Source organism: Puma concolor, chromosome F2 (assembly GCF_028749965.1).
Source record: "Puma concolor isolate L17-30 chromosome F2, mPumCon1.1.hap2, whole genome shotgun sequence".
NCBI lineage: Eukaryota > Metazoa > Chordata > Mammalia > Carnivora > Felidae > Puma > Puma concolor.
The window spans coordinates 1,688,293-1,754,250 of record NC_141684.1 but is presented as its reverse complement, the minus strand read 5'-3'; the positions used below and the strand labels follow the sequence as shown (position 1 = coordinate 1,754,250).

Here is a 65,958-nt window from a genome sequence, read left to right as displayed (position 1 = left end):
AGGAGGCTGAACCGGGGTCTTCAAGCATGTTGGCCAAGTTTTTTCCTTCTCACCTGCCCCCTGCTCCCCTCCGTGTGAGGGGGCGTTCAGCCAAGCCCTGGGCAGAACAAATTTGACCATGTGCCCAGCTGTGAGTTGTCCCCCAACAGCACTTCAAAGGCAAGGCCCTCCCATCATCCATGGGCTTGGACTCCAAGGGCTAGCCTCTTGCAATGGCTGAGGGTGGCCATGACCCCCAGTCAGCTCCCTAGAAGCAAGGCCTAGCGTGAAGACGTCCGCTCCAGTGGTTCGCTGAGGGGGGCTCTCAGGAGAGGCAGGACGGGGGGCAGCGCTGAGGAAGGGCTGTACTCAGCTGAAGACCAGCTCCGGCGACCCCACTGGCTCTCCAGAGGCTGAGCCTGGCTCTCTGGGGCCCTGGGGCTCCCTGGGGCCAGCCGCCCCCCTGTCATCCTATGCCAGTCGGTGACCTCCATCTGCCCAGCGGCGGTCCCTCACTGACAAGGGCTGTTCTCCAGAGGAAGGAGCCCTGCGAATTGTTCCCGGCCAGTGTTCACAGCAGCCAGGGGTGCCACCCGAGCGAAGGGGTCCGGGGGTGCCCACGGGACGGGGCGTGTTAGGGATGCTTGCTATCCATGAGCTGCCCGGAGCAATCACCGTATCCTCGTCGAAGGAGCAGGAACTTGGAGGCCCTGGGCTCCCTCGGGGCTCTGCTCGGGGGCCCCCCCGGAAGCTGGCTACCTGCGTCATTTGAGGGAGGGACCCAGGACACATCTGGCCCTCAGTTGCCATGTGGCTGCTGGCAGGGGGCCTCAGCTCCTCACTGGTTGTCAGTCAGGCTGCAGGCACGCCGCCCGTGGGGGTGGGGGCAGGGGCAGGGGAGGGAGGAGAAGAGAGCACTTCAGAAGGGATCTGGGCCTCCTCCTCCGTGCGGGCTCCACCCCGTCCTATCTGATGGCCCCACGCCCTCCTGGACACTGGCTCTTTGCCCTCATAGGGCCTTTTTGCCTTCCGAGAGTCCCCTCTGGGAAGCTTTCTCGGGCTCTTTCGCAGCCCCGCAGCCCCGGGGCTCAGCCCGCGTCTATCTACAGGCCCCTCCAGGTGGGAGCTGTGTCCAGACGAGCCCAGGGCCCGGCAAGATGCTGCTGAGACAGGAGAGTTCCCCGGCCCCTCGGGAGGCCCCCGGCTGGCTCTCTAGCCTCACTCCCACCCCGGGACCTACAGCCTTCTGACTTCTGCTGCCACAGGCCAGCTGGTGCCCGGACAGGTGGCCCCTGGACCCTAAAGACTCGTGGCCATTGGGGGTGGAGTCTGGCACAGAGGGGTCTCAGCTCCGGTCCCTGCGGGCCCCTGCTCACCGTGCAACCTGGACCTGATCCATTGTGCAGGGAAGCACAGCCCTGGCCACTCCCCCAGGAGCCAACGGGAGCGGCTGGGGTGTGGACTCGTGGGGAGCCCGAGCCCCCTGTCACCCAGAGGGCCTGGAACCACACTCCAGGCTGGAGCCGTGACAGGGGCAGTGCTCTGGCAGGGGACAGCACTGAGTCCACACCGGGGAGGACGCAGGAGGCCAGCACGGGCTCGTGGCTTCTCTAGGCGAAGAGTGAAACACACACAGGGCTCCAGGCTCCCGGATCTTGTCTTTCTCAAGAGCTGAGAGAGTACAGAGGCCAAGGGAAGGCTCAGGGTGTCACCAGGGTCAGGGTTGTGCCTGGGTTTGGAGCCTAGTCAGGAGTGCGGGCTGGATGTGACCCTGCTGTCCTTGCTGTCAGGAGGAAGTCTCATCGGGCACCCGTGCTCCCCGTGGGTCTTGATTGGTCCATACCTGTCCATATTCTGCGGGACCTCAGGTGTGCCTTCCTCCTCTGCAGTTGTGACTTCCGTTTATTTCTTCCGACATTTTTGGAGCACATGGCTGCCCTGTGGTGGGCACAGAGTTGCCCAGCGGGATCGGCCTGCCGAAGTCCTGAGGAGCTGTGGGACCACATGGGGGTCCGTGCTTGGGCGCTGGGGTCTCCCTGGGGTGGGGAGGTGGCCGGGGGGGGGGGTATTGGAGGGCGCAGTGTTGTGGGCAGTGACAGGGACCCGGCTGACCGTGGGCGGTGGACAGTGGAGGCAGAAGAGGAGAGGAGGCCACCAAAGGGATGGGAGGAGAGGAGGGTATTGGCCCAGAAAACGAGGGGCCCCTTGGAGGCCGGGCGGGAGGCCTGGCCTTCACCCCATCCCTCGGCCACCCAGACAGACACGCGCCCACCCAGGCCGGGCTCAGCAGACGCCCGACTGCGGGCTGACTGGCACCCTCGCACTGCTGCGGCCCAGGTTGTGGGTTGGAGTCGCCCGCACTCCCTCCTGCGTCCAGCAGAGGGCGCTGCGCAGACCAGGAGAAAGAACAAAGAAAGCCCCTGGTCTGCGAGGGCCCTGTGGGGGTGCCCCCCGCTCACACGTCCCCTGGGCCCGGGGTTGGGGAATTTTCCTGGGGCTGGAGAGGGTGTGACAGAGGGGCGACAGTCACGCCTTACAGCCTAGTCTCAGCCTGGGGGCCGTGGGAGGAGCCCAAGAATCGCACAGAAGCCCCACCTGCCCACCCACCCTGCTGTGCCTCCGGCTAGGCCCCGTCCCACTGAAGCCGGCCACGGCCAGAAGGTGGGGCTCGGTCCCGGAGCCCAGTTCCAGGACGGCTGGCTGACGCAGAGGGCTATGGCCAAGTCCCCACGGGTCAGGGTCGCCAGCCTGTCCTCTGGGACAATGCCTTCCCGCCCACGGCCCAGAGAGGCGGGCACACTGGCTGGCTGGGCAGCGCAAGGGGGGAGGTCAGTGGCCCCGGGGCGCCTGGGGAACCTCCGTGAAACCGGGCAGTTGTGGGGACAACCCACACATGCAGCCCCCTGGACTGGCCTTCTCCACCTCCAAAGGCCCATGTGCCCGGAAGGTCTGGTTGGGACCAGAGAGGTGGCAGGGAGCGGTCACTGCTCAGGGGGCACCGAAGCCCAGAGCCATGAACTCCCTCCGGACCAGGCCTTGGTCTCCGCACACGCGCCGGGGGTGGGCAGAGCAGGACTTCCCGAGCTCCCCCGTGTCGCAGGGAGTCTGGAGATGTCTGGCTTCCTCCCGCGCTGAGAGGGCTGCTGACCCGGAGTCCTTGGGCCAGTCCAGCGGGGCGAGCCTCTGCCCCCCCCCCCCGTTCCCGAAGGGCTTGGGGGGAAGCCGCTGCCACGGAGGGGGTGTGAGGCTGTGTCCGTGCGCCGGAGGGACGTGGTGGCACGAAGCTGGGGAAGAAGGGGCAAAGGCGGGTGGCGAGGCCGCAGGACAGGGCGTCACACAGCGCGGCATCCCACCCAGAGCCGAGCCTCCAGCGTGGGGGCCACGCCCTCTGCACGGCCCCACCTCCCTCCTCATCGCCCCCCACCCCCCACCCCGCCCCTCCTTCCCCCTCCATCCCTGTGCTGGTCCCATGCGGTCCAGAGGGACAGAAAAGGCCCACCAGCAGTCACTCACCACCGGCAGTGGCTGGCTCCCCACCCCCGCCACCGGGCACCTCCTGGGGCCTCCTCCTCAGGGGAGGCCTCTGTGGGTCTGAGGGACGCGCGCGTGGAGCAGCCACACTGTGGAGCCCCGGCGGCAGTGGGCGCAGGGGAAGAGCCCCTGGGCCTGGGCCTGGGGAGCCCCGCTGAGCGAGGTGGCAGGTGTGGTCCAGCCTGGAGGCTCTGGGCGGTGGTGCCTTCGGGAAGGCGCTTCCCTGAGCGAACGCAGCGCACACAGGTAGGGAAGGTGGGATCGGGGCCCTGCACCCCTCCTCCCCTGCCCCATCTCCTGGTTCTCCCCTTTGTCCTGGAGCATCTCAGAGCCCACCCCAGACCCCGCGCACCACAGCCTTTTAGCTGCAAATCCTTCGTTATGCATCAGTGAAACAAAGCCTTTTGGAAGTATAAACAAACATTACTTGTTACTCCAAAAAATTTGCTCAGCAGCGCCTGGGTGGCTCAGTCGTGAGCGTCGGACTCTTGATTTGGCTCAGGTCATGATCCCTGGACCGTGGGGCTCCGCGCTAACAGCACAGAGCCTGCTTGGGATTCTCCCTGTCCCCCTCTCTCTCCGTCCCTCCCCCGCTTGCTCTCTCTCTCAGAAGAAATAACCGTTTTAAAAAATGTGCACAGTCCCTGCTCGGGTCCAAGGCCTGACCATGTTCGCTTTTTCCCAGGTGACTAGAGGATACTTTTTTTTACAGTTGGTTTTTCCAACCAAGAGGGAACAAGGTCTGTATTGCATGGGTTGATTCCTGGTGGGCCACCCTTGTTCTGGGGCCCTTGAGGGTCAGCCAGGAGAGGAGCCCCTCTGTGCCGGCCTGGTGAGACAGACGCCTACACCAGGAAACCGGTCCCCAGCAGGTGCACCATAGTGGGTGAGGCCTCCGAGGAGGGACCTTAATGGACTCAGAGGGAGCTTTCCAGGTTGAGGGGAAAGCATGTGCAAAGGCCCTGAGGCAGGGACAAGCTTGCCATTTTTGAGAAGCAGAAGGAAGGAGCCCTGGGAGGAGGGGAGGCATTGAGTATCCTGAAAAGAAGTGGAGGTACAGCCGCAAGGTCCAGCCGTGAAGGGCCTGTGGCCTGGGGGCCGTGGGGACTTATTCCAGGTCAGATGAGGATGTGCTCTAGCCTCTGTGGGAGAAGGGTGGGGGGGCCGGGGCTGGGGAGGGTTGCAGGGCTGTGGTCCAGGTTGACTGCCCCCTTCTTGTCTCTATGGGTTAGAGGTCCTAGAGGGGGAGGACAGCCCCTGTCCCCCAGGCTGCCTGTCACCTGAGGCTGATCGTCCCTGCGGCTTGGAAAACAGTTCAGAAAGACCACGCGGCTGGTCAGAGCAGGAGCACAGCTCTGGTGGCCGCCACACCCCCTCCCGGCCACGCCCACACCCTCGCCCTGCCCCCCTGGTAGACCTTCAGGGATGAGGCCAGCTGCCTCTGGTCTGGAGGGACCACCAGGCCAGGCCAGGTCGCTGAGGCACTGCCGAACCTTAGCCTCCTTGGGGCCTCCTTGGGGCCAGCATGACCTCACGAGCTCCTGCCTGTGATCCTGCCCGTGACCCTTGCTGGGTCCCCATGTCCACTTTCGGGTCACTGAGAAGAGGCAAGGAAGGAGGCGCACCCCTGAGCCCCTGTGTCCCCCGCCCCCGCGGCCTGCACCAGGCTGGCACCGTCTGGCCCTCTTGGCTGCCCCCACTGGGGGTGGTCCTGGGGGGCAGGGCCTAGCAGGAGGGGCGGGGCTGGGCAGAGGGGCGGGGAGCACGAAGGCACCGGGCATTGGGCGGCAAGTGCCGTTGGTGGCAGAGCAGGGGCCACGGGAGGTGACAACCAGGGAGGGGTGGGACTGGAATTTGCAGTCCCAAGTCACCCTGGCTGAGGGCTCCCCCCCCCCCCCAGTGACAGCATTCACCGGTACGCTGCCCCTGTGGGTGCCCGCTGTCCCCTCTAAGGGGTCCAGGTATGTCTGCGGTTGGGCGCCAGACCCATCCCCCCTGCCTGCCACGTGAGTGCCGTGTGATGGCGCCTGAACTGCAGGACCTCACAGCTGGACGCAGGCGGGACCCAGGGAGCCCATCCTCTGTGGCCACAACCAGTGGCCAGGCGGGTGGCTGAGGGCAGGGCAGACAACGAGCGGGCGCGGGCGGCCGCGGGGAGGCGGGAGTCCCCTGAGCACCTTCTGTGCACCGGGCACTGTTTCAAGCCCCGAAGCACACACGACGGTAAAATCCCACCTCTGTGCATTTTCTGCCGGGTTTCCGCCTACTCCTGGGCTCCTCCCTGGGGTGTGCTCCCCGGGCCCAGCCCCTCCTCCTCCTCTCTGTGTGGGCTGCTCTGGGTGGGGGGGGGGCACTGAGGTGGGGGCGGGCACTGGGCCAGGCTATAAGGAGGAGCAGAGAGACACCAGCAGTCTACAAGGTCCCTTGGGCCCAGGAGTCCTGTTTGCTCACTGTCTTGGCCTTGAGGTCCCCACCACTAAGTGGCGTGGGCCTCAAATAAGGCAAAGAAGATTGTGACCGGTGACCACACGGCCTGGCTGCATAGCCCAGCAGCTTGTGCTGAAGAGTTCACACCGGGGCAGAGGGCAGGCAGGGCAGGGTCCTGCTCGGTCCCTCACCCTGAGAGCACAATTTGGCTGGTAGACTCAGGGTGGGCAGAGACCAACCCCTCACTCCTGAAACATGCACTGTCCCCGGCAGTGGGGAGGTCCCCGAGAGTGGGCGTGGTCCCCAGGAGAAGGCAGGTCCCCAGGAGTGGGCGTGGTCCTGTCCCCGGGAGTGGGTGAGGTACCCTAGAGTGGGTGAGGTCCCCAGGAGTGGGCGTGGTCCCCGGGAGTGGGTGAGGTCCCCCAGAATGGGCGTGGTCCTCTGAGTGGGCGTGGCCTCCCGGAGTGGGCGTGGTCCCCAGGAGAGGGCCTGTCCCCAGGAGTGGGCCGGGCCGGGGTGTCCCCGGGCCGGGGGCAGGCCAGGGTGTCTGTGGGGGTGAAGAAAGAGACAGGAAGCTGCCTCGGAGCACCAATGGCCCCAGTGTCAGGAGTCCAACAGCCTAGGACACGGGGCATGAGAGTGTGCTTCTGGAAGCTGCTGCCAAGCATGGATAAGGAGGTGGTGTCTCCCTGCTTGAGTCCCTCCACAGATGTTCCCCTTGTCCTCTATTGTCTGGCCTGGGAGAGCCCCCTGCCTCTGCCCATGCTGCACCCCCACCTAGACTGCCCATCCCTCCTTGCCGCTGGCTCGTGGCCCCTTCCAGAGAGCCCTCAATGATGCCGCCCCTGCACATCACACGTGCCAGGTCCTAAGGCTCTTGAATGTTCTGGAATTGGCTGGTGACATATTTGTCACCCCCTTCAGATCATGGCCCCTCAAGTGCCCCGGTGCCCAGGAATGGCACAAGGCGGACACAAATCCCCCGAGGAGGATGGGATGAACCGGCACGGGGCTGAGGGGACCAGAGAACCAGGTCAAGGGGGCAGCAGACACCCCAAGAGAGGCCCCATGCTGACTGCCCCCAGTTTCATGGGGTGACTCTGGATGGTAGAGTGAGGGCACCTCCCAGGGTGGCATCGTGAGCCCCCACCCACCAGCACTTCTGCACCAGGAAGTCTCAGTGCCCATCGGACGAGGCTGGAGCATAGGCCTGGCACCTCTGTTTGGAATGGGGCACACTCGACCTGCCCACTCTGGTCCCACCACGTCCCCTCTGCCCACATTGCCGTGGTCACCTGGACGCCGTGGCTGCTGATGGATGCTTCCATTTACCGTCTGGGCCTGGGGACCAAGGGCAGCTGATTCAGGGAGTGGGGCCAGGTCAAGTCCCTCATTGTGGCTTGGCATGCAAATGCCAGAAATTTCTGGGCTGTCTGAGGAGGTGAACAGCTCTATGGGAAGAAGTGGGGTGATGACTGGCTGTGTGGATTTGCTACTAAAAGACCCGCACCCACCACCCCAAGGCTCCAGAGCCTTTTCTCCATCTCTCAGATTTTCTGGGCCATGATCTCTTGGTGGCCCAGGAGACTTTCAAGGGCAGTGGGCCAGCCATGGACATGACTTAGGATTTTGAAGGGCTGCCCCTGCTCCCAGTGGGTGCCCAGATGAGAGGACACAGGGCACCCGGCTCCTCTGGGCCTTAGGCCCCCCACCTGTAAAGGGGTGAGAATACTTTCATTCACTGGATGCAGCAAGATAGGGTGTGCCAGGGCCCAGCACATCCTGGTCCCCACAGGGAGCAGAGGAGAAGTCTAAGTGGAGGACATTCAAGAAGGTTCTGCACAGTCTGAGAAGAAGCCCAGCATCTCAGCTGGGCTGATCTGTAGCCTGACAGCAATTTGCCCTTTCTCTCTGGGCCTCTGCTCCCATCTCTGAGGTAGGAACACCTACGAGGGGATTGTGAATGCAGGAGGTGATCGACAGGGAACACACTGTGGACTCTTGTTCTAAGTATGGGAAAGGCATGGGCCCAGTTGTTCCCAAGAGTAAAGGAGACCTAATGCAGTTAAGCTCTAGGAGTGAACAAAATCACAGCAGGCTGCTCAGTGAAGGAGGGACTGACAGATGGAGGGATGGATGGACGGATGGGTAGGTGGGTGGGTAGGTGGGTGAGTGAATGAGTTAATGCATAGGTGGTTGGCTGGGTAAGAGGCTAGATAAGTGAATAGAAGGGTGAGTAGATGATTAGGTGGATGGATGGGGGGTTCATGGATGAGTGAATGAACGACTGGAGTGAATGAATGAGAGAATGATTGTTTGCTGAGCCCAGGTGAGTGCCAGCTCTGTGGTGGACATGCTCCCACATGTTATTTCACTTGGCCTCCCAGCTGTCCTGGAGGAAGACAGGTCTCAGGTCCGGGGTCACATATGTGGCAGGGGTAAGACTGAGACCCAGGTCTCTTGGCCGCACAAAGAGATTTATCAGGTCAAGGCCTCAAAACACCCAGGCACAAACCCGAGAAAGCAGGGCAAGACCGAGGTCCTGTCTGTGGGCGCCATGTCGCTGGACAGCCTGGTCCTCACTCCTGGCTGACACCTCTTCCAGAAGGCTGCCTCTGACCCTCTTAGGCCCATGGCAAACGCGGTGAGAGCCACGGCCTCCCTCCTTGACTGTCTCCCCCTGGCCGGGAGCCCTGTGCCACAGGGGCCTGCCGGCACGCACAGCAGAGTCCCCAGGCTCTGTGCTCCCCGGGCTCCGAACATGTGAGGAAAGGGACAGAGGAGGGATGTGGGGGTGGGCGGAGGCAGGCAGGCCCGGGCGGCTTCCCAGAGTAGGGACAGAAAACGTGAATACTAATGAGAGAGAAGCCCGTAACAATTTATTACCTGGCAGACGGCAGGCTGGACAAGACAATTTGATGGTCTTTGATGGAGGGCAAGAAACAGGAAGGCTGTTTTATTAACTTAATTGTTTCAGTGGCAGTAACACGGGCGCCCGCGCGTGAATCTCCCGTCCTCCCGGAGGTGGCGGGTGGGGGGCCGGCAGCCCTCTTTGCAGGCCAGCATCCTCCACGCAGTCAAAAGCCTGTGGGCGGGCCAGGGCGGAGGGTCCTGCACAGGGCACGGCTGGCCCAGCCCGGGAGGCCACAGGGTCGGCACCTCCGAGGGCGCAGGGCGGGTGGGGTGGGGGAACGAACCGAACCCCCAGCACGTTCCCCGCAGCCCCGGGCTCCTCCCTCTGATACCTCCCCTCACCTGGAGCCCTGGCCCCACTCTGTTGTCTTAATATCTGTTTAATTAAATAATGAGGTACAGTGAGAGCCCACGACCTCATTTTTGGAGCCACAAATGAGAGATTTATGGGTGCCCTCGTTAGAGCTGCTGGCAACAGGCATCTTCCTGAGCTAAGAGGAAGCCTCACACTCTGGGCTCACAGAAAAAAAGCCGTTTATTAAAATTATTGCCCCATAGAAGGGGCAGAATGGCGTATTCGAGTGGGAAGCAGGAGCGTGCTGTGGTGGGCTTGCCGGAGGAGTGGGAGGCGGCCCCAGGGACCCACCAGCCCCCCCCCCACCGGCCTCGGCCGCCACGGCCCCTCAACCAGCCTCCTGCCGGGGAGACCAGAGCTCCCCCAAAGACTGCGTGTCTTGCCATGTTTGTCACCCCCCTCCCCGTGTCCGGCCAGGACCCCCACCCTTGCCCCCTGCAGCAGCGGGGCCCAAAGCAGAAAGCGGGACAGGGATGTGGCTGGCAGGGAAGGGGGAGGGGGAAGGGAAAGTGCCAGCCCACAGCGACCAGGTGAGGGGGGCACTGACCCGGGGCGACCAGTGGGCCGCCCCCACACGCTCGTCTCCAGACTGGACTCCCCTCCTCCCGGCGGCCGAGTCCCTGCTGTGCAGATCAGGTCCCTCGAAATAGGTCTCGAAGCGCATCCGCCTCCCTCCCCGGCCACCTCAGTGTCACCACACACAGCACCTCCTCCACTGGCTTGGGGGCCACAGGGGCCCCCCTCACTGGTGGGGGCTCACACTGACTTTGGGGGTCACGTGCTCAAAAGTCCCCTGCAGCCTCCCCGACGGGGTCTATGAGCCACTGTACCCTTCCGGACCAGCGGCAAACAGTGCTGGCCTCGGGCCCCCAGAGCAGCTGATGCGCCCACGGCAACACCGCGCACCGGGCCCGCCCAGCCCAGCGAGCCCACGGTTCACGTTTCAAAGTGGACCTCGTGACAATGGTTCTCAACACACGGGCCAGGCCGAGGCTTGCCTCCGTAGCGTGAGATGGCCTGTGTGCTTGACCGGGGGTGGGGGCATCACGTGAAGAGAGGGCCTCCGCGGGGTGTCCCCAGGAAACGTACTGTCCAAACTCAGACCCTGGAGAGTGAAGGGGTGTTACTGACGATTATACCCAGACAACAGGTGCCTACCAGCTCCACCCCTGGCAAACCAGGACATGGGGTCCCCTAAGGGCCCAGAAGCCTCTGAGGTGGAGGAGAGAGCCCCTCGCTGCCCGGGGCCGGCCGGAGAGGTGCTAACCCAGGAAAGCAGCAGGCGGGCTGTAGCCAGACAGGGCCACGGCCTGGCCCACCTGGTAGCTGTCCAGACGAGGGGACTGGCCCCAGCTGGGTAACCTCCTGACAAATGACAACAGCACAGTCCACCCTCTTTACTTCTCCCCTTAGCCCCCAGCCCATCACCTGTCTGCACTGGAGGGGGAGGGGGTCTGGCAGGCCCCAGACCTCTTCTCATTTCCAACAGAACCTAAGGACCAGAGAAGGCCATGTCCGTCTTGGGTGGCCGAGCCCAGACCACTGGCCCTACTGTGGGGCTTCTCCCGAGCAGGCAGCCTGGTGACCTCCGTGCTCTGATGTCCAGTTCTGGGGGGGGGGGGGGGGGGCCACGTCCACACAGGGGCCCTACATCAGTAGGTGGTCCCACAGTCACATTCCCGAGGGCCTTGCCTTCCTGCCCAGGCTCCCTCTTGTCCATCCGAGGGTCCCTCAGTCAACTCAACTCAGGTCCCTAGGGTATCCAAAGTCTCCCCCGAGATTCTGCCTCTCCCAGAGATCCTGCTGCGGATCCGAGGTTCTCAGTCATCAGGAGTCACGGCCTGAAACAGTGAAGGGGTGTCACCTGCCCCTGGACAAGGAGAGCTGCAGCACCGGGGGACGGGGGACAGGGGCTCCCTGGCCGGCTGCCCTGAGGGGGAGGGGCGAGGAAGGAGCCCAGACAGATGCCAGAGCGGTACTGGGAAGGGCAGGGTGGGAGGCAGCCCATGACCCCACCCGCTGGGCCCCAAGGGTCCTGTCCTGCCGGGTGGCCACCCCGCCTGGGGGCCACTCCTGCCCTGCCACTTCACCCCACAGGGCACCGCTCCCAACTTCAGCGGGAGAACTCCACACCCTCCCGGGCCCCAGTTCTACGCCTGCCACTTCCACGAAGCCCTCTCTGTTCTCCAGGCTGCTTTCCCACAGGCCTCTCCTGCACCCCAATCCCCGCTCCGAGACTGAGCACCACCCCCTGCCTCGGGCGACACCGCGAGCTCTCTGAGCCCTCATCCCGATCACCTCTGTCCCAGCGGCCAGGCAGCCCCCAGGACCCGAAGAGCCTCGATAAAGACCTGAGAAATGAGTACGTGACCCACATCCTCAGCTACAGGCGCTGGGAGAGCCACCGTTGCTCACTTTGGGCACGTGACACTGTCCTAGGCCCCGCTGGCTCCCAAGTCCATATTGGCTCTGTGATGCTGCCCGTCTTCTCTGCCGGGCGGTTAGCTGGGTCCCTAAACCGGGTCTGGCTCTTAGCTGTGCCCACTCGGCGTCTGCTCCTCGGAGCCGGCTCCCTCTCCCTCCTGCCACCCCGTGGGTCTCTGGGACTGGAGGGTGGGGTGCACGCACAGCCTTGGGGACTGGGTGGCCAGAGCCACACCTCCTGTCCTGTGGCTCCTAGCCAAGAACTTTCTTGGTTAGGAGAACTGCTGCCACCCCCCCCCCCACCCCACCCCTTGCCTCCCTGAATATTCCTGTGCCAGGCCCACATGGCGTCCAGTAAGGAGAAGCTTGTCCCGGCCTCCCGGAAGTCCCCGGTCCAGATGGATAGGCACAGGTGTAGATATCCAGGACCCCAGTCCTCGAGCAGGGAGCACACCCAGCGTCAGGCTGGAGAGCAGGGACTGGCCGGGGGAGGAGGCAATCGGCCCCTCCGGGGTCCTGCAGCACCGCGGGGAGCCACCCCACCCCGCGCCCCCTGCCCTGAAGCGCCCTTCCCCGCGCTCCGTGGGAGACCGCGCATCGTGCTCCGCGTGCCTGACCCCCTGGAAACTGCTGGGGTGGGACAGAGGGGCACAGGTGGTGGGGGGCGCTGTCTGCGGAGGTGAGGACTTGGGCCCCCGCTGGGACAGGTGGCGGTAAGCGCACGCTGCCCCGTGTGGGTGCGTGCAGAACAGCAGCCTGTCTCACTCCATCACGAGACGCGCTTGGTCGCCAAAACGTAGAGCACATTCTCTAAGGCAAGTTTACTGACAAAGGTCAATTTTAAATAAATCAGCGTGCCTGGAGGCTCCGTGCGGCCTGAAATGGCAGTGGCGGCACGGCGTCCTTCCTGGCTCCCAGAGGGACAAGCGGCCAGGAGCACAGCAGCGCTGGCCCTTGAGGCCACAAGCACGGCCGCGGCTGGCGCACTCCGGGGCCCCCCTCTGCGGGATGATGGGTTCCAGGGGCCGCAGCAAGACCTCTGCCGTGGCGCGGACCAGCTCAGGGCCTCGACCCCTGCTCTGCACAACGGGGACCACGCTGTCACCTCAGCCAGGGCCAGGGAGGCTGGAAGGTCCCGCTGCTGAGGGTCCCGGGCCTTCCGGTCCCTCCAGCCCTCATCTGCTGCTTTTATGTTTTCTTCTAACGTAGCACTTTAATTCCTGTGATGCATCTGTCACTACTTTTGAGTTACCTCCTGGGCAGCCGCTCTCAGGCCGGCCAGAACGGACTTCGGATGTGCCCTCGCTCACTTCCTGCTGGAGACGGCAGCCCCACACCCCTTCCCGGTGTGACCATGAGACACAGCACACTGTAAACGCGATGAACTCAACGACACGGGGCCAAGACGCCCACCTTGTGCGATGGCATGCCTTTTAGAGAAGCTGCCAGAGGAAAGGGTAGCGGGGGGGGGGGGCGCCCCAACCGCAGAGATGCCCGAGGGTCAACTGGACACAGTCTCCTAGGTCTCCCATCAGGACAGAACTGTCTTCCCCAAGCTTCTTTTTGTTCTGAGTGGATTTGAACTACTGTCGGGGTCACTTGCTTTGAGCCTGAGGAACTTCAGTGTTTCTCGGAAGGTGGGTCCACTGGTACCAAACCCTCTCGGGTTTTGTGTATCCGCAAACGTCGTTCTCTCTCTTTATTCGGAAAGACAGTTTTGGTGGACGCAGGAGTCTTGGCTGTTGGGTTCTCTTCGAGCACTCGGATGATGCCGTCCCTGCGCCTGGGGTCAGCTGCCAGCCTCGTGGGGCGCTCTCGTGGCCAGGGAGGGCTTTCCCGGACTCTGGATCATAGCATTGGTCCCACTGGAGCTCACCGAGCCGGCTGGACTTGTCGGTGGACGTTTCCTGATAAATCTGGGGATTTTCAGCCACTGTTTCTTTGCGTATTCTTTCCCTTCTGTCTCCTGCCCTCCCCGTCCTGTGGCTCCGACGGTGCACACGGGTGTCCCTGTTTCTCCGAGACTGCTTGCTCCTTTCCCGTCACTGTCTTTGCGTTGTGTGATCTGTGGGTCTCTAGGTCAAGATCATGGATCTTCTGCCAGCTCATGGCTACCGTTGAGCCCCTCTAGTGAACCTTCCATCGTGGTTGCTGTATTTTATAACTCGAGAATTCCCACTTGGTTCTTTTACTTTTTAGTTAATTCTGATCTTTTCATTGGTTCCGTTAGTTGCGTCGCTGTGATGGCACCTTCCTTCACTACTTTCCCTTCCCTGTTTGAAGCTGGTTTTCTTTCCTCTGACTGTATCTACGGCGGCCACTTTCAAGTCTCCTCTGCTCAATCTAACTCACACACTGCCAGTTCTGTGGCCTTTGTTTCCTGGGGTCTGTGCCACATGCGCTGTTTCCTTGCACGTCCAGGTAGGAGACTAGTCGTTTTAGGTAATGTGCTGTAGCAGTTCCGGGCACGGGCCACCCAGGCCGGATCGTGTTACCAGTCCCATCTCGGGGGCGGTGGGGCGGCCTCCCCCAACAGCTTCCGCTCCAGCCTCCCACTGCTGGCCAGGGGCGCAGCCCTGGGCTCGCCCACAGTCACCCTGGGAGGACAGAGGCTCTGGCTGTCTTCCCTGCCCCTGAACTCCTCTCCCTGCCGGCCGAGTGCTCTGCTGTCTTCATTACTGACGCCCTGGGCGTAAACGGCTTCCCTGACTAATCCAACCAAATTTGGCTCCTTTGAAAGAACAGCTCCTGAGATCGGTGTCTGAGATTCTCCCTGACCAGCCTACAGTTCAGCCTGTGTCCCCAGTCGATCCACCGCTCCTCCCACGTGCTGTTCTCTGCGAGCTCCACTTTCCACAAGCACCCTTGAACCTCACCCTCTGTGCAAACGCAGTCAGTCCTTTTGTGGAAGGCCTGGGCCCCGGGGGTGGGTGGGTGGGGACAGCAATTCCAGTCCTCTGGGCCCGCTGCAGTGCGGGGTCCCCGCCCCACGAGTGGAGGCCCACACACTGCCCGCCCCCTTCCTCCACACCCCGGGCCCTCCTGACACACGGGCCCTCCATGGCCTTGGGGAGCAGGGCCGAGGCCCAGAGTGGGTGGTGGGGGTGGGGGTGAGGAGACCTGGCCCCGGCTTTCCCGGGCTGCTCCCCAGCGTGGGCCCTCGCGTCCTCCACAACTGCAGGCCCAGATGTCCCTGGGACCCGGCCCAAGGGACGGGAGCAGAAGGGATGTGTGCCAGCTGAGGGAATTCTTGGAGGAGGTGCTACGCTTCCTGCTCCCGGTGGCTGGAAGAAGACACCAGGATGGGGACTGGAAGGCCAGTCTTGACGTGAAGCGGGAGCCACATGTGACAAATGGCAGAGGAGCCTGGCTGCACGCACACGGCCGCCTCACTGCCCTGGATCCCCCTCCTGGACTTGCTGGGCCGAAGCAGGCAGGACCTCTGTTCTCTTTACCGCCCTCATGGACCCCCTAACACCCCCACCGAGCCACCTTCCGCCCCTCACCTGTGTTCCGGCCTCCCCAACTTCCGGCCCTTCTCGGGAAACCTGTGCTCTCCGAAGGCAGGACAGGGGCCTTGTCTGATCACCCGCCGGCCCCAGGCTGAGCACGACGCCCAGCGCAGGGCGGGCACTTAACACACATCACGCCTGCGAACGAACCGTCAGCATGCTCCCACGCCAGGAGAGCCCGCCACAGCTGGCACCCGGGGCACCTCCTCCCCAGAGATGCTCAGGCGGGCCCTCGGAGGCAGCATGGGTGGGTCCCGTTCGCCCCAAATTCTGCTTCCCCTGCGGCACGGGCTGCCAGGAAAGAACCCAGTCTGCCTCTCTGCGTACCCCCGCCTCCAACCCCTATCCCTCCAGAACCACGTCTGACTGCCGTGGCCCCGGGCTGCCTTCTGGCCCAGGTGGGACTAAGCAGAAGAGGTGCAGGCTGGGCCAGAAGGACAAGATGGCCAGGGCTCGCAGGGACAGGGAGCCCAGGCTTCCTGCCTCAGCAGCAACTGGGGGGGGAAGGAAGGGGGGACCGGTTCTACCCTGTTCCAATTTCACATCCAGTCTCATAGGGTTCCACCCAGCAACGTTTGGGAAAAAAGATTCTGAAGCTAAAACGTTCTGACCACCGAGCCCGAAGCTGGGCAAGGAGGGATGGGCAAGCAGCTGGGAGGGCCCTCGGAGGACAGGTGGGCGTGGAGGCCTGTGCGAGCCCTTGCACGTGGCCATGTACCTCGGTCTGTGGTCCAGGGAAGCTTGCTCGCCAGAGGTCTGCCTGTCCTGTTCCGCCCAGAACCTCCGAGCAGCGCGGCACCGTGGCTGGTTCTGGAAGGAGCGCCTGGAGGACAGACACCCCCCCCCCCCCAAAGGCCATGTGGTGACGAGCATTTATCGTTAGGTTCCAAAACGGCCAGGACGGGGCAGGTGGTGAGGGCGCTGAGAGAATCCATGGCCTGGGGTCTAGGGTCTGACGGGGACAAGGCATCCACAGGGGACCTAGGAGGCGGCCAGGAACCCCACCTGCTCTCCCCTCCCTCACGACACCGCCCAGCACAGTCGAGAACCACGCCGGGCTGTGCGGGGAGAGCTTCTCAGGACGTCCGTCCGCCTCTCCGCTGCCCGTCGCCACCGCCGAGGGCAGCACTCCGGTGACTCCCGACACCTAACTTCCCTCCAGGCTGCAAGCAGCTGCGATGCGACAGCAGCAGCCCCAACACACACGAAGGAGAGGATGCGACAGCGACACAGCCCTGCCCGAGCCATCCGGCCCTAGGACTCGGCGACGAGACTCTTAAAAAGGCCCGTACTTAGTTCACCATCTTCACACGTGCACAGAAAGCACGCACGGCCCACGTGCTGCCCCACAGCAGCAGCGGCCGCCTCCCGTGTTCAGAAAGACGTGAAAGCACCGGGGGGACCGGCCGCACGCCAAGCACCGTTCCCGCGGCTCCCGGAGGGACACACGGCAAACGGAGGAAGGAAAACGTCACGCCAGCTCGGCCACCAGGCCGTGAATCCAGGGGCACGGAGGTGAGAGGACACGTGGGGAGGGGAGCACGGCCGGCAAGGAGCCGCAGCGGTGCCGGCGAGGCCGGAAGCATCCGGGAGACACGGGAGGGACCGCGTCTTCCCACGGCCAGGTGGTGCCGCCGGCTCCTGCCCGCACGCGGCACAGAGGTGGGAAGGGCCGACCGCAGGAGTTCAAGCATCGCTAGAAATCTAAGCAGCTTGTTCCAGCGCCGGGTCGCGTGTGCGCAAACCTCAGCCTCATTTCCGAGCGCCTCCTCAAGATTCGTCAGCGTGAAGGCGGGAAGCGCAGAATCCCCGGGAGCGAATGGTGAACTTGGAGCCCGGACACCAGGCCTGCCGGCAGTGCGCCACGGGCCCCTCGGGGCAGCGGGCAGCCCGGGGGGACGGTCCTGCCTGCGCTGTGGGAAGTGAGTCCGTCACGCCAGCACAGCGTGCGGCCCCCACGCCCTGAGGTCCCAGGAGGAACGCGCGGGAGGCCGGGGCAGCTGAGTGAGCCCGCGACTGAAGTAGGGACACGCGAGCAGGGTGACGACGTGTGCCTTCGAAGCCGCAGGCGAGGGCTCTGCCGACTCATGGTCAGAAGCGGAGTCCCAGCCGTCGCGCCCACCTGACGCAGGGATGGCGGCCACACGGCAGACCCGGGCCCGAGGGGACGGAGGGGCAGGCCGTGGGTGACGCTGACCCGGCCCAGTGGCCGCAGGTACTGCCATTGCTTGGCCCGAGGACCGGCTTTTCTCCTCCCGGACGGACAGACGTCTCCACCCGCACACACAGCAGGGCTCAGCCAGCGCGCACGAGGCCAGAGTCCGCCCGGCACGGTCCTGGGCTCCGGTCACAGGATGTTCTGCTAGGCTTTCGGTCTGGCGGACCCTTCCAGAAAGGGCTCCTCACATTCACGCGCCAGAAAACACGACAGGCCCGCGACGAACCAGAACACGCGGGATGGGCCGCCCCAAGTCGCCGAGACCCCACACCGGGCGCCCAGCCTCCCGGGCGAGCTCTGCCCGGCTCTGCAGCGCCCCCAGCCATCAGTCCTCGGCCGCCGCGGACGAGCAGGGCAGAGGGGAGAGCTCCTGGGGGGCCTCGAGCTTGACCGCGGCCCTGAGGGCCACGCGCCGCCCCTTCGCCTGCCGCTGCCTCGCGAACACCGAGCGCAGCGCGCGCAGCTGCCCCACCTCCTGCGCCGTGAAGCAGGGCTGTCCCTCGGCGAAGCGGACGACAGAGTCAAAGGCCGAGGCCGCCTGCTCCCAGGCCACCTCGTCGCCATCCTTCTCCACCTGCTCTGGGCCCCCCGCGGACGGGGCCAGGCCCTCCCCGGCCTCGCATCCCAGCCCGTCTCCCTCGGCGGCCGCGCCCCGGTGAAGCCGGCTGCCGGGGCGCGCCGGGGCCTCTCTCCCGAGCTCCAGGATGTGCGCGAAAGTTTGGTCGTGAGGCCTCGTTTGGAGACGCTCCGGCTCCTCCTCGGAAGACGAGCCTTCGGCGAACGTGACCGCGGGCCACAGCTTCCTCCAGGCCCGGCTGAAGACGTGGCGGGGGACCGCGCTCCAGGCGCAGGCCACGCTGACGATGGCATCGTTCATGCTGTAACGGGGGTGACGGCCCTGCAGCGTGGCGGGGGGGTTGATGAAATTCCTCAGGAAATCTCTCCGAATGCCCTGGTCCATGGGCTGGATGGAGGAGGTGGCGCCCGCGGGCAGGAAGACGGTGAGGACGTTGTCGGAAACCAGCTGGGACTCCCGCGGGCGCGCCCGGGCGCCGTCCAGCAGGAGGATGGCCTTGCCGTCCTCGGGCAGGCCCACCGCTCGGAAGTGCTCCCTCACCGAGGGAACAAAGATGTGATGGAACCAGTCGGAAAAGATCTCCTTGTCCACCCAGGCGTTGCCCTGGGCCTTGTACGCCACCGGCAGGTGCTGGATGCCCCGGAAGGCCCTGGGGCCGCCGCGCTTCCCGATCACCAGGGGTTTGATCTTGTGCGAGCCGGTGGCGTTGGCGCACATGAGGACGGTCAGCCTGTCCTTGTTCTGCTTGACGCCGGGCGCCGTCCCGCCTTCCGGGCTGGCAGTCGGCAGGCACCGCCAGAGAAGGCCGGTCTCGTCAGCGTTGTATACCTGCTCCGGGGACAGGCCGTGCTCGGCGGTCAGGCTCCGGAAAAAGGCACAGAACTGCTCTGCCGCCCGGTGGTCGGCCGCTTGCTTTTCGCCGGACGCGTCCAGCTTCTTAATGCCGTGCCTGGCCTTGAAACGCCACAGCCACCCGCCAGAGAACACGCAGGGCTCCGTCAGGCGCATCTGCTCGTAGAAGTCCTTGGCCTTCTCGATGAGCATGGGGCCCGACACGGGCACGCCCTCGGCGCGCTTCCCCAGGAACCACTCGTACAGGATGCGGTCCAGGTGCTCCAGCTTGGGCGTGTGCAGGGTGCGCCGCTGCTCCAGGGCCTTGTTGGAATCCGAGTTGGCAAAGAACCGAAGCAGCTGCGCCTTGTGGGCCTTGATGTCGTACAGGGTGGACATGCCCACGTTGTACTCCTGCATCAGGACCTTCCTGCTCTCCCCCTTCTCCAGGCGCGTGCAGATGTCGATCTTCTCCTTCAGGGTCAGCACCACCCTCTTGCGCTTCTCCCCCGGGCTCCTGCCGGCAGCCTGCCTGGAGGCCATGCGGAGGCTGGCTTGTCCCCAGTGGGTGGGGAGACACTCGCCGCGGGGCCTGGCGGACGTCTTGCCTCTCCCGCCCCTTTCCTCTGCTCCCGCCCCTGCCTGCCCCGTCCCTCTGACCCTGGGGCCACCGTGAGCCTCCGCTGCTCCTCTGTTCCTCCCTGCGGCGTCAGCGGCGCCTCGGCTTCCGGGCTCCTAGCGACGCTGGCGGCTCCCGGTGCTCTCCGCAGGAGACGACCGGTGTCACGACGCTCCTATTCATCCACACCGTTGGAACCTCTGGCCTTCTCTCAGGGGGACAACGGCAGCCCCTCCCTTCAAACATGGACCACAGAGTAGAGGGGTCCTGGGAGCCGGTTTCTGGTTAATCGAGGCTGTACCGCCTGTGCTGGGGACACCCCTCTGGGCTCACGGCATGGTCCCACATGCCTCGCTTTAGGAACTGGGAAGCAGAACAAGGGAGGAAAGAACGTTACTGACCACGCACCTGGGCCACCCACACACATGCCCCCGTTAGTTTAGACCCGCCGGGAAGCTGCAGCGGAAACCAAAGTGTGGTGGGGGAGACCAGCACATGAGCTGGCCCAGGTGGCGTGGCACCGGGAAGGCCGCCCCGCCGGGTGCGCTGGCTCTTCCCGGCCCCACCAAGTGACAAGTGACCTCTCGGCCATCACAGCTCCTTCAGGCCAGACAGCTCCACTCTTTCCTAACATCTGCCCAAACACCCCAGCCCTCCCTGCCTCGCGGAGCAGACTTGCGGGGCGGAGCAGAGGCATCCCTGCTGGACCCTTCGAGATTACCCACCACACTTCACCTGCGAAGACACTGACATTCGTCAGCCTGCGAGTAGAGAGCTGGTGCCCTGATACCGACCGGCCCGCAAGCCGTGCAGTGTCTGCCGGGAGGGTCCCCTCACTTCCTTCATGACTTGGTCACGTGGCCCTCACTCCCCTCCCCAGCTATAGCCTGCTCGCTGTCCCGCGACGAAAGACAGGCAGTACTCACCACGGGCTTCTAGCAACTCCCCACCCCACCTCTCACCCAAGCCCTTATTTGGGCCGTGTCTTCCCACAGATATGCAGACCGTGAGGCCAAAGACTAGCCTATGCGGAACATAAAAACACAGCCCTTTGAGCTCAAACTCTAGGCGCATCACCAGCCAGCTCTGGGTGTGTCCCTTCCCCCTTCTGGGTCAGTCTCCTGGTCTGCAAAGTGAGGGTGCTGTTCCTTTACGGATCCTACCTATATCCTACTTACTGGGAATGACAGTGTGAGAGCGGATTGCTTGGACCTAGACCGGGGGAAGTGAAAGGCCACCACCCACCCCTAAGAGAGTTCCATATGACAGCACCCCAGGAAGGAGGGGCCTGGAACCTGACAGGAACTAACTCTAAGCACAGCAGGGAGAAGTGGGGGGGGGGGGGGGGGAGGAGGAGGAGGAGGAGGAGGAGGAGGAGGAGGAGGAGGAGCTGGGACTGTGGAAAAGGCCTCCTGGAGGAGGCTCAGCGCCTGAAATGGGGCCATTAAGGACGTTTCCTGTTGTGCACATGCAGGTGTGTGCAGAGTAACATAAGGCAGCTGAGGACACTGTGGACCAGCCTGCGAGGCAAAACTGCCTTTACAACTGAAAGGCAGATACTCCGATATTCTGAAACAACTTCTCAAACCAAAGGGTAACCTAATACGGAGAGAGAATGGGGTGGGGTGGGGTGGGGGTGTAGCCTTGTGAATTCAAAGTAAGCACACGAACGTGCACGTAAACATCTTACCCTCCTGTGCCCAAAGGATAGAGAAGAAGCTGGGGAGAGGGCATAAGGGGCCAGAGACGGGACCGCGGGGCGGGGTGGGGGGAGGACCTGTCCTTAGAAAAGAGCCGCAGAGATTCAGGAGAAAAAGCGAGCAACCGCCTTCCCCTGGGAGCAGCCGTAGCGTGCAGGGTCAGGAAGGGCCGGGACCGCAGAAACGCGGGGCGCGTCGCGGGGTTGGGGGTGGGGGGGTCTGCGCGGCGCAGCGGCCACACCCGGGGCGCCCGCGGGAACCCGGAGCCGAGGGGCAGTCGGGTTTGAGGACACGCCGGCTTTGAGAGCGTCTCTCTCCCGGGACCACGTTTGGGGTGGAAGCTCAGTCCCGGGCACGGGAACAACCCAAAGAGGGAAAACCGAAAAAAAGTGCAAGTCTGCGCCGGGGGGCGGGGCGCCCGTGGCCGATGCTTTCCTCGAGCGGGGTCCCCGGGGGTCTGCGAGGGGCGGCCCCGCGGCGGGGCTGGGACGGGAGGAGCCTCCGCCCGGGGAGCACGGACTGCGCGGCGCCCCCACCCACCTCCCGGCCTCCCGGCCCCCCGGCCCCCCGGCCCCCCGGCCCCCCGGTCCCGCTCACCTGCAAACCCGGGCCGCCGCCACCGCCGGAAGTGCCGCCTCTCCCCGCGCCGCCGGTCCGCGCCTGGCCGCCTTCCCCCAGCCACTTCCGGGACGCTCTAGGCAGCCTGGAGGACTGACTGGGCCTCTCGCTGGCCTTGCGGGCCGGTGCGGAGCCGGTGGGTGGGGCGCGGGGCGGCCTCTCCCTGTGCACCCGTGGGGCGGGCGCAGGGGCGTCGGAGGCGCGAGTTTCGCGCGAGTGGAGCCCTGCGCGGAAGGACGTGGGGGCCCTTGCAGTCCCGGCCAGGGTTGGCAGGAGGACGGTGACGCAGCCCCCCTCCCTCGGTGAAATCCAGGGGCCAGCGCGGTTTCCTTCCCGCTCGGCCTCTTGCTGAGCTGGCGCCTCATCCGCACCTAATTTGCAGGGGTTGCGTGTTGATGTTTGAGACTTTAGAGCTGATGAGACTCACACTTGACCTGATGCAGTCAGAGGAGTTGAGACTTTGGGGGGCCCTTGGGATGGGTGAATGTGCTCTGCGTGCGGGACAAATGTGAGCCTTTGGGGACCAGAGGGCAGCCGTGGCGGCTGAATAAAGCACCGCCCCTGCCACCACCACCCCCACCGCCGCCCCTTGCCCCACACCCTCATCCCCCACCCCATGAGCACGTGACCTCAGGGGCTTTGCTTCTGTGATTAAGATTCTTGAGATGGGGAGATTATCCTGATTATCACAGGGACAGGGGTGGGGGACTGGGGGGGGGGGGGTGCAGTGTAATCACAGGGTCCCTATAAGAAGGAGGAAGGAGGGACAGAGTCGGGAAGACAACGTGATTCAGGAAGAAGAGGGAGAAAAGGCAATGTGACAACAGACACAGGTCGGAGTGTGTGCTTTGTAGACCCAGGAAGGGCTGCCAGCTACGGATGCATATTCTTTCTTGGATCCTCAGGGAGGATCCAGCTGCCGACACCTTGTGTCCTATTTTTAGCCTCCGAGTGTAAGGTTATTTGTCACAGCAGCGGCAGGGAGCCTAGACGGATGTCCATAGCTGTCTCCGGCTTCATTCACTTTCTCCCCTGGGCTTCCAGGATGCTGTAGCCCCAGGCCCTCCTTCCTCGCCCCCCCCCCAAGGATCCCTGACCTGCGGGGTTCACTCCTGGGCTCTCCCCTTCTACCCACACCCACTCCCTCCGTGATCTCCACTCCCGTGGCAATACCAGCAGGGGCTGGCCGCTCCCACATCCCTGTCTCCTTGCCGGGACCCCTCTTGAGAACTCTAGACGCCTGTGCCCTTCCCGGCATCCCCACGTGGACCTCTGTGAGGACCTCATGCCCAGCATTTCTAGACCTGAGCTCCTGACGCCGCACAGCCTTTTCCACCCACACAGTCCCCATCTCAGTGAGTGGCAGGGTCCTTTTTCCATTCACTCGGGCCAAAAATTCAGTCACGCTGGACCCGCCTGTCCCTTACGCCCCACACCCAGATTGACCAGGGGCTCTGCCTGGCTCTGCCCTCCTCATCCGTGCCACGTCGGGCCTCCTCACTCCCACCAACTGCTCTCTCCCTGGCCCAAGCCCCCCTGGCCCCCTCACATCTGTCTTCGCCCCCATATCAGCCATCCACTGCTGCACGATGAAGCATCCCCAAAACTCGGGCTTGAAACAGTAGCCATTTTGCTGCACACGGTCCTGTGGGTGAGGAATTTGGGCGTGCTAGAGGCAGACGTGTTTGACAGAGGAGAAAACCGGAGCACTGAGCAGAACTCGAACGTGAGGGGGACCGAGCAGGGTGTCCTGGGGCAGCCAGGTGGCCCCCCCAGGAAGGCTGGCTCCATCCCTGTGTTGCGACACTGTGCTGCCACCTCATGGACACGGGCTCACATGCAGCACACCTCCCCCCACCCTCCACCCCGGGCATGGGGCTGGCAGGGGCCTGGGTTTGGTCCCCAAGATGTATGGGGTTCCCCCAGATGCTCCCACCAACGCTCTGGGGCCCTTGGGGCTCATCTCAGGGACGGAGCCAACTCTGGCCGAGGGGAAAGGGTCATAAAGAGAGGAAGGGAAAGGACTGGTGTCTCCTGGGAGCTGGCGCTGAGGGCCCCACTCCCCCGAGCACCCCCAGTGCACAGGATCGGGCCCCCAGACCACCCCCGATCGCCACCGCAGCCCCCCCCCCATCGCCGTTCGCAGCCAGAGTGGCCTTGAGAGGGTCAGTCTGAGCAGGTCACCCCCTGCCCCACCCCTGGCTTCCCAGTGGGCTCCACACAAGGGTCCCCACCAGGCCCTGCTCTCACTGCTTCCTCTGAGCCCATAGCGTTTCACCTGCATACATTGTACTCAGCCTGGAGGCGGCAAAGTCTCCCCGAGACTCTGGAGTCCTCGGGTGAGGAAACCAGTCAGTCCCCAGAGGGAGGGTCTTGGGGTGACAAGTCTCTTAAATTTTTTTTTTCAACGTTTATTTATTTTTGGGATAGAGAGAGACAGAGCATGAACGGGGGAGGGGCAGAGAGAGAGGGAGACACAGAATCGGAAACAGGCTCCAGGCTCCGAGCCATCAGCCCAGAGCCTGACGCGGGGCTCGAACTCACGGACCGCGAGATCGTGACCTGGCTGAAGTCAGACGCTTAACCGACTGCGCCACCCAGGCGCCCCATGACAAGTCTCTTAATAGCAACAGAGGGGGGCTTTGGCTCCAGGCTGAGGGTGTTTGTGAATTCCACACCCTCTGGAAGGGGGGCGGTGCTGCCGGAGGTGGGCCGGGTCTCCTGGGCTCACTGACTGCACTCCTGGAGGGAGAAGAGGAGAACCAGCAAGGGGCTGAGGCTGGGACAGCAGGAGGGGGCAGGTTGGGGCAGAGCCACTGAGGGTGCCTAGGACACCTTTGTGAGTACCAGGAAGAGGCACCTCCCCTGGGGTGCAAGACCCTTGAGACAGTTAGAGACCGACTGGCGCCCGGGGTGGCGGGATGCCCTGGGAGCCTGGCCCTGGTGGGCTGGGGGTGAGAAGCGGGCTCCCAGAGCCCCTGATGGGACTCGGTGACCCCAGTACACAAACACACACACACACACACACACGGAGCTTGCGAGACATGGCCTTAATTTCCAGAACCCACAACGGGAGGCCTGGCACGGAGCATGCGTCCCCCGACCGTCAGTGGCCTGGCAGCAAGTAGAATTATCCTCTCGAGTTACGGACTCATTTTTCTAAAGGAAAAGGTCTATAAAAGTAGAAGGTGAAATCAACTGTGGTTTTGTAATTCACATAACATCTTAATTTTTCTAATTAATTCAGCATAAAATGTAAGATTCATCCAAAAAAAAAAAGGGGGCATCCATTCAAGTGTGGGACAGGGTGGCAGCCATAGGAGGTCACGGTCTGTCTGCAAAACGGGCGTGGGGGGGGTGGTCAGTGATCCTGCCTCCTCCCAGGGCCTGGCCCTGCTCCGGTCCCACCAGCCCCCCATCCTGGCGGGGGGTGGGGGGCAATGCGGGCGGGCAGGATCTCCAGGGAACCCAACTCGTTGGGCAGGCAGGTGGAAAGCCAAAAGAGAACAGGAAAATCTGGAGCCCAGGGAGGTGACACCAGAGCAGGGCTTGAAAGGGCGGGCCTACGCCAGCCGACTCCATCTTGTTCTGTGTCCTTCACCTTGACCACACCTCCTCCCCTTGAGTAACCCCCCCCTCACCTGCCTAACAGGACTCGACCCTTCCCCAGGACCCTTCCCCAGCCAATCGGCTGAGGCCATAGCCATTACCTCACCAACTGCCCCCAGGCCCCAATAAAACCTTTGTCCTTTTGAAACTCGCCCTCTTTCCCTGGTATCTCACCGCTGCGTCGGTGCAGGTAGGGGATTGAGCTCGCGCTAGCTCGAATAAAGGCTCTTTGCTTTTGCATCGGACTCGGCTCCCTAGTGGTCTTTGGGGATCATGAATTCTGGGCATAACATTTGGGGGCTCGGCCCGGGATCCCCAAGAACCCCCAGGGACCCCCGACCCGGAGAGCCTGACTGGCCACGGTTAGTGTCTGTTTGTTCTGTCTTTTCTGTGTGAGCTCATTTCTGGAATTCTGGTAGTGCCCGACGCGGTCTAAGTGGACGCACTGGAGGACCACGGGCCGGGAGTTTCAGAAGACGTTCCGATTCTCCCTTCTGGAGGGACGTGGAATCCCCTCAAAGGTTTGAGACGAGGCGGGTCGCTCCCACTGGTCGGCGTGAGGCCGTCGTCTTTGGAGGGACGTGGAATCCCCTCATCGGTTTTGGAGGGACGTGGAATCCCCTCATCGGTTTTGGAGGGACATGGAATCCCCTCAAAGGTCTAAGCTAGCTTGCAGTTTTGCTTCCATGGAGTTGGAAGACTTTCTAGGGGCCCTCTGTTTGTCTGTTTTTGTGTTTCTCTGTTTTGTTCTGTGGACTTACTGGACGGACGTTATGGGACAGACTCAGACTACTCCTCTAAGTATTATGATTGATCACTTTAAGGATGTGAGGGGAAGAGCTAACAACCTCAGTGTGGAAGTCCGAAAGGGTCGGTTGCAGTTTTTTTGTTCTAGCGAGTGGCCAACTTTCAATGTCGGATGGCCACCAGAGGGGACCTTCGACCTCCCTACCATCCACCGAGCCAGGAGTATCATCTCTCAGCCTAAGGCGGGCCATCTTGATCAGCTCCCTTACATTATCACTTGGCAGGACCTTGTAGAAGACCCACCCTCTTGGCTTAAGCCCTTCCTAACCCTGCTCCCTCGGGAGCCAAAACCCATTCTTGCTTTGCAGGAGACAGAGAAGAGGAAAAGTCTTACCCAGCCTTCAGCACCCCTCTTCCCTGTCCTACAGGGGGGTGCTGAAGAAGAATTAATTTTTCCTCCCCCGTATAACCCCTCTAGGATGCCGGAAGAACACCATCCTCCCCCTCCGGGGGAGGCAGACGCTGTTCCGAGAGCGGGAGGCGGAAACGCTCCAGGGGGAAGCCCGCCCTTTACCAGACAAAGGGCTCAGAGGGGGCAATCCGCCTCCGCCGCCGACTCCACTATTCTGCCCCTGCGAGCCACCGGACCCCCAGACGCGGAGGGGAATCAGCCCCATCACTATTGGCCTTTCGCCACTAGTGACCTCTACAATTGGATAGCTCAGAATCCTAAGTTTTCCGAGAAACCGGCAGGGCTTATTGATTTATTAGACTCTGTTCTTTTTACCCATCAGCCCACGTGGGATGATTGCCAGCAGCTTTTGCAGGTCCTGTTCACGACTGAAGAAAGAGAAAGAATCCTCAGTGGGGCCCGGAAACTAGTTCCAGGCGCAGACGGGAATCCCACCACCAACCAGGCTCAGATAGATGCCTCCTTCCCCTTAACTCGGCCCCAGTGGGATTTCAACACGGCAGAAGGTAAGGAGAGGCTCCGGGTCTACCGCCAGACTCTAATGGGGGGTCTCCGAATGGCTGCTAGAAAGCCAACCAATTTGGCCAAGGTAGGAAATGTACAACAGGGAAAAGATGAATCTCCGGCTGCCTTTTTAGAACGGATCATGGAGGCATTCCGTACCTACACCCCCATGGATCCAGAGGCTCCGGAAAGCAAGGCAGCTGTTATCATGGCCTTTGTAAACCAATCGGCCAAAGACATTAGGAGAAAATTACAGAAAATAGATAGACTAGGAGAAAAAAGTCTGCAGGACTTACTGGTGGTAGCCGAAAAGGTATATAATAACCGGGAGCCTCCTGAGGACAAGCAGGCTCGCGCCATGGCGGCTGCCAGCAGTAAGCAGACTCGAGACCTGGCCAGAATACTACTAGCTACCACTGCTGACTTCCCCGAGGAACAAGACCGCCGTCTCCGGCAGCTGGCAGACGACGCAAGAAAAGGTAAAGGAACCACCAAGGGGGGGAAGCAGAGGCTGCAGAAGGATCAGTGTGCATACTGCAAGGAGATAGGGCATTGGGCCCGAGATTGTCCAAAAAGGGCCGGCGGGAAGGGAAGCAAGACTGATCGAGTAAAAGTCCTAGAGCTAAATGAACTAAGTGATTAGGGGAGTCGGGGTTCGGACCCTCTCCCCGAACCCAGGGTAACTCTTAAAGTGGAGGGGACCCCTATTGACTTCCTTGTCGACACCGGAGCACAACATTCGGTCCTCCGCACCCCACAAGGAAAACTAGCCAACAAAAAGTCCTGGGTACAAGGGGCGACTGGTATGAGCCAGTATTCATGGACTACCCGAAGAACAGTAGATTTGGGAACGGGCCGGGTATCCCACTCCTTTATGGTAATACCAGAATGCCCCTACCCGCTGTTAGGACGGGACTTACTGACCAAGATTGGAGCTCAGATAACTTTCAGACAAGGGGGGCCTCAGGTCACCGATGGCAAGGGCCACCCCATCCAGGTCCTGGCCATGAAACTGGAGGATGAATACCTCCTCCACCAGGAGGCGCTCCCGAGAGAGGATAATATAGACAGATGGCTACAAGAATTCCCCTCGGTTTGGGCAGAGACGGGGGGGATGGGACTAGCCGCTCACAGGACCCCAGTCCTGGTAGAGCTCAAGCCAGGAGAGAGCCCGGTAAGGATCAAACAATACCCCATGTCTCAGGAGGCCCGGAAGGGGATCCAGCCACACATCCGGAGACTACGAAGCCTAGGGGTACTAGTTCCTTGCCAGTCTGCCTGGAACACCCCCTTACTGCCGGTCAAAAAGCCTCACACAAATGACTACCGACCGGTACAAGACCTCCGGGAAGTAAATAAGAGGGTCGCGGACATACACCCAACTGTTCCCAACCCATATACTCTCGAGCTCCTTAGCGCCCTCCAGGGTCTGGTATACTGTACTAGATTTAAAGGACGCCTTCTTCAGTCTGCCGTTGGCACCCCAGAGCCAACCCTTGTTCGCCTTCGAGTGGCATGATCCAGAGGAGGGCTACAGTGGGCAACTCACCTGGACACGGCTACCTCAGGGATTCAAAAATTCACCCACCATCTTCGACGAGGCACTACACGAGGACCTGGTATTTACAGACACCTTCTCTGGCTGGGTGGAGGCATACCCAACCAAGCATGAAACGGCTCAGACGGTGGCTAAGAAGCTACTAGAAGACATCTTACCCAGGTATGGTTTTCCTGCCATGGTAGGATCAGACAATGGACCAGCTTTTATCTCGCAGGTAACACAGGCAGTAGCCAAGGCGGTGGGGGCAAACTGGAAATTACATTGTGCTTATAGGCCCCAGAGCTCAGGACAGGTAGAAAGAATGAATAGAACCCTAAAAGAGACCCTTACCAAATTAACCATGGAGACTGGCGGGGACTGGGTGACTCTCCTACCGTACGCCCTTTACCGGGTTAGAAACACTCCTTACACTCTGGGTTTTACTCCCTACGAGATCATGTCTGGCAGGCCACCCCCTGTGATTCCCAGCCTTCGAGCTGAACTTATTGCTGAGTTTAAAGATCAAGAACTTTTTCTTTCCTTGAGCGGGCTCCAGAGGGCGCATGAGGACATTTGGCCGCGTCTCCGTGCCATCTACGAGGCTGGCCCGATCCCGACACCTCATCAATACAGGCCAGGAGACTGGGTCTACGTCAAGAGGCACCACCGAGAGACTCTCGAGCCGCGCTGGAAGGGACCCTACATCGTGGTGTTGACAACCCCCACCGCTCTCAAGGTAGACGGCATCGCGACCTGGGTCCATCACACCCACGCTCAGCCAGCGGACCCCTCCTCGATCCGGAAGGACGTTGTCACGCGATGGGCCATCAGTCGGGACCAACACAACCCGCTCAAGCTCAAGCTACAGCGCATTTGACCTACCTGATATTGGTAACTCTGTTAACTGCTTGTCATTGCTCATGCTGCCGGGAGTCCCCACGCCCCCCAAAACATCACCTGGCAGATCATAGACACCAGCTTGGGGACAATACTTAATCAGACGTCCCAGAGCCACCCCAGGGACACTTGGTTCCCAGAACTTTGCATAAACCTCCAAACTCTGTTCCCCTTGTCACCATAAATGCAGCCGGTCCCATGATTGGGTCCCTAAGCTACATGACAAGGGGGGAATGAAAGGGCGGGCCTACGCCAGCCGACTCCATCTTGTTCTGTGTCCTTCACCTTGACCACACCTCCTCCCCTTGAGTAACCCCCCCTCACCTGCCTAACAGGACTCGACCCTTCCCCAGGACCCTTCCCCAGCCAATCGGCTGAGGCCATAGCCATTACCTCACCAACTGCCCCCAGGCCCCAATAAAACCTTTGTCCTTTTAAACTCGCCCTCTTTCCCTGGTATCTCACCCCTGCGTCGGTGCAGGTAGGGGATTGAGCTCGAGCTAGCTCGAATAAAGGCTCTTTGCTTTTGCATCGGACTCGGCTCCCTAGTGGTCTTTGGGGATCATGAATTCTGGGCATAACAGGCTAAGGGTGAGTCATGTCAAAGCCACACCCTGACCCCGTCCACTGCAGGGAGTCCCATCCCTTTGTGACAGGTTTTCCAGGCTGAGTCTAGGCTGAGGGGCTGTATTCAGTGTGTGCCCAAAGCGTGGATGACAGGACGGGGCACAGTCAGTGACCAGGGTCAGGGCTCAGGGTACGGTCAGGGTCAGGGCTTACTCGGTGAGCAGGGTCAGGATTCAGGCTGTGACCCTGGTGAGGACTTAGTTTGGGGCTGACAGGGTCAAAGGTGGAGTCGAGGACTCTATCTAGAGCATCGTGCCATGGGCTTCAATATTCAGTCAGCGGCCCGAACACAGCACCACAGACCAGGAGCTGTAAACAACACAGTTTGTTTCTTGCGGCTCTGGAGGCTGGGAGTCTGAGAGCGGGGCGTCGGCCGGTCAGGTGAGGGGGAGGCCCCCTTCCTGGCGTACAGACGGCCGCCTCCCCGCTGTGGGCTCAGGGGGTGGGGGGAGCTCTGGTGTCTGATCTTATGAGGGCACTTGGCCCATCGGGGGGACCCCACCCTCATGACCTCGTCTGAACCCAATCACCTCCCGAGGGCTCCGCCTCCGAGTACCATCCCATTGGGGTTATGGCTTCAGTGTGGGGATTTGGGGGGGACAATTCAGACCGTAGCATTTGACTACGGCACCCCAAACCCCACGTCCTTCTCACAGGCAAGGTGCACTCACTCATTCCTCCCCGACAGCCCCGAAGCCTTAACTCATGCCAGCATCGGCCCCAACATCAGGTCTGGGGGAGACGATGATTCCTTCCGGCTGCACACTTGGGAAATCAGACAAGTCATGCGCTTCCAGAATGCAGCGACAAGACAGACACGGATAGACCTTCCCACCAAGAAGGAGCAGTCGGAAGGAAGGAAGCGGGGGTGGGTCCCAGGCAAGTCCCAAGCCCAGCAGAGCTCATTGGCTCCTTAGACTCAAGGCGATCCTGTTTGGTCTAATTCTCTGCCGCCTGTACGCTGGGACAGCAGCCTCGTGCCCACGGCCCTGGGCAGGCCTCCTGCCCCCGCGGTTCTGCCGACCTCAGGCTGGAAGCGTCTCTGTGGTGGGGGCGTCCTGTGCAGGATGAACCCCCTGTCGGGACAACCGACCATGTCTTCAGGCATTAGGCCAAACGTGCCCCGGGGCACAGAAGCACCCTGCTCGAGACCACGGCCAGAGAGTAATCGCCTCGTATCGAATCAGATTAACAAACATTCATGCACCTGTCAATATTTGAGGACTGAATGTCCCAGGCTGGTGCTAGGTGCCGGGTGCCTTGAGTAAAAAGAGACAGATAAGAAAGGCTCCAGTCCGGGGCGCCTTCAGTCCCGGTCAGCTGGGGGTGGGCAGACAGGCAGACGGCCAGGCGCAGTGAAATCACAAACACTTTACCTTCCAAGGCACCTGAGCTCGTGGGATCGCGGGCTGGAGGCGGGGGGTGGGGGGGGGTGTTCCGGGAGAAAGTTCGGAGCAGGCAGAAAGAGGAGGAAGGCAGCTGGAGTGGGGGGACCGCGTTCACCTCCGTGTGAGCTTGAGCAAGGTCCTGTCCATTCCTGTGCCTCAGGAGAGACACCTCCCGGGGAAAGCGTGCAAACTGGCGGGCGCCAGGCGGCTGGGCAGGAAAGACCCCAGCGGTGCAGCGAGTGCTGGGGAGGTGTGGGTCTCACCCTGGGCCCATGTCACTGTGTCATCTTGATCCAGGACTCAGGGTGAGAGGATGGAAGCTGTCCCCACCGGGAAGGGTCGCTCTGCTCTCTCACCCCCACCCCCACCCCCACCCCCGTCCCTGTCCCAGAGGGCTGGGAGATGACACATCCCCGGGAGCGACCTGCCAGCACCACGGCACAGCCCCTGCTCTACCCTGGGGCTTCCTCCCCGGGAGGAGCCCAAGGGCATGAGGTCAGATGGTAAAGTGAGGTCAGAGATGCCATCTTTGGGCCAGGAGGGCATCGGGAAGTGAAAGGTCCTCTCCCCCCATGGGAGGGGCCCCTCACCGCCGCCCCCCCCCAGACACACTGGGGTCAGCAGGCAGTGAGCGTGGCTTGTACCTGCCAGCACCTGTGGGACATTCCAAGGGGTTACAGGGAGACTGTTTACAAAGGGAGGGGCAAGTTTGGAGGGACAATGGGGACCGAGAATGGGTCCCAGGCCAACAGCAGCAGGAAGCCACTGGGCCCCTGGGCTTGGAGGGGTGAGGGCACGGAACAGTCAGCACAGGCCGGGCAGGGCTAGCAGGAGGGGAGCAGGCTGGCCCATGGGGATGCAGCCACTCACTGCACAGAGCACCCCGCGGTCAGGGCACAGCAGGAGAGATGGCCTGGCCTCTGAACCTCCCGCCCTCAGGTCACCAGCCAGGGGAAGCCCTTGGGACCCTTGTGGGACCCCGGGACACAGACCGGGGGAGAGTGGGTCTGGCGTGCAGGCAATGTCCTGCCTTCTGCCACCCCCCTCCTCCTCCTACTGCGTCTCCCCGCCTCTCTTGCAGCTAAAGCTCCATGTTGTATGGGGATTAAGTAAGGTCACGAGGGGTGAGCCTGCACCCAGCCCGATGCAGCAGGACAGTGCACTTTGGCTGTGCCAGCCCCCCACCCCCAAGCCTCCGGGGCACTTCCCAGGGCGGCCCCCTCCCGAGGCACTTCTTGTTTGCAGCCGTCCAAGGTCTGTCGCTCCTGTGGGACCAGGAGCCCTAGGAGCACCACAGGCCCAGGGAGGTCGCCCTCCACCTTGCACAGGGTGGTCACACCCTTCTCTGGCTTCACCGCTTGGTGTGAGGTGGGCAGAGGCTTAGCCTGGCGCCTCGCCCTGGGGTGGCTAAGAAAGGGCCACAGGTGGGGAGGGCGGCCCCTGCCCTGGGCAGGCTCTGCCTTCCGGAAGCAGACGGGAGGGCAGAGGGAGTGGCGGGGTGCAGCCCGGCCGGGCGGGTGGAGATTGGGACCTACCCGTGGTGCTTGCTGGCCGCGGGGAACCCGTCCGTGTTGACAGTGGGCAGTGGAGCCTCCGCCTTGCCAGCCGAAGCGATATAAAGCCACCCCGAGGTCCACGCCACCGCTGCCCGCTGGTGACCATGAAGGCTGTCGTCCTCGCCCTGCTGGCCATCGGCCTGGCCCTGCAGCCAAGTGAGACCTCCCCCAGCCCGGGGCAGGGCCACGGGAACAGGGCTGGGCTGGGGTGGGGGCAATCCAGGGAGACCGGGGGAAGGACAGAGAGAGAGGAGGTGGAGGAGGGGGACAGGGAGCAGGGAGGTCAGGTGGAAGGAAGCGGAGGCGGCGGCAGGAAGGAGGGCCTTTTGTCCTTGCCCGCGTCCCCCTCTGGGGCGGCTCGCAGTGCAGCCAGGATGGAGTAATGGCGCACCCAGAGCGGGCAGGGCACGCGGGGGCTCTTCTCCTGACCGCCGTGCACAGGGCCTGGCGCTCAGAGGGCAGACGGACAAGGGAGGCACCGAGAGCCTGCAGAGTAGAGAGGAAGCACGGGGGCAAAAAGCCTCAAGTTAGGAAGTGCCACAGAGGCAGGAGGGAAGAGTGAACCGGGAGAGGGCTGAGGTTTGTCCTCAGAGGACCCAGGTCCCCTCCCCAGGCCCAGCCCTGGGGTCCACTGTGGGCAGCAAGGACAGGAGACACCCGGGGGGGGGGGGCAGGTGTGGGCCTTCGCTGCTCTGGTCTGGACTCCAGGCCTAGCTCGGTCTCTTCCCATCGTGGGTAATCGCTAAACCTCTCAGAGCCTCAGCTTCCTCTGCTAGAGAGTGGGGATCATGACAATGGCCCGACAGGCTGCTGGAGGTCAGCCGGTGTGTGTGGTGCCCGAGCACAGGGCTGGCAGCGCGGGGCCTGCTTGCAGTTGGGTGACTTGGATCCCAGCTCCACCACTGTTTTGATCGGAGGAGACATCGTGTGACAGCTGGGGCCGCTACTCCCAGGGACAGAGCAGGACCCAGCCCGGGGCCCGTGCCGATCACAGCACCAGGGAGGCCTGGGAGGCTGGGTGGGGTTTGCGCAGGCTGTTAGGGACAGCGACGGAAGGACGTGAGCAGGTCTGTCCACCCTGCGCCCACCTGCCCCGTGCCCAGCTGGGCTGGCTGCCAAGTGGGGTGAGCCAGCTAGCTCCCACCCAGGGGTGCGTCGCCCCCTTCCCTCTTGGACCATAGGCTTTTTAACAGAGCTTTAAAACCCGGAGGGGTGGGCTGGGGCTCTACTGGTGGATTCCAGACGCCACGACAGGAAGCGGGCCCTGGAGCCTTCCCGGGTGGGCTTTGATGGGCGCAGTGCCCTCCCCGTGAGGATGTCCCAGTTTGCGGCAGGCTCTTGTGCTCTTGCACGTTCCCAGCGGCCTGGAAAGTGTGACAGAGGAGAAAATGAGGCCCCTTCCCGCTCTGTGGGAGGGCAGCCTCTGAGCACGCCCCCACCCCCCAGGCGGTGCCCTGCAGTGCTACTCCTGCGAGGCCCAGGTGAGCAACCAGAACTGCCTGCACGTGAAGAATTGCACCCACTCTGATACCCAATGCTGGACCCAGCGCATCCGTGAGTGGCCCTGCTGCCCCCCGAGTCCTCCGCGTGACCTTGCCCAGATTTCCCCCCACCCCCCCACCCCGCCCCGGCCTGGGTGTGGCTCTGCCCTGCCTTTTGCCATCTCCTTCCCTGCCTTGGCAGGGACTCAGAGCACCTGGGTTTAGGTCTCCGCCACTGAACTGCTCATCCTCTGTGCGCCTGGCCACTTGTTCATCTATCCACCCATGGATACAGCTGCCCTGTCTCCCATCCGTTCATCCCCCCCCCCCACCTATCCCTTGTCTGTCTGTCCACCCATCACCCTTCATCTGTCCATCTACCATCCATCCGTCCACCCACCCATCCATCCATCCCTGCATTCATCCACCCATTCATCCATCCATCCATCCACCCATCCCCCTGTATCACCTACCCATCCACCTATCCATCCATCCATCCATCCATCCATCCATCCATCCACCCACCCATCCATCCCTGCATTCATCCACCCATTCATCCATCCATCCATCCATCCACCCATCCCCCTGTATCACCTACCCATCCACCTATCCATCCATCCATCCATCCATCCATCCATCCATCCACCCATCCATCCCTGCATTCATCCACCCATTCATCCATCCATCCATCCATCCACCCATCCCCCTGTATCACCTACCCATCCACCTATCCATCCATCCATCCATCCATCCACCCACCCATCCATCCCTGCATTCACCCATTCATTAGGCATGTCTAGTGCCCAGCAGAAGGTCTGGCTGCCTTGGGCATGTGGATACAGATGAGCCCAAGCGCCTGCCCTCGCACTGCTGGCAGTCTTGAGGCAGTCACCCGGGGTGACTCCAGAGTCTCAGAGCCAGGACAGGAAGAGGGCCGTGGGAGCTGGGACAAGGCCGGGTGGGCGAACACCCGGGACCCAGCCCTAGCTGAGCGGCCCCCACCCCCAGGTGCCGTTGGCTTCCTGACCGTCATTAGCAAGGGCTGCACCTCGCACTGTGTGGACGACTCCCAGAACTACTACTTGGGCAAGAGGAACATCACGTGTTGCTCCAGCGACCTGTGCAATGCCAACGGGGCCCATGCCCTGCAGCCAGCTCTTGTCACCCTGGCGCTGCTCACTGTTCTCGGTGGCCTGCTGCTCTGGGGCCCTAGCCGGATGTAGGAGGCAGGAGGACCCCACTGTGTCCCAGGGGCCCCAGGGCACTCTTCATACACACCTGGTCCGGTCGAGGCCCCTCCTGGACCCTAACTCAGGTCGGGCCATGCCCCTCTGCCCTTTGTAGCCTTCCATGGCTCCCTAGGACTCCTGCCCAGCTCCCACTGCCCAGCGGGCTGGGCTGTATTGATGCGCGACAGCCTGCACACGGCCCACACAACCGCCACATTCCAACCCACTCCTTAATCCTCGCTTAGGCATACTCTTCCTCCAGGAAGCCTTCCGTGACCACTCCCTCCACCTCTACCTGCCGAGCCATGTCCCAGTCATAGGGTCACCTGTAACCAGCAAGGAGCAGGCACTCAGGAGGGCCCCACAAAGGCTGAGATGAGATGTACTGAGTAGAATTAGGGGCAGGGAGTGAGAGGTCCTGGGAGCCCCAAGAGATGGGGTGTGGAGGGGGTCCAGCTCCCAGTGTCCCTGGGAGTCCTGGAGCAGTAACCCCTGCACCCAGTAGGCCCTTAATAAAGTCCCATTGACCTAGCTGCAGACAGCTCTGTTCTCGCGCGCCCCCGGGTGGGAGTCAGGGTTGGGGTCCAGGGCTGTGTTGGATGCCACCTGGATCCACATCCGTGGGCTGTGGCCATGTCCGTAGCCAGCCACATCTGGGCAGAAACAGATGTCAGACACCGGGAAGGGAGGACACAGCTGCAGAAGGTAGGGCGGCATCCCTGGGGACCCCGTCTCTTGCTGTGTGGCCTCACTCAGATCACTTGACCTCTCTGAGCCTCAGATACTTACCTGGGACCCCCCTCTGCTGCGAGCGTTGAGGATCCACAGGACTCAGCGGTTTCTGGGTGGGAGGGGCTGCTACTGTGTGAGGCCCCCTCGGCGTCCCCGCCCTGTCCTTTCCCTCTGCCTGTTTCCTAAATGTTCTGTTTTGTCCGCTGCAAGTTCTCCACACCCACGGTGAAAAATTCAAACTATGCAAAAGGGTCCCCAGCGAAGCTGCCCCCTGCCCCGTGACCTCAGGTCCCTCCTGTCCGGGAGCGGGGTTCCTTCCACAGTACTTGTGAGCCTAGGGTCCCCGCCTCGCCTTTTCAATTCCTGGGAAAGCCCCTTGGGAAACACAGGGGCTGCCTCCCTGCCCCTGGGGGCTCCAGCGCCAGGACCTGTCGGCCATGTGGGGTGGGCTGTGTGAGCGGAGCCAGGGCGGGAACCTGCACAGGGGGGCGCTTCTGGCCAAGACCCCTACTGAGTGGTGGGTGAGGCAGGATTAGAGCCCGGCTTCTGGAGCTCAGGGGTGGGCTGGGGCAGGGCCACACTGACCAACAAGTCCAGACCGGAGGCCCAGAGTCTCCCTGTGCACGTCCCGAGTGACCTCCAGTGCTGGTCCTCCCTGCTTCTTCCTCGCCTCCGGGGCCCAGCTCAGATCCGGCTCTGCGCAGGCTCTGGCCTCTCCCACGCCCACCCCTCTGGGGCCCCAGGCACGCTCAGCACATAGACCTGGCTTGGCTCCGGTCCAGGGTCCAGGGTCCAGGGTCCAGGGTCCAGGGTCCAGGGTCCAGGGTCCAGGGCTGGGGCTTTGTTTCCTGAGAGGGCACCATAGAACTGGGTCGGGGCGGGGGGGGGGGGAGGGGGGGCTCAGGCAGAGCTTCAGGCCCATGAGGGTCTGGCCCGGGCTGGAGTTTGGGCTTGTCCACCTTGGCCAGGTGACCGTAGAGGACACTGGTGCATCTGTCCTGCCAGTGGTTGTGGAGCGCCTACTACGTTCCAGGCGCTGTTCCAGGCACGCCAGAATCAGCGGTCTCCCACGCTGGGATGCATTTTCCCCAACCTCCCTCCATGCCCTAGAGCCACCCCCGCTCACCGAGCTTACCGGACGAGGGGGTCAGGTGAACAGGGTAAATACAGAAATATGTGCCATGTTAGCAGGTGGAGCTCGAAAAGGAATAAAGCACAGAGAGGATCTCAAACACCAGTGTGACCGGGGCCACGGCAGGGCCTGGAAGTCCGGAGGGACAGGCCTCCGTCCACCGAGCAGGGAAGGGAGCCCACGGCGACCCACACGTCAGCCACACCCTCAGGCAGGGGTCCTCCTCCGGGGTGAGGCTCCGGGAAGTGAGGCAGTGCCCCAGACCCCCAGACCCTGTCCCGGGCTTCTGGGTTTGAAATATTTGGGCCAGGGTGAGGGGCGAGGGACGGCGGGCCCTGAGAAGTGGGAGACCTCGCTGGGTCCTCCGTTCCCCGGACCGGGGACTCCTCTGACCTCCTGAGCCATTCCCAAGTTCGTGTGGCCTCAAACTGAGAGCCCGAGGGGGCCAGCCTTGCCCCTCCCTCACTCCAGGACAGAGGGAAGGGCAGGAGTCCCTCCGCACACGCAGCGCGTTGGGGCCTCCTCCTGCTCCCCTGGGTGGGGACGGCAGGGGGTCCACCTGCAGAGGCCCAGGGCCCCTCAGCTGCGGGCCCACGGCAGGGTCTGGCCGGGACCCCCACCTCCCTCTCCCCACACCGCCTCATCTTCGCAAACTAGGGAACGGCGAGAAAGAAAAGCATACAGAACTCGGCTCCCCGAACCCTAGGATAACGTGGGTCACCATTTTCCGTCTTCGTGACGCGTTGCGTGCAAACACGCGCAGATGCACACTGTGAATCTGTGCCCGGGTCATGCTTCGCACGCTCCCCGACAAACTGCTTTCTAAACATGTATCTTGGGGCGCCTGGGTGGCGCAGTCGGTTAAGCGTCCGACTTCGGCCAGGTCACGATCTCGCGGTCCGGGAGTTCGAGCCCCGCGTCGGGCTCTGGGCTGACGGCTCGGAGCCTAGAGCCTGTTTCCGATTCTGTGTCTCCCTCTCTCTCTGCCCCTCCCCCGTTCATGCTCTGTCTCTCTCTGTCCCAAAAATAAATAAACGTTGAAAAAAAAATTAAAAAAAAATAAACATGTATCTTTCCATAGTAAGGAACAGAGACCCTCACGGCTGCACCTGTGGCTGAGGTGGTCCCCTGGACAGACAGACTTACGTTAGTTTTTAAGATGCCATTTCCCAAGGGGCGCCTGGGGGGCTCAGTCGGTTCAGCGTCTGACTTCCGCTCAGGTCATGATCTCGCGGTTCGTGGGTTCGAGCCCCGCGTCAGGCTCTGTGCCGACAGCTCGGAGCCTGGAGCCTGCTTTGGATTCTGTGTCTCCCTCTCTCTCTGCCCCTCCCCTGCTTGCCCTCTGTCTCTTTCTCTCTCTTTCTCAATATTAGATAAAAAAACATAAAAAAAAAAAAAGGTGCCATTTCCCGAGCACTCTCCGTGTTAGGGACACTGTCCGAGCCTTCTGCGGCTGTCACAGTAGGAGATAATATAGCACGTATCCCCGTTACCAGAGGCCAGGTGCGCTCTCATGGGTCTCCCGTGCAATCACTCATCGATTCTCACCACCACCCGGTGAGGCAGGGCACAGAGACGTGAAGGAACTGACCTGAGGCCACACAGCTGGCGCCTAGCCATCCTCCCCTGTGGGCTCGGTCACCTAGGTCAGGCCTCCAAGGGCGCTCCCTGAGCGGTCATCTCTGACCCTAGCAGCACACTCAGCCCCAGGCTGGAGGTGGTCTGGCGCAGCCCTCCCTTCCCCAGAACGCCAGTCCCAGGCCCGTCTGCCTGGCCCCTCTCGGGCTGGGATTGACGCCCCCAGACCAGGTTGCTGATGTCTCCACCCTCGACCACTCAGGTGTCTGTAAAGACAGTACTGGGTGGGCAGGGCGCGGTCTCTGTGAGCCCTGCTCCTCCCTGGCTGGACTTGGGGTGCAGCAGGGGCTCTACTGGAGGGGGTGCAGGGGTCACATGTCAGACTCTCTGGCAGCGGGGGAGTGGGGCCCCACCTTTGTCAGCTGTCTCCCAGCCCCTCCTCCCTCTTTGCCTCTCAGATACGAAGCCAGAGCAGAGGGGTTCCAGGTCTGATGCCCAGGAGTCCCTGACCTGCCCGAGACCCCCAACAGTCTGCCATGACCACCACAGCACGCCCGCATCTGGTGCTGATGCAGCCGGACGTGGGCGGCTAAGAAGTTGGTTCCTGGGGAGCCCCTGGCCGGCATCGATTGTGCTGGCCCTGGGTTTGGGCCATCAAAGCGACCTCCTGGCCTCGGGGTCCAGCGGGGAGATGGCAGTCCCTGCTGACATAATCAATCGTGCGTAAAGGCACAGTGAGACCAGGTTCTGGGCATCTAGACTGTCTGGGGGTCAGGGAAGGGGAAGATGGAAGGGGAGGGTCCCTGGCAGAGGGAGCCCCGGCTGTCAGAGGATGGGGGCAGGGGTCTTGTAAGCATCCCCCACCCTCCCCCATTCTATTGTTTACCAACCTTCACTGACATTTCCAGAACAGGCTTCTAGAAGCAGGCCCCCGCTGTGGGGGTGGGACAAGGGGGGTGACCAGGCTGCATTCACAGAGCAGCTGCCAAGGGGGCTCGAAGGACACCTTCATCCCGAGAAGCTGTCCCGCCTCAGGGATAGATGGTGTGGAGCTGAGCCAGGGCAGGGACAAGGCTGAACAATGCGTGGGGAAGGCCTTTCCTACCCCCCGGCTTTCCTGGGGCAGCTGGGTCCGCCCTGAGAATGAACTTCCTGTCCGCGGAGTATCCAAGCAGATCCAAGGACCCAGGAAAACCCAGATCCCATTCTGCCCAACTACTGGCCCCAGAAGCAAAGCCAGAAAAGCAAAGAATTCTGCCCCGATGGTGCCCGAGGGAAGGGAAGCCACCTGCCATTGTGGCACTGGCGGTCGACGGGAGCCCAGCCCGGTGTGGACTGGACCAAAGCCCTCTCAGTGTGGCCGCTGGGGGGTGCTGTTCTCAGAGCCGCCTCCACCTCTCCAGGGCCCCAGTGCGGACCTAAGGAGGTGGCCTCCCAGGTCACTGGCAAGCTGGGGGCGGGCTGGGAAAGCTGGATGGACCTCTTCCGGGCTTTCCTGCCCAGTGTTGCCGAGAAGGGGACAGAGAGGACGCTGGAGTGCCTGCTGCACACTGCTGGGTCCGCATCCCATGTGCTCGTGACACCTATGAGGCCCCTGTCGAGCCCTTTACATTTGCAGAGTCCTCTCCCCCCATTGCGGGCGTTATATGCTCCCTTTCTGAACGGGCCAAGGACGGGAATGCTTGGGAATGAGTTTGAGATTGCCAGGACCTGGGGGTGGGAGTGGTGCTGGTGGGGGTAATGAGGTTACCAGCTGGGACTGAAAAGGCTTAGGGGCCAGACTGTGATGCGCCCTGAATCGGCCGCATGCGCGCTGGGGCTGGGGCGCCCTGCAAAGGTGGAGAGCCCCTGGATGTTTTGGAGCGTCGGAGGGTCGGTTTCCAGGACAGTCTTGAAGCAGTGCCGCTGCGGACGGCGGCGTCCGCTTCTTTTGCAAAGTCCTGCAACTTGGGCCGGGTGGTACTGGAGCCTTTGCCTCTGCTCAGATCAGGGACCGAATCTTCGACGGCTGGGGAGAGACAAGAGGGCTCGCAGCGAGCTGGGTGGGGAGACGCCGCGGACCAGCTCGCCCTCTCCTGCGCCTGCATCGCGGGCCGCGACCGCCAGATGCCGCTGTGGCGCGGCGCGCAGCGAAAGCGAAAGCGGGGCGGGAGGCGCGCGGACATGGCGGGGGACGGACCACTGAGGGCGCCGGGGGGGGGGGGGGATGCTGGCGCGGGGAGGGCGGGGCCCTGGCCTGCGGCACCAGCCGCCTCCGGCGCGTCCCTCCCCAGCCGGCTTCGCGAGGTGGTTCGCTCCGGTAGCTCGGCTCTCGGCGGTTCCGGCGAGCGGGCGAGGCGGGGCGCGGGCACCGGCGCGGCGGACTCCAGCGCAGCGCGCCCCGGTCGGCACCGGCGCCGCGGGTTCCGCCGCACCCCGCGCCTGCCGCCGCGATGCTGGGGCTGCTCGTGGCGCCGCTGGTCCTGGCGCTCGTCTACTTCGCGCTGCTGGACGGTTGGTACTTGGTGCGCGTGCCGTGCGCCGTGCTGCGCGCGCGCCTGCTGCAGCCGCGCGTCCGCGACCTGCTGGCGGAGCAACGCTACGCGGGCCGCGTGCTGCCCTCGGACTTGGACCTGCTGCTGCACATGAACAACGCGCGCTACTTGCGCGAGGCCGACGTGGCGCGCGCCGCGCACCTGACCCGCTGCGGGGTGCTGGGGGCGCTGCGCGCGCTCGGGGCCCGCGCCGTGCTGGCCGCCTCGTGCGCGCGCTACCGCCGCTCGCTGCGCCTGTTCGAGCCCTTCGAGGTGCGCACCCGCCTGCTGGGCTGGGACGACCGAGCGTTTTACCTGGAGGCGCGCTTCATCAGCCTGCGCGATGGCTTCGTGTGCGCGCTCCTGCGCTCCCGCCAGCATGTGCTGGGCACCTCGCCGGAGCGCGTCGTGCAGCACCTGTGCAAACACAGGGTGAGCACCTTCTTCCCCCCTCCCCGGGCCCGGGTGCACACCCTCCGCGGGGCCCTGAGGGTTCTTGGTCCCTGCCCCCTCCTCTAGGGAAGGCCACCCCCTTGGGGTGCTCCTGTCCCGCTGAGTGCCACACTCCAGCCCTTACTTTTGGACCCAGGGCCTCACTTCACTGATGGCCATTCTCCCTGGGAGCTCCCAGGGTCCCTGAATCCACTCCTCATACACGTTCTTAGCGTGCTCCCCGCCCGCCACTTCTTAAGCTCGCCTCTCAGGACTCCATGCCACCCCATGCGGTACCCCCCCGCTTTTGCGCCAACAGGGAAGCCCTGACCAGGCCTCTCCCGGGGATCTAAGTCCTGATGCTGCTGCGTGGCTCGGAGTGTGTAGCCGCCTTCTCTGGTCCTTGGTTCTCAACAGGCGGGATGGTGTCCGTGAGAGGTTACTGGGAGTTCCCAAGGACCCGAGGACACCCCCTCCCCCGCCCTTTGCACACAGCTTGGAGCTGAGGGCTTGGGTCACCACCACCTGGGTGTGGGGTTGGGGGACTGAACTTACAGAGCTGCAAGCCCTTCTGCCTTTTCCAGTTGGCGAGAGGGCCGCAGTGCCCGTGTGGGGCTTAAAGGACCCTCCCCAGGGCCTGCTCCTTCCAGCACAGCCCAGCCTGGCTACCGCGGCGTGGCAACGGGGCCCTGGGGACGGCAGCCCTGGGGACGGCAGCGCGCCACCACCGGAATGGTTTCCAGGGCAGGCTCCGGCCTGAGGCGGCGTCCCGAAAACTTGCCTCAGGAGCTTCCGTGCCAAAGCCAGGGCCTGCCCCAACCCCTGGGTGCTCTGAACGAGGGCGCTGCCCTCTCTGGCTTTGAACAGGTGCCTCCTGAACACGGGGGGACATGGTCTCATGTTAATCGTGAGAGCGTGGTCTTTCCCCCATACCGGAGGTGGGGTAACTGAGGCTCACGGAGGCCATGGGCATAGCTCCCTGGTTTTCTGTCTCTAGACACCCCCCCAAAGGTCCTGGGTGTCCCCCACCCCATAGGGACAGAGATGCTCCATACGCCCTTTCACATGTAAGGAGGCCGGCGTGGGGAGTCTCTGGTCACGGAGGCTTTAAGTCGAGGGACTGAGAGTTGGGACTAAAAGAGGGAGTCTCTCCTACAACAGAGGGTGCCGGGTGGCCGGTGGGGGCTGGAAGTGACTTCCAAGAGAGCCAGTAGCGAGGCTCAGCAGGTGTGCCCAAGGATGCCCAGCCACAGATGGGAGGGCCAGGGCATGGCCAGGAGGAACCCGGGTGCCTAGGCTAGGTGAGGTGGGCCCCAGGCCGAGCCTGCACGGGACAGTCTGAGCCCAGTGTCTGGGCTGAAATGCTCCAAGTCCGGTTTCGCCACCGCTGGCTGGGAGGAGAGCGATCCCAAAAGCCTGGACATTGAGCAGAGCTCCCCTCACTCTGGGGGAGGCCAGGGCTGCCACTCTACTTGTCCCCTTTCCCCTGGGAACACCCCAAGCCCGTCCCCGAGGCCTGTGACCTCTCAGGCCTGGCCCGGCAGCCTCTTGCCTCCCCATGATGGCTGGCTGCATGGGGGTGGAGGGGGGGCGGGGGGATCGCAGCAGTGGGCCCAGAGCTTCCGGTCCAGCTTCTCGTGGTATGCTGGAGACGAGAGGTTCACGGCAGCCCCCGTCCAGCACTTTCCTGGCAGAGGGTGGCTGACAGCCACCCTTCCACTCCCCTGCTCCAGACTCCTGAGGCCTCTGGCTGCTCCGGGTCACCCGTCACCCCTCTCCAGCCAGCTGTCCTCAGAGGGCTTTGCCTGGGTTCTGGGAACACACGGACGGCTCCGGTGTGGCCCTGTTGGGGAGACAGGCCTGAGGAAGGAGGATGGTGTCTCGGGACAGGAGGATGAATGGCACTGGGGGCCTCAGGGAGGGCCACCTGCAAGGGGAGGCGGAGGACACGTTCCAGGGGGAACAGCGTGAGCAGAGGCCCAGAGGTGTGAAGGCCGTGCCCTGGCTGGCCACCCCTCCCTGCACCCCTGCTCGTCCCCCGGACAGCGGGGCCGTGGGAATGTCCCCCTGTCGCCCTGCAGGTGGAGCCCCCCGAGCTCCCAGAGGACCTACGGCACTGGATTGCCTACAACGAGGCCAGCAGCCAGCTGCTCAGGGCTGAGAGCGGCCTCAGTGATGTCGTCAAGGACCAATGACCACCGCACCCTGCCCGCCAGCCTCAACGTGGGGGCGCTTGCCTGCCGGTCCCTGCCTGCCAGGGCCAGAGGGTGCGGGATGGACCCGCCAGGCCCACGTCTCCCAGCTGGAGCGGTCCACGACCAGCCCTGTCGGCCCAGCACCGCCCCCACCGCCCCAGCCCGCTCAGGCCTCCCCCTCCGCCCATTACTGATGTCCCCCTCCCCCATACTGTGCCGGGCACGGGATGGGGGTGACTCAGATGCCCTGACACAGCTCTGCCCTCAGGGTGGAGGTGACGGGAAAAGTGGGAGGCCCAGGACCCTTAGGGCGTGGGCTTTGGGGTGTGGGAGTTCGGCCCCACCCTGTGGGTGAAGCCAGTCTGGGGCCCCATGGTGTAGGTCAGAGCCGCCGGGGCCCCAGAGCTGCCTCCTTCCACCCTGTCCCGGAACCCCGGAACCCCGCCGCCAGCTGGAGCCAGGAGCGCAGGAATGCCCCCCAATTCCTTGCCTGCCCCCCACGCTGATCTCTGCCTTACAGCTGCAACGGGAAAGCTGCAATGTTTCTGTTTTATTTAAAGAAACCCCAAGATTAAAGGGTTTTTAATGTCAGTGTGCTGGGGGAAGACCTCATTTCTGAAGCCCCCACCCCCCAGGGAAGCAGCGGGCCCCCATAGGTGTTTTCTGGTGTGGGGGCTGGCTAGGCTTCTCGGGGTCCCACGAACTTAGGGACTAGGTGGGCAGGGCAGGACTGGCCCCTCTTGCACAGAGCATGGGACCGAGGCCAGGAAGGATTTGCCCCACTCCCCCTGCAGACCCTGGTGCTCTCCTTGTCCCCGGCTCTTGGGGTTTGCTGTCCCATGTCCCAGTCTGCGGATGGCTGGTGCAAGTTTCTGGTTTGGTCCCAGGGTCCAGTCCGTGATCCTCCAGAGTTTGGGAGGCTAGGCCTCAGACTCTGGGGTTGCTGGGGCGGGGAAGTGGGACAGCAGGTGGGGCAGAAGGTCAGTGGACCTTAATGGGTGGGACAGCACAGGGGCCCTTCTGCAAGCCCCTCAAAGAGGACAGGAAGTGTGGCCACCGGGATAGAAGACAGTTGAGCGATGGCATGGGCCACGTTGTGCTCTGACCACTTGCTCAGGAGGGGCCCAGAAAAGAACGGGTGGTTGGAAAAGTTGGGTTTGCAACACGGCATTTGAAGATGGGGGAGTGATGCAGCCTGGCTGAGGTCACGTGGCTGGGGAGGCCGGGCCTCCCACCTGCTTGAGCAGCCTGCAGCCCGCGGCCCGCGAGGGTGTTTGGGCTTCTGCAGGGAGTGAAGGACCGGGGACATCCTGGGGCGGGGGAACTTGGGGGGTCCATACAGGTGTCAGGACAGATTCCCCACGGGGACTGTGGACGGGAAGCTGCGCACAGTGGGTCTGGGTCCCAGCAGGTCCGTCCGGTGGTGGTGAGTTGCCAGCTGGCATCCCGGAGCAGGGCAGGGGCTGGGGAGGCAGGACGGGTCTGTGCGTCTGTGTGAGGTGTTCAAGGTGGTGGGGCATCTGGGCTGGACGTCCCTGTGTCCCGGGGGCGCAGTAGTTTCTTTGTCCGCTCAAGGGAGATACACCCCAGCCAGATGGGGGCAGAGGGGAGGGGAGGCTCCCTCCTGCTCTTTCTGTTTGGAGAAGGTCTGACCACAGAGGGGTCCTTGCTGACCAGGGGACACGCGTCCAGGGCACAGGGCTGGCCAAGGTGGGGCTTGGGCTGCCCCACCCTCCCCGCCTAGGAACCGGGTGACCTTGGGGGGGGGGTATCTCTCCTCTTTCTGCGTTCTTTGTGACCCCACACACCACCTCCTCAATCCTCAGGCCCCAAGTGTCGACAGCTGGTGCGGCCACCCCAGGGCCAGCCCTCCCGGGGCCCCACCTGTGGCCTCCCCAGCTCCTGGGGGTGGGGGGCGGGACACAGGGATGTGCAGATCTGACCTCAGGTGTCCTCAGGGCTACAGACAGAGCAAGGGCTTTCCTTGGGCTCAGGTCACTTGGCAACTCCCGCCAGGGGAGGGCAGGGTAGCCCCGTGCTTAGGTGGTGATGGGGCAGGGGTGCCCTCTGTTTGCCAGGCTGGCACTGTGTGAAGACCCCGCGGGTGCGCCTGGCCAGCCACCTGCTTCCTCCAGGGGTGGGGTGGCTGTGGAGCCGGGTGCGCAGGCTCACCGCCCCCCTCCCCGCACCTTGAAGAGCTCAGAAGCCATATCCTTGCTGTCCCACTGGAAGCTGAGGCCAAGAAAGGGCTGTAGTGATGTCTCACTTTGTCCCCGTGGTCCCCAAGGGGCCCGGGCCCCTTGCCTCCAAATCCCGGGCCTGGTAGAGACTCTCTGGAAGCCTGGCCATAATGCGGAGTCTGGAAAGTGCCCAAGCCAGAGGGCAGCGAGGGGAATTGGGGCCTGGAGAGGGGCAGTGACACCCTGGGGTCATTCAGGCCCCAAGGCTGCCGATGTGCAGTGTACTGGATGTGTCTCCTGCCTCCACCTCTGCACAGCGCTGCCGAGCCTGGCCGTGGCCCGCGGGTGGGGGGCAGGCCTCAGGAGGGGGAAGCAGGGGTCTGAGGTTCGGCTGCGGCCGAGGCTGCTGCTGCCCGGCTGGCTGGCTGGGGGCGTGGCAGGGAGCCCAGCACTGGCCCTGGGTGTCTGGGATGAGCTGGCACGTCTTCAGTGCTCCACGGGCATGGTCTCTCACTCCAGCTGTCCCCCGGGGCCAAGGTCATGGTACGCCCAATGTCGGGGGGCGGGGTGACTGAAGCGCGGGAGATGTGTGGGCGTCAGCTGGCCCAGAGGCACCCCACGTGCACTTGGGAAGGCCTGGGCCGATGGGGCAGGCAGCCTGTGCCCCCCTGTGCCCTCCGCCCAGTGTCCCCTGCTGCGGCTGCAGCACCCCCGTGCCGGACATGTGGCGCGAGACGTACCCACTCTTGACCTCAGCTTCCCTTCCACCCAGGGGGCAGGGGTGGGGGCGATGCCCCCGGGGTTTCGGGGGAGATTCTGGGGGTGGGGACAGATCTGCCTTGGGCTAGGGAGCCTGTCCTGGTCTCCGGGGCCGTGGGACTGGTTTGCAGGAAGGCCGGCCCAGGATGCGTTTCTCCTCCCAAGCTTCCGTTTCCCCTTCTGTGAAATGAGTCCAAACGGCCCTGGATGAGAAAAGGGCCAGGTGCCCAGAATGGGCCCGACTCAGCTCAGCTCCCCTGGAGGCCAGCTCCGGGGGCTCTCGGCACCCGGGAAGGAAAGAGGTCGTTTCTGCCCTGACTTTGTTTATTTTCTGCAAGTGTGGGGGGTGGCGGGCCGGGAGGCCCCTGGCAAGGCTCTCACCCCTTGAGTCCCATGATTAACCGGAAGCTTCTGGAAGCGTGCGGCTACGGGTGGCCTCTGGTGGTGGCAGGCCCTTCAGGGAAGGAGTGGGGCCCCCAGCGGGGCCAGGGCCCTGACGCCGAGCCTGGTGGCCTGCACGGAGTTGCACAGATCGCGGAAACAGCAGTAGACAGCGCGGGTGCTCCCCATGCTGTCGGGGTCGGTGGCAAAGCAGGAGTTGGAGCAGGACCGGGTCACCAGGGGCATCTGGTTGAAGGGGTACTCTGCCAGGGCGGGCAGGTGTCAGCGCCTGCTCCGCCACGGCCCGGTGCCCTCCCCGGCTGCCCCGACCTCCACGCCCTTGGCCTGCGGCCCCCAAACTGATGGCTGGGCCCGGAAGCCGTCCGTGCTCCTGTCCCAGCCCTGAGGTGGGAGCCTGGGGCCCCGGGGCCGATGCCGCCCTCGTGCGGCACCACAGAGGCAGGCCGTGGGGGCTCCGCCTCGGGGCCCCACCCCCAGTCCCGAGGGCCTTCTGGGGGAGGGTGACCACTGCGGCCCCCCCCGGGCCTGTTGTGGGCCAGACTCACCGGCCTCCATCAGCACCAGCGTAGTCATACAGGCCGTGGCCTCCGGCTTGCAGCGAGTGATGTTCTTGCATAAAGGAATGGCCGTGGGCTGCTCACATGTAAAGCATCTGAAGGCCTCACCTGGGCGAGGGATGGGGCAGACGTCGTCGCCTGGCCTTGAGACCCATCTGGGAGGAGGCCACGTATGGTCTAACCCCTGGGCCGTACCCCACGTGCCCCCTGGCGTGTCTCCCTCGCCATCCCTGTTGGGGGACGCGGCTCGCCTCGCCGCGACCCTGCAAGGCCCGGGGCTCCGACCCGTGGACTTGAACGCCGCATTCCTCTGTCGTGCCTTGGTTTTCCCGCCTGGAGAGTAGGGCTTCGAAGCCCGTCCCGAGCGAAGGCTCTAGGATCCAGGAGGCTCATTTAGGGGGAGGGAGATGAGCCCAGTGGGGGGTGTCGGAGGCCCCCCTCCCCGCAGAGGAGGCACCCACTCACCGGCGTGCAGGCAGGAGGCTGCAAGCAGAAGACAGAGCAGAGCCCCGCACCGGGCCATCCGCCCCATCTGCCGTGCTCGGCAGCGGGGAGCGGCCGCCTCTGTGGGCACTTATACCCTGCCCTCTCTGTGGTTCCTGCCAGGTGGTGGCGGGAGCGTGTGAGTCAGCAGGGTGGTGCGGGACAGGGCGGAGGTGGGAGGCGGCACAGCGGGTGGGCGGGCCAATCATTCACAGGCCCTGGGGACCGGGACCCCTCTTCGCTCTAGCCACCTGGTGCTGGCCCACAAGCACCACACAGGTGCTGAGCCCCCTGTGGCCCAGACTCAGGTGTATGTCACGCCCAACCAGGGCCAAGGCCAGTGTCCTTCACACCCAGGTGTCCCTCTCCCTGGCGTAGGTGCCCACCAGACCAGAGGTCCGGAGGGAGTGGGGAGTCAGGCCGCGTGCAGAGGAGGGTGAGTGCCTGCCTGGTAAGGTGTAGGGACCGTGTCAGGTCGGATGGTCTGGGCCCCCCAGGCTCCTCCCAGGCTGATGGGTGTGGGGCTCCAGAGAGTCCCCTCAATCACTGCCAGCCCCTTCCCTGCAAATGACCTTTAGACCTAGCCTGGGCTTCCCTCAGTTTTAGGCCCCAGACAGCAGGGCTCTGCCCACCCCTCAGCGTCCCCGCCCCCGCTTGGCCTGCCAGCCTCCTTCACTGCCCACTCCCCACCGCAAATCTTCCCATACCCACACCTTTGCCTGTGCTCGGCCTCTCGGCGGGCACCCTCTCTGGTCTCCCAATCCCAGCCCCACATCTTCCACATGCTCTGAGGCCCACTGAGCTGCCTCGTCCATAGGTCTTCCTGGTGTTCCAGCCTCTCTGGTTTCTCAGCCCTCTGAGGACCTAATGGATGGATGGACAGGTGGATGGATGGGTGAATAGATGGCTGGGTAGACGGGTGGGTGGGTGGGTGGATGTGTAGATGGTTGAGTGAGCGGATGGATGGGTGGATGGATGTGTAGAAAGATGAGTGGATGGACAGGTGGATGGATGGATGAGTAGATGGGTGGGTAGATGGATGGATGGGTGGATGTGTAGACGGACGAGTGGATGGACAGGTGGATGGATGGATGAGTAGATGGGTGGGTAGATGGATGGGTGGATGTGTAGACGGACGAGTGGATGGATGGGTGAGTAGATGGGTGGGTAGATGGATGGATGGGTGGATGTGTAGATAGATGGGTGGGTGGGTGATGTTTGAAGGAGTGGATGGGTAGAGGACAATGTGTGAATGGAGTGAGGGAGATAGGGGAGGGCAGTAGGTGAGTGGATGGATGGGTGAGTAGATGGGTGGGTGGATGTGTGGATGGATGGGTGAGTAGATGGGTGGGTAGATGGATGGATGGGTGGATGTGTAGATAGATGGGTGGGTGGGTGATGTTTGAAGGAGTGGATGGGTAGAGGACAATGTGTGAATGGAGTGAGGGAGATAGGGGAGGGCAGTAGGTGAGTGGATGGATGGGTGAGTAGATGGGTGGGTGGATGTGTGGATGGATGGGTGAGTAGATGGGAGGGTAGATGGATGGATGGGTGGATGTGTAGACGGACGAGTGAATGGGCAGGTGGATGGATGGATGAGTAGATGGGAGGGTAGATGGATGGATGGGTGGATGTGTAGACGGACGAGTGAATGGGCAGGTGGATGGATGGATGAGTAGATGGGTGGGTAGATGGATGGATGGGTGGATGTGTAGATAGATGGGTGGGTGGGTGATGTTTGAAGGAGTGGATGGGTAGAAGGCAGTGCGTGAGTGGAGGGAGGGCGATGGGGGGAGGCAGGAGGTGAGTAGACGGGGGAGTACCCGGCAGATGAAGGAGTGTGAATGCGTAGCAGGCACAGTGGTGGAGGGCGGGTGGGCCCTACCGTAGGGTACGGAGTTACAGCCCAGTCTCCAGAAGGGACAGCGTGCTGGGAGGAGCTTTGGCTGGCACTCAGGAGGCCCGGGTTTTGGTCTTGGATTCGCTGCTGACTCCGTGTGTGGCCTCGGGGTGACTCCCTTGCCCCGCTGGACTTTGCATTCCTGTTTGTAGGAGGGGCCCAAGGACCCAGGGCAGTTTCGAGGGCAGGCGTGAGCTGGCCTTGTGGACCGAGGAAACAAAGGGAGGGCGTTACTTGGGAAGGAAGAGGCCACGGTTGCTGCAAACCACCAGTTGGGCCACTCTTGGCAGGTGCAGGCACAGGCAGCAGCAGGGGCAGCCCTTCCCCAGGGCTTGGTCCACAGTCGCGCCCAGGATGTTGCGAGAGGAGCCAGGGAGTGTCTGGTGTGGAGCCTGGCAGCCTGAGTGGGTCCCGGCTCCACCTGTGTGGCCATAAGCCCCTCTGACCCCCTTTCTTTCACCTGTAAACCAGGCGGAGCGTCGTCGGCCGCGAGGGCAGCCGTAAAGACGAGGGAGTGGTGGTGGACGTGGCATGGCACAGCCCCTGCCCAGGCAGGGAAAGCCTGGGAGATGTGGATGGCAGAGAGGGTGCTCGGCCATCTGCAGAGGCGGGCAAGGGAGGAGGGGCACAGCCAGGACAGGGGCGCACAGCTTTCCCGTGTTTGGCTGGAAGGCTGTGTGTGTGCGTGCACACGTGTGCATGCGTGTGTGTGTGTGTGTGTGTGTGTGTGTGTATCGAGTCTCAGCCCAGGCTGTAAGTCTCAAGTCCCCACCACTCTCCTCACTCTTGTGAGACACGCGAGAAAAGCCAGGTGAGGGTGTGTTGAATGGATGTGGACAGCGCCTCCTTCGTGACAAAGTCGGAGCTCAGAGTTGACCCCCAAAGGGAGGCATCTGGTCAGCTCTTGGCCGTTCTTGACCTCCGAGTTCCCTGCTGTTCCTGGAGTCTGCCTGGGCTCTCTGGAGGATGGTGGTCATGCTACGTGGCCAGTCTGTGCTGGCCACTTGGGTGGGGCTTGCTGGGCTGTGGGGGTCCTGTCCCCCAGGAGCTGGCTCAGGACCACAGAGCCCCTGAGACTGCACGTCATATCACAAGAAGCAGAGGTCTGGGGGTCCTGGGGTCCCAGGGATTTGGGGCCTTCAGGCCCTGCGTCTCCTCTCTCAGAGGCCCGGGGTGTCCTTCACCCCAGGACAGACCTGCTTCAGGTCCTGGCTGCTGCCGTCCCCCATCCAAGAGCAGGAAGCCCCGGGAGGGGTGATGGCTGCTTGTGAGGGCTCTCTGGGCTCGGGGCCACGGGCCCGCGGGGAGCGCGCTGGCACACTAGATGGAGGCCTTCCCGGCCCCATCTCAGCGTGGCGGGACGCTGGTGCTGTGTCCCCTCCCAGGACTGAGCCAGCTCACCAGGGGCCCAGGAGAGGCCGGTGGAACGGGGTGACTGAGGGCCCTCCCCTCCCCTTCTCACCTCCCTCAGGTGGCCCTGGGGGCAGGTCAGCACTGGGCTGGGGGGGCTGGGGCCTGCCTTCCTCAGGCACAGGGCCCTTGCTGTGTGTGCCCCAGGACCGCACGTGTGTGCACAAACGTGTGTGTGTACGTGAGAGCATCGAGTCCCAACACAGGTGCAGGCCTGGGGGTCCCTGGGGACCAGAGGCCTGCCGGACAGGTGACTCCTGGGAAAATGTCTGGAGGATTCTGTGCTGGCCTGAGGCCGCAGTGGAATGAAGGTCCCCTCCGCGTTGGAGTTGGGCCACCCTGGGCACCCGGGGAGCGGGGCCTGGTGAGCCTGGAGAAGGCAGAACGTGCCTGGTGGCCCTCTCCGCCACCCAACATAGGGGAACGTGTCAGCACGGGCAGGGAAGAGCCCTGCTCGGGGGCCAGGTGAGCGGGCGGTGGGTGCTTCGTGGGCTGATCCCTGATCCCAGGTTACTCTTCCTGCCCGGGGCTTCCTTCCGCCTGGCCTGCCCTCCTCTACCCAACCAATGTCTCAGTCATCCAAAGCCTGGCCTTAAGGGCCCCTCCTCCGAGAAGCCACCGGTGACCCGGCCCTGGCAGGCAGGTGCTGCCCTGCCTGCGGGGTCCCCCTTTCTGCCCCATCCCAGTCAGGCCCCCTCCCCCACAGGGTTTGCGTGGGTGTCACGGGCCTAGTGACTGTCCTCGCTTACCACGTCATGGGACTTGGAGAGGAGGCCCCTAGAGACAGCCCAGAGGCAGACCGGGAGGGGAGGGGAGGGGCTGGGGAGGGACCTCGGGGGACACAGGAGGAGGCTGACGGAGCCGGAGACGCAGCTGTAGGCCCCCCGGCCCCCCGTGGGCAGGGCACCCAAAAGCAGACACAGGACGCCTGGTGCAGGGGTGGTGCTTCTTCAAGAGCGGTTGGGGCTGGCTTGCAGGGGTGTGTGGGGTGGGGAGGGCTCTAGGGTCCAAAGCTCCAGAGCAGGAGGAGTGCCAGCACGAAGGCCAGGCTGCGGCGGCCGTCCAGGGCGGGCGCCCCGCCCACGTTGCACAGGTCGTTGTTACAGCAGGACACGGGCCGCGTCTGGCCGATACCGTCCACGTCCGAGGGCACGCACTTGCTGGAGCAGGACTTGGTCACCGTGGAGTCCCCCAGGAAGGGGTACACTGTGGGCCACGTTGGGTGCCCGGTCAGCTCCCGAACCCCAGGGCCCCCAGGCGTGGCCCCGTGACCCGGGGTGGGGGTGGGGGTGGGGGTCACTGCTGCACCTCAGTCCCCCTCCTCTTTCCTTCCGCCACCGTGGGGGTCCTACGTGCCAGGGACACAGCGGCTGACACGGGGATTCCTGGCTGGATGAGGCAGTTCCTCTCCAGGTGCCTCGAGCAAGGCTGAAGGTGCGTTTCCGTTAAAGGAAAGAGGGGGGCAGGGGCAGGGGGGGGCGAAGTGCTTCCACCAAAAGCCCTTTTTGCAAAACGGCTGGGGCCGTGGCTGCGTGCTGTGCACGGGGCCCCCACAGCTGGCCAGGGGTGACACCCGGGAGGCAGCTCTGACCCTGGGACCCCAGCCCTGCCCCGCCCAGCACCCGCTGACCTATCTCCAAGGAGTAGAGGGTGGTCTTGCACATGGTTTCGTTGACACCGCAGGTGGCGATGGTGACACAGCTGGACACACTGGTGGGCTCGTGACAGGTGTAGCATCTCAGGGCCCCCACTGGGTGAGAAGCGGCAAAGGACGCGTCAGGCAGGCCCTGCCCCTCCCCAGCCCTCTGTCCTGGAGGCCCAGGTTCGAGGGGGATGACGCCACCCGGGGGGTGCCCGCCCACCGAAACTCTGGGAGGATTCAAGAGGTCTGGGCAGGAGGCTGGGGACAAGGTGCCCTCCCAGGGGAGGCGGGCCGAGGTGGGGACTGGGCAGCTCGGGAGGCGTCGAGGGGGGGGCCTGCGGGGTCAGGGAGGGCCTTGGTGCGGCAGGACACCCCCTCGGGGTCCTCATCAGCAGAGAGCAGCACCCGACCGAGGGGTGCAGTGGGGCCTCGGGAACAAGTGAGGAGGTGTGCGGGCTGTGTGCATCCACAGGCATCGGCTTAGCAGAGGCGGGGAGAGCCATGGCCCCAGGGGCCAGGCAGGTCAGGCCGGGGGGGGCCCCCGGGTGTGCTGCCCTCCCCTCCTCTGCCGGGTCCCGTCCCACCGCAGGAGCCCAGCTGGGCCTGGCCGCCCGGCCCAGTGAGGCCGCAGGGCCCTCCCCTCCACCGTGTGGCCCTCTGTCTTCAGGTTGACCTCAGTTTCCCCTCCGCCCAGCTCCTTTCCTGGTTGGGTGTGGGGGCCCCGAGGGGCTGGGGTGTCTCCCCTAGCTGGTGACTCGGACCTCCCAGAGCCTTCCTGGTCTTCCCAAGACGCCTCTCAAGGCCCGCCTCCACCGTGGCCCCGGAACCAAGGAGCACGATTCTGACGGTGCCCTCTGCGGCCCGAGGCCCCCAGTGACAGGCAGGTCCCCAGCTGGCACCGGGGCCTCTGCTGCTGCCCCAGCCCAGCCAGTCCCAGCCCTGGGCGCAGGCCCTTTGGTACTGCACCCACCTCTGCCTCGCTTGGGCTGAGGGCCCTGCCCTTCCCTCCGCACTCACCCCCCTCCCCGCCCCGCCTCGCCTCTGCTCGGGCCCCTCTGCCTGCACCCCTCACCGAGCTCGCCGCTGCAGGCCGCCAGCACCAGCACCAGCAGCACCGGCCGTGCCCCCCTCATGGTCCAGTCCTCACGCCGCAGCCACTGCTCCCTCACCCTCGGCCTGCCCGAGGGGTAGCAGACACCGGCGCAGCCACCCGACCGGTCAGCCGAGCAGATTAGTGCGATTGGGTTTCCTGTGGGCGGCTGGGGCGTGGAGACCCACCCCCCGCCCCCTGGGGCCCCTCCCGCCTCCACCCGACACCCCATTCCTCCCGCCCTCCCTGTCCCCTTCCCCACTCCCGTACCTCCCACAGCCTGGGGCCCCTCCCTGCCCCTGATGACCCCTCCTTGCCGTTTGGGGGCCCTCACCTCCCTGTGACTCCCTTACCTGGGCCCCCCATCTTCTCCTTCCTCCCCCATTCCTGCCTCTGCCCGGCACCCTTTCCGCCTTGGGTCCCCATGCCTATCTCCAGGGCAGAGTCCGGGTCTGGGTTCGAATGCTACCAGGGTGCCCCGGGACGCCCCCTCGTGGGGCACAGTGATGGGGGCGGACTGCCGCCTGGACAACCAGCCACGGTGTACTCGGAGGCTTAAGGGGACAAAGACAGGAAGGTGCCGGGTCAACAAAAATGTCCTGGAGGGAGGTTGGAGGTGGGGAAGGGCCAGGATCGCCTTGGGGACGCTAATCCCGGTGTCCACTGGAGGGGCAGGCACACCTTGATCTCTAATGGAGCCAAAGGGTCTGCCCCTCGGGCAGGGCTCACGGGGCCCCAGCGCAGGTCAGGAAGTTGATGGGAAGGGCCTTGCCCAAGGCTCAGACAGGACTCAAGTGTGGCTCCAGCCACTGCTCCCCCCGTATACTCACACACACACACGCGTGCCAGACACATGCACACGCACACACTCGTGTGCACTCTCGCACGCGCACACATGCACTCACAAACCCGCACACATGTGCACACTCACATACACAGTGCACACTCACGTGCACACACGCGTGCCAGACACACACTCGTGTGCACTCTCGCATGTGCACACATGCACTCATAGACCCGCACACGTGCACACTCACATGCCCACACTCGTATGCACTCTCGCACGCGCACACATGCACTCACAAACCTGCACACGTGTGCACACTCACATACACAGTGAACACTCATGTGCACACACGCGGGCCAGACACATGCACACGCACACACTCGTGTGCACTCTCGCACACGCACACATGCACTCACAAACCTGCACACGCGTGCACACTCACATACACAGTGCACACTCACGTGCACACACGCATGCCAGACACACGCACACACTCGTGTGCACTCTCGCGTGCACACACACGCACACTCACAAGCCCGCACACACGTGCAAACTTGCACACATATACATATGTGCAAACTCACGCGCGTATGCACGTGCACACGTGCACCCCCGAGGGTGCCTGCACGTCAGCCTCCACAGGATGTACTCCGCCTGGGACCCCGTCACACCCTCCACCAAGCCCACAGCAGCTACGGGGAACGCTGGGGTGGGGTGGGGAGGGTTGCTGACAGGTTCCTCGGCCTCTTGCCGGGCGGTCAAGGCCGTGGTGCCCAGACTCACTGGGGCCACGCTGCAACCCCACCCACCTCCTCCGTCTTCTCCCACAGGGTCCAAACCTTGGTCCCTCCTAGACTCTGCCCCTGCTCTGCTTCCTACCGCCAGAGACGCCTCTCCCTCCCCTCCCCTCCCCCCTGCTCTCCTGTGGTTGAAATTCACTGTCTGGGGACTCCCCCCGCCCCCACCCCACCGCCTTTCTATGGTCTCTGGACTTTCCCTTGAGATGGGCTCCAGGGAGCTGGAGGCGCTTGTGTGTCCCTGGCGGGGACTGGCGGGGCCTGAGGACGAGGCGCGTGGTGACCCTTAGCACCGGGCGCATGTCGGCCACTTCACCTGCTGGGTCGTAGCATCCTCGCTGCGGCCCTCCAGGCACACGCCACCACCGCCTGTACTCGGGACACAGGGTCAGGGGCTCCCGGCCTTGGCGGGAGCTGCCCTGGGCGGGTCACCTAGCTTGGGCTGGGGAAGCCGAGACGGCGACCGGGCTTGTCTGATTTGACACTTCACCACACCGCACAGCTGCAGCTCGGCGCTGATGTTGGATGTGGCTAACCGGATCAGACACCGGCCGCACACACCCTAGGCTCCTCCTGGTCTAGCCCAGTTCCTTTGCTGCAGCCACACCAGCCCAACCCCTCGGCCTCGGACCCGAGGGCCCCGCCTGTGCCCTCCCTCCTGAACACACCCGTGGCCCCCGGTATTCGCTCCTCCCGCGGTTTCCGCCTGATCCCTGGGCAGCCAGGCTGAAGCCGGCCGCGAAGTGTCAGCTGTCCACCTAGGTCGGGGAGGGATGTGACCCGGGCAGGGTCTGGGTGGGCTCTGTCTAGGATGCCAGCCGAGAGGCCTCCAGCCACCCCTCTGTTCTACCAGGAGCCTCCAGGTCAGGGCCCAGTGTGTGACCGGGGTCAGGGTTCTGGGCGTGACCAGCGTCAGGGCTCAGGGTGTGACCAGAGTCGGGGCTCAGAGCGTGACCAGGGTCAGGGCTCAGAGTGTCACCAGGGTCAGGGTTGAGGGTGTGACCGGGGTCAGGGTGAGCGTGTGACCGGAGTCAGGGCCCCTCTGCTGTTGCCCCATCTACGGCATGGCCTCCCCTCCGGCCTGCCTGTGGGTGACCTCCTCTGGGCAGTGTCTTCGGGCCCCAGGAAGGCAGAGGGGTGTCTTGGCCCAGGCTCCCGCTCAGCGGTTCCCCTGTAAGCCGATGTTTCTACACCGTGAAGGGAGTGCACAGGGTGCAGTTCTCCCCAAGGCAGGCCCGGAACCCTCGGTGCCGTGCCCTTCCTGAGGCCCCTGCGGGAGGTGCCCTGATGCGTGGGCACACGTGTGCTGGTAGGCACCAGCACGCGTCCACGCCGCGGCGGGGACCTTCCACTGCAGCCACACCCTGTGGGTCGTGTGCTCGGAGGCACAGAGCTGGGAACCTTCATGTCCCCCCCGCGCCACGGGGCTCCTTGTCCCCCTGGTCAGGCTCTCTTCTCCCCGCTCTCCATCACCACTGACCCTTCCAGGAGATTCGCAGGAAGGCAGAGCTGGCAAATGGCCACTGTCCATTGCAGGCATTGGGGAATGACCCATCCGCTCTCCGACGAAAACCGTTAGACATCAGTTGTACCTCCAGACTCAGAACCCCTGCCTGGGAAGCCTGAAGGTCTTATCGGGTGCTTACCCAGCCCTCGGCGGGCCCCCACGTTGGGGCACCTGCCTTAAACCAACCACGGGAGGCGGTGGCTCTGTGGGGGCGGGCACTCCCTCCCGTCCACAGGCGTCTGGGTGACATTTCAGGGGCCAGCATTCAGCAACATTCTTGGGGCATCTTAGAGTTTCATGCACGCGGCCGACTTGCCCCAGGGAGCACCCTGCACAGCGCGCACGGGGCTGGCTTCCAGGCTTTCCCTCTCCTCCCGCTTCTCTCTGTTTCTCCCCTGCATTTAAAATTTTTTTTTCAACGTTTTTTATTTATTTTTGGGACAGAGAGAGACAGAGCATGAACGGGGGAGGGGCAGAGAGAGAGGGAGACACAGAATCGGAAACAGGCTCCAGGCTCCGAGCCATCAGCCCGGAGCCTGACGCGGGGCTCGAACTCACAGACCGCGAGATGGTGACCTGGCTGAAGTCGGACGCTTAACCGACTGCGCCACCCAGGCGCCCCTCTCCCCTGCATTTAAAGTGCCACTTGCTTTTACGTTGTCCCTTTCTTTTTTTTTTTAATTTAAAAAAAATTTTTAAATCTTTATTTTTGAGAGAGAGAGAGACAGAGGGCAAGTGGGGGACGGGCAGAGAGAGAGGGAGACACAGAATCTGAAGCAGGCTCCAGGCTCCAAGCTGTCGGCACAGAGCCCAACGCGGAGCTGGATCCCATGCACCGCGAGATCATGACCTGAGTTGAAGTCAGACGCTTGACTGACTGAGCCGCCCAGGAGCCCCTCCTGTCATTCTGTTTAGATTTGTGTGGAATCATGACTCTTCCTCAGTCTGGATTTTCAATCTTGCTTTGATTTCCGAAATCCTCCTTCTCTTGTTAATTTGTAAGAGCTTTTAATGCATGCGCTTCTGATGGCACGCGATTCACCCACTGCAAGCGTTTTCGGTGTGCTCCCAGATTTGTGCAACCGCCCCCCGTCAGTGTAAGACTTTCCTCACCTCAGAAAGGGACCCACCCGCCTCCTGGCCTACTTGCCTGCTGTGGGCATTTTGTGGAAATGGACTCACAGAGGAGGTGGTCTTTTGCATCCGGCCTCTTTCCCTCAGCCTGAAGCCCTGGGGCCCGTCCCCGCCGTGGCGGTGCCTCTGGAAACATCCCCGCGCCTGGGGAGTCCAGTCTGTCTGTCCCCTCGTCCGCTGAGGCGCTGGGCGCGGCTTCCCCGTCTGGCTCTTGTGACGACGCTGCCGTGAGCGCGGTGTGAACGTGTGAGTGTTCATCTCTCCGGGTGTGTGCCCCGGGGATGGAGTTGCGGGGCGTGTTGTGACCGCGTGTAGCTGCTCGAAGAACGCGTCTTGATTTTCTATGCTGAGCCGTCTATCGTGTTGACAATCTCTCTTTTGACATTTAAAGCTCGGGTTCAGTGGGACCGCCTCTCGATAGGAGGGGAGTGGAGGCCGGGAGCCAGCGTGGTTTTCTCCCGCGGGGTCAGCTTCCCCCTCTCCGGCCTGTGACCGCCGTGGTGGCCACGGTCAGTCCCACCTGGGAGCTCGTAGGGGCCTCTCCCGTGGGCCGAGGGCCCTCCTTGCACCTCCGTGTGGGGTCGCTTGCTCTGCTAGGACGCCGTCGCCGCACTGCACCGGCTTTTCCACGTCTTCTCAAGAACATGGGAGAACGTGGCCGGGGTAAGAACAAGGAAAGGGCCGGGCGGTGAGCCCATGGGGAGGTAGGGGGACCCGTGCTCCACTTTGCGGCCCGAGGCTGGTGGGAGCCATGATTAAAAGTGTGCCAGTGTGTGTCTCTGTGTGCGTGCGTGTGTATGGGTGTGTGTGCACGTGGGGGTGTGGGTTAGTGTGCGCGGGTGCACCTGTGGTGGGGGCTGATTCCAGCCTCACCCTCTCACCTGGCTGCTCTGTCCCTTCCATCCTCTCCCCTGCTTCCCCCAAAGTCCCCGCCCCCTGCCAAGGGCCCCTCCCCCTTCCTCAGACCCACGCAGTGCCACCCTTGGGCCCCCTGACCCCCCTGCGTGGCCCGGGATGCTCCTGGAGCGCCCCCCGGCCCCGGGGGCCCCATCTCAGCCGCGGGCGGAGCAGGGTCTGCCCGGGGGCCGGGGCGCGACATCGGCTCTGTGAGCAGGGGCAGCGGCTGCGGGTGGAGGGGCGCTCAGTCATGGTTGCAGAGGCTGTACTGGCAGCAGACAATGGACACGTGGGGGCCGAGGCCCAGGGTAGAGATGTCGGGGCAGCCGGTCTGGCACGACTTGGTCACCATAGGCAGGTCGATGAGGCTTAAGGGGACCCCTGGGGTGGACGGAAGGCTCCCTGAGCCTCTGCACTGCGTGCCCCCTGCCCCACCGGCCACCAGCGCAGCCCCCCTCCCTCGGGCCCTCTCCGGGGCTGAGGCCAGGGGGTGCTCCCCCCGCCCTGCTCCTGACTTGCTGGGAGCCTGGACCAGCTCCGCCCCCTCTGAGCCTGGCTCTCTTCTGGGCAAAGGGGCCACGGCTGGCCCACCCCACACGCGCCCCACTCACGGGTGGCGATGGTGACGCAGTAGTTGGAGTTCCGTGGGCATCTGAACGCACGGGTGCACCCTCCGAAGTCCTTGCACTGGTGACACATCAAGGCTTGGGCTGTAGCCGCGGGCGGAGGGACAGGTGGATGGACAGACGGGGACACAGGTGTGGGCAAGTCCTGCCTAATAGCACCCGCTACTCCTACCCAGCGCCCCACTGTCATTCTCAGGGCCCTAGCCCCGCATCCTGGGGTGCCGAGCCCTCAAGACCTCCCAGATGGGGGGGTGGGGGAAGGTCACCATGTACGAAGCATCAGCCCGGGGCCGGGCAAGGTCCCGAGGCTCCAGCCCGTGGGACCGCGCTCTTCACGGGAAGCGGGGGCCAGGCCTGGGACCACAACTGGATGGGTGCTACGACTGGAGGCCGCTCTTCTGAGTCCCCCAGCCAGGAGAGCGCTGGCCCGGGGTGGGGGCAGGATGGGGTCCTCTGGGCTTGCTCTGTGACATCCCAGGGGAGCGGAGCAGGGCCGCACCCTGAAGGAGTTGAGAGTTGAGGGAGTTTGGGATGGAGGGAAGGTGGTGAGGGCTCCCCAAGACACCACCATGCCCATTTTCACCTTGGGGGGGGGGCGGCCTGGGTAGGCCCCCTTAGGCCCACCGGCACCTTAGTTCAAGTGGCTAAAGTCACGGGGCCTTGCCGGCCTCCGTGGGGAGTGGGGACCAAGGGTGGCAGGTGTGCTGGGCAGTGAAGGGCCGGAGGGAGGCGGGAGGGAGGCCAGCATGGCTCTGTTCTGCGAGGCCATCACAGATTCTTCTGGAACACTGAGTTCACTCCATAAATGTCTGCCGGCTCTGCCCTCCCACGTGGGCACTGCGTGGGGCCCCACAGCCGCTCTGCCTGCCTGGCTGTCTGTCCTTCTGTCCCCCTCCTCCCCACAGTTCCCGTCACCCCCCCCCCCTTCTCTGGTTCCTGAGCTTCTGTGCAGGAGGTCGAGCCACGGCGCCCGGCCCTGCCCTGGCTGCCCGCGCGTCTGGGCACAAACGCAGGGCCAGCGGGGCGAGCCGCAAGGCGCGCACTGCCCCCACTCGCCGTGTGCAGGCTCGGCGCCCCAGGACGCTCGCACCAGAGTCCAGGAAAACACGCTCACCGCCCCCCATCACTCCCTGGTCAGCCCTTCCGGCCTCACCCCCCCATCGCCCTGGCTCTGCCCCGGGTCGGCACACTTTCAGGCCCGGGTCCTTGACCCTGATGGTGCACGGCACACTTGAGCCAAACCACATACGCACGGGCACTCGCACGCACACCCGGGCAGGGGCTCCCGGCCCCCTCCCGGCCTCACCCTCTGCTCCCTTCCCCCCCCCCCACCCCGGGGGCTGTGGGCGGTGCCCTCCCAGAGCCACAGAGCCGGAGGTGGAGACAGGACGTGTCCACCGTGGCGGGGCGCCCACCGTCAGCCTAGACTCGCCCGCCAGCCCCACAGAGCAATCCGAGACCCCACATGTGACCAGGAGAGGTGACGGTTCCTGTCACAAAGCCCAGCAAAGCTGCTTGAAGCCACCCTCACATCAGGCCTGAGGACGGTGTGGTACGTTGCATACTCCGCCACCTAGTGGACAGACAGGGGAGTGTCACCGGCAGACCCGGGCAGTCTGGGTCTCCAGGGCGTCAGCGAGAGAGAAGCAGCTCCTGCCTCCTGCTCTCCTCTGCTCACCCCCCACCCCCAGATGCCTCCCTGCGCCGCCCATGCTGTGCCTTCTGCTCTCCGGCAAAACAGGCCCAGCTCATGTGCCACTCCGCTAGGGAGGTCTCCTGCGGTTCCGGGCAGAGTTGATGGCTCCTCGTCTGACACGCCCACCACGATCTGCTGATGCCTCTGCCCCAGCCTGGTGATGGGGTCCCTGCCCCCACGTGGTCTCACTCAGGGCTGGCTCCCCATCCCCGCTGCCTCCGATGTGACGGACACGAGCGGGCATTTCGCCCACTCTTCTGACCCAGAGCATCCCTCACATAGCACCCCTCCTCTGTACCTAGTGGGACTGAGGAGAAGTTTGTGGAGGGAGGGAAAGAAGGAAAAAGGAAAGGAAGGAAGAAAGGAAGGAAGGAAGGAAGGAAGGGAGGAAGAAAGGAGGGAGGAAGGAAGGAAGGAGGGAAGGGAGAGAGGGAGGAAGGAAGGGAGGGAGAAAGGAGGGAGGGGGAAGGGTGGCCAGGTGTGCAGGCTTCCGGGGGCTTGTGTGGTCTCCCGATCGGTGCAGCAGGCAGGACACCTCCCACCCTGCCCCTGTTGGCTCTAAACCGGGACTGGTGTGCGGACTGGGGGGAGTGCGCTTCCCAGGATAGCAGGGAGAGGGCGCCGACGATGATGTGGCCTGTGGGGCTCCTGTGATCCACTGGACCTGGGCTAAGCCAGGGGAGGGAGGAGGGGTCTGTGGGTGGCCCCTCCCAGATGCCACCTGACCCCCCCCTCCCCCCGCCATGACCTAGTCCCGGCGGTGACAAAGACTTTCCCCGTGTGGAGCTCAGGTCCCCAAACCCCTGTCCGTCAGCACTGGTGACCCAGGAGCAGTTCTTAGGGGCCATCGATGAGACCCGGGCCCCAAGCCTCACATACGTTCCCCGCCGGACAGAGGGCCTGCACAGGGCCCGGGCATGGTCGGGAGGGTCCCAGCAGGTAGAGACACTGGCAGACCCCAGAGGGTGGTGGGTGCAGCCCTGTGCCCTCGCCAGGGGCTGTCCGGACACTCCCTCTGTCCATCTCATTTAAAGCCATGGCCGCGAGGAGGGTGCCAGCCCAGATGTGGAAACAGAGGCCTGGCCAGGTGAGGGCCGGGGGCCGGGGGCCGGTCGGGGTTGGGTCAGGGGCCCAGCTGGGTTCGTTCGGGCATCTGGGTGGGTGAGCGGAGATGCCATCCACCTCGGCCAGGAGGAAAGATGATGAGGCCGGGTGTGCGCAGCCCCATTTGAGGGAGATGTCCCCAAGGAGCCCTGAGGCAGGCATCCGGCCCGAAGGGCCTGGAGCCGACCAGCCGGGGCCAGCGATGGAGGAGGTGGGCCCAGCTGAGTGCGGAAATGGCCCGAGTGAGGTGACTGGACCCAGATGGAAGCCAGAGCGAGGGAGCGGAGGCCGGGGTCCCAGCAGGAGGGACTTAGGAGGGGGCCCGGAGAGGGTGGGCCCAGGAGACAGTGCCGGCCAGGGAGGAGGGCCGTCAGACTCAGTGCAGGGGGGGGGGTGGAGGGGGGATCGCTGCTGAGTTGGAGAGGCCTGTGGGGGAGGTCGGCGGGGGAGGGGTGTCGAGCTGGGGCAGGGCACAGAGAGGCGGGCGGTTCTTACAGGGCACAAGGACAGTGCTCGGGGCTCGGCTGACGGGTCTGTGGGTCCCGGAAGGGGCCGGGGGGGAACTACCGGGTGCTGCCCACGGGCAGAGGGTAGGAGCTGGCTGGTGAGGCGGGGCCGGTGCCCCAGAAAAGGGGGTCAAGGGGGCAGGAACCGGGGTCCTCTGAGGTAGGAAGCCACATCCCGGGGCTCGGTGGTGGCTGAGGCTGGGGGACCGGCTTAGAGCAGTGGTGGGGGGTGGAGGCGGCACCCGGGACTCACCGAGCTCCAGGCTCAGGGCAGCAGCCAGCAGGAGCCCGAGGAGCAGCCGCATGGTGTCCCGGAGAGAGGCTGGTGCCCCGGGCAGCCAGGCTGGCATCTTATACCTGCCGCTCCCACCCTGCACCAGCCGGGCTCCGCCGTCTGACTCGCCTGCCAGCTGACTCAGCCACGGAGCCAGGCTGGGGCCCACGCGGCGCTGGGCCACCCGGCCCCCAGGCTGGAGGGCGAGCCCAGTTTACCGCATCAACCCTTCCCTGTCCAGCAGGTAGGATAATCCCGGTCGTAGGGCGGGGATCACGCCAGCCCACCCGGCAAGGAGGCACAGGCAGCACGCGGCCTCTCGTGTCCCGCGGGAGGGTCACCCCTCCCCCTAGACACGCCGAGGAAGCTGAGGCCAGCCCGGCCGGAGCCCTGGCCAGCGCTGCCCCCGGGGTGTCAGGTGACCAGCTTCCCTCCGAAGGGCCGGAGCATGCGCCTCCTCAGCCGGCCGCCTGTCCGGTGGGCCTCTGCCCACGAGTGGCAGCTGGGAGCCGCCCGCCTGGCCAGAGTGCTGAGGGCTCACGTTCGCTGCTGTGGTCACGCCGCAGGGCCCAAGACCTGCAGCTGTTTTCCCCCGCGGTGGGGGGAGAGCAGAAAGGTATTTGAAAGGGTCCCGTGACGGGTGACACCCGACAGCAGCCAGACATGCCAGGGTGACCCACGAGCCACACCGCTCTGCTAAGAGCTGTCGGGGCTGGGGCACCACGGGGGCAGTGCAGGTGGCTGTCCATGGGGAGCCGGCCCCACCGTCCGGGGATCCCCGTGCGTCTGCTCTGGCTCCCGGGTGGCTTCTGTCCACCCCTCTAGCTGGTGGGCTCCTTAGGGCTGGGGGCTGGAGGGATGGAGAAGGAGCCAGAAGACTGGGGTGCTAGGTGGGTTCCTGGGGTCCCGCCTCCCCCCACCAGCGTTCTCTAGGGGCCCCTCTCAAAGGGTGGGCTGGGTGAGTTGCTGGGCCCGCCTCCTTCCCGTCCTGCTTGGTCCCCTCCCGCGGGTCGTCTCCTTGCCTGCGTCCGTCCGGGCTCCGACGTCGACTGGATGAGCCAAGGTGAACAGGAGTCTGGGACAGACAGAGCCGGCGTGACCAGCCATGCCAGACCCAAAAGGTGGACCTGAGCTCAGACCAAGGTGGCTGGTGAGGACAGAGAGCAGGGCAGACACATTTATTCATCCATTTATTCACTCACTCCGTGAGATACGGAGCGGACCCCTCGGGTGCAGAGTGTAAGCAGAGGAGGGAGCTCTGGGGAGAAGGCGGATGCTTGTGTCGGTCAGGGTCAGGGTCAAGGTCAAGGTCAGGGCTAGGAGTTAGCATTAGCGTCTGACAGGGACACGGCCTGGGAAGTGTGACGAAGGGAAGGGACGCCACCCGTCAATCCATCCGTCTGTCCATCTGAGGCCTCCTGTGTGCTGGTCACTTACACCCACAGCCTCGTTAACCCCCACGAGGCCTCAGCTCGGCGGGGACGGTCGTTCCCATTTTATCAGTGAGACAACGGAGGCTCAGAGTTGTGAACAGGGAACTCCCGGCAAGTTCAGTGGTGGGAGCTAACAAAACGCACTGAGAGGGCACGAGGCAGAAAGAGGCCTCTCCCTTTCTTTGTACCCTTTCCAGAGGTTTAGAAGCAAGAACAACATACATGCTCACGGAACAAACCGGCCGCTGTAAAGGGGATGACGACGTGGTTGGTGCTGCCCCCTGCCCCCCGCCCAGCAGGGCACCTCAGCCCTGGACGCACACCTTCCTGACGCCTTCTCTCCGCGCAAGGCCGGTGTCTCTAGGTGAGCGCCCACAGCCCCAGCTTCTCAGCTGTGCCCCAGGACAAGGCACAAAACAGCCACAGGAGGGGACACAG

The 65,958-nt window shown here is 63.7% G+C and overlaps 7 protein-coding genes and 1 long non-coding RNA gene across 10 annotated transcripts in view; 2 read left to right on the top strand and 6 right to left on the bottom strand.

The window, feature by feature from the left end:
- Positions 1–8,794: 8,794 nt before the first annotated feature.
- On the bottom strand, positions 8,795–11,279 carry LOC147571783 (uncharacterized). Its single transcript, XR_015246787.1, has 2 exons — positions 10,758–11,279; positions 8,795–10,310 (listed from the first exon to the last, which is right to left on the bottom strand). It is a non-coding gene; the product is annotated as an uncharacterized LOC147571783 (long non-coding RNA).
- A 1,156-nt stretch (positions 11,280–12,435) lies between these two features.
- JRK (Jrk helix-turn-helix protein) lies at positions 12,436–21,833 on the bottom strand. Its single transcript, XM_086695489.1, has 2 exons — positions 21,684–21,833; positions 12,436–19,749 (listed from the first exon to the last, which is right to left on the bottom strand). Exon 2 carries the CDS (start codon positions 19,308–19,310, stop codon positions 17,685–17,687), a length of 1,626 nt encoding a protein of 541 aa, XP_086551615.1. The 5' UTR covers positions 19,311–19,749; positions 21,684–21,833; the 3' UTR covers positions 12,436–17,684.
- Positions 21,834–33,020: 11,187 nt separating this feature from the next.
- On the top strand, positions 33,021–36,291 carry PSCA (prostate stem cell antigen). Its single transcript, XM_086695501.1, has 3 exons — positions 33,021–33,200; positions 34,491–34,598; positions 35,534–36,291. The coding sequence occupies exons 1-3, from the start codon at positions 33,149–33,151 to the stop codon at positions 35,746–35,748; spliced, it is 375 nt and encodes a 124-aa protein (XP_086551627.1). The 5' UTR covers positions 33,021–33,148; the 3' UTR covers positions 35,749–36,291.
- Positions 36,292–41,505: 5,214 nt separating this feature from the next.
- THEM6 (thioesterase superfamily member 6) lies at positions 41,506–44,927 on the top strand. Its single transcript, XM_025923009.2, has 2 exons — positions 41,506–42,141; positions 44,223–44,927. The coding sequence occupies exons 1-2, from the start codon at positions 41,629–41,631 to the stop codon at positions 44,334–44,336; spliced, it is 627 nt and encodes a 208-aa protein (XP_025778794.1). The 5' UTR covers positions 41,506–41,628; the 3' UTR covers positions 44,337–44,927.
- A 2,638-nt stretch (positions 44,928–47,565) lies between these two features.
- On the bottom strand, positions 47,566–48,780 carry SLURP1 (secreted LY6/PLAUR domain containing 1). The gene is made up of 3 exons (XM_025922965.2): positions 48,700–48,780; positions 48,223–48,342; positions 47,566–47,919 (listed from the first exon to the last, which is right to left on the bottom strand). The coding sequence occupies exons 1-3, from the start codon at positions 48,764–48,766 to the stop codon at positions 47,732–47,734; spliced, it is 375 nt and encodes a 124-aa protein (XP_025778750.2). The 5' UTR covers positions 48,767–48,780; the 3' UTR covers positions 47,566–47,731.
- Positions 48,781–52,969: 4,189 nt separating this feature from the next.
- LYPD2 (LY6/PLAUR domain containing 2) lies at positions 52,970–54,878 on the bottom strand. Its single transcript, XM_025923008.2, has 3 exons — positions 54,742–54,878; positions 53,658–53,777; positions 52,970–53,233 (listed from the first exon to the last, which is right to left on the bottom strand). The coding sequence occupies exons 1-3, from the start codon at positions 54,800–54,802 to the stop codon at positions 53,028–53,030; spliced, it is 387 nt and encodes a 128-aa protein (XP_025778793.1). The 5' UTR covers positions 54,803–54,878; the 3' UTR covers positions 52,970–53,027.
- Positions 54,879–59,981: 5,103 nt separating this feature from the next.
- SLURP2 (secreted LY6/PLAUR domain containing 2) lies at positions 59,982–65,114 on the bottom strand. The gene is made up of 3 exons (XM_086695503.1): positions 64,067–65,114; positions 60,493–60,591; positions 59,982–60,262 (listed from the first exon to the last, which is right to left on the bottom strand). The coding sequence occupies exons 1-3, from the start codon at positions 64,161–64,163 to the stop codon at positions 60,126–60,128; spliced, it is 333 nt and encodes a 110-aa protein (XP_086551629.1). The 5' UTR covers positions 64,164–65,114; the 3' UTR covers positions 59,982–60,125.
- A 146-nt stretch (positions 65,115–65,260) lies between these two features.
- Positions 65,261–65,958, bottom strand: part of LOC112859701 (ly-6/neurotoxin-like protein 1) — a 5,722-nt gene continuing 5,024 nt past the window's right edge. For all 3 annotated transcript variants that reach the window (XM_086695493.1, XM_086695492.1, XM_086695494.1), the window contains exon 4: positions 65,261–65,958. This exon is cut by the window's right edge and continues 3,278 nt beyond it. The gene's annotated coding sequence lies outside the window, so the exon portion shown is untranslated.

Coding starts and splice junctions, on each gene's coding strand:
- SLURP1 (XM_025922965.2), bottom strand. CDS start 48,766: ATGGGGCGGATGGCCCGGTGCGGGGCTCTGCTCTGTCTTCTGCTTGCA. Junction 48,343..48,699: donor AGCCTCCTGCCTGCACGCCG/GTGAGTGGGTGC, acceptor TCCCTCGCCCAG/GTGAGGCCTTCAGATGCTTT. Junction 47,920..48,222: donor GCTGGTGCTGATGGAGGCCG/GTGAGTCTGGCC, acceptor CCGCCCTGGCAG/AGTACCCCTTCAACCAGATG.
- LYPD2 (XM_025923008.2), bottom strand. CDS start 54,802: ATGAGGGGGGCACGGCCGGTGCTGCTGGTGCTGGTGCTGGCGGCCTGC. Junction 53,778..54,741: donor GGCCTGCAGCGGCGAGCTCG/GTGAGGGGTGCA, acceptor CTTCTCACCCAG/TGGGGGCCCTGAGATGCTAC. Junction 53,234..53,657: donor CCTCTACTCCTTGGAGATAG/GTCAGCGGGTGC, acceptor CGTGGCCCACAG/TGTACCCCTTCCTGGGGGAC.
- JRK (XM_086695489.1), bottom strand. CDS start 19,310: ATGGCCTCCAGGCAGGCTGCCGGCAGGAGCCCGGGGGAGAAGCGCAAG.
- PSCA (XM_086695501.1), top strand. CDS start 33,149: ATGAAGGCTGTCGTCCTCGCCCTGCTGGCCATCGGCCTGGCCCTGCAG. Junction 33,201..34,490: donor CGGCCTGGCCCTGCAGCCAA/GTGAGACCTCCC, acceptor CCCACCCCCCAG/GCGGTGCCCTGCAGTGCTAC. Junction 34,599..35,533: donor ATGCTGGACCCAGCGCATCC/GTGAGTGGCCCT, acceptor CCCCACCCCCAG/GTGCCGTTGGCTTCCTGACC.
- SLURP2 (XM_086695503.1), bottom strand. CDS start 64,163: ATGCCAGCCTGGCTGCCCGGGGCACCAGCCTCTCTCCGGGACACCATG. Junction 60,592..64,066: donor TGCCCTGAGCCTGGAGCTCG/GTGAGTCCCGGG, acceptor CCGCGGCTACAG/CCCAAGCCTTGATGTGTCAC. Junction 60,263..60,492: donor CTGCGTCACCATCGCCACCC/GTGAGTGGGGCG, acceptor CGTCCACCCCAG/GGGTCCCCTTAAGCCTCATC.
- THEM6 (XM_025923009.2), top strand. CDS start 41,629: ATGCTGGGGCTGCTCGTGGCGCCGCTGGTCCTGGCGCTCGTCTACTTC. Junction 42,142..44,222: donor AGCACCTGTGCAAACACAGG/GTGAGCACCTTC, acceptor GTCGCCCTGCAG/GTGGAGCCCCCCGAGCTCCC.